We start from the raw sequence: 72,089 nt of genomic DNA on the forward strand, positions 1-72,089 counted from the left end.
ATCATGCAAAATCAAGGAAACACAAAAGACATTGACTGGTTTGAGGTGTTCTACCTGACCATGCTACACTTCTAGAGCTGCCAAAGCAGCTTGGTTGAAGAATAAAACCCAAGGAAGCTGGTTTCCAGGACTCTCATAAAGCTCTATTACCTGTTATCTCAGGAAAAGGAAACCCATCTTAAGAAAGAGCTTTATTTCCTGAGGGCAGACAGGACCTCACGTGTCTACACCCGGTCTTCCTTACCGTTCAAGAAATGGCCCATCCTGTGTCAGTCAAGTGACAATCTTTGCAACCTTAGACACGTCTTTTCCCCTGTGTGTCTCAGCCTCCTCCTCTGTAGAGTAGGAAAATAACCCTTGTTTGCATCTCTCTCAAATAACCATTTAAGTTAACAACTATGAAAGCTCCTGGTGCGGCAGCAGGAAGGACCCAGGAGATGTCAGGCCCACAGGGGCATCCTGGGCAGTCCACAGCCCAGAGCCAGCTGGGGGAGGAGAGAGCAACAATGCTGCTGTCGGGTCCTCTCACACACAGATCACGCTGCAACCTCCGCCACCCCCATAAAAATCAGGGAACCGTGCAGGTTCGTTTCAGGTGTTTTATTAAGTGGGCCATACTGTAGCTGGTTTCTAAGTTGCAAAACAACATAAATTTAACAATAATAACATAGCCAGTTAGACTGTGACAAGCTTTTCCTTTTCTTAAAAAAAGAAAAAATAAAAAGAAAGACTTAAAACACGCAATGAGAGTTAAATAAATAATATGGAGAGAAAAAAAAAGGAAAATCTGTTAAAACATGCTTATGTTTACTTCTGTGCAACTGCGTGCCAAGAGGAAACGTGATTTTCTGCACGATGATACATCTCAGCATGTCTTCTTCCCAAATAATACTGACACAAAAAGAAAAGATGTGGGACTGACTCATCGGTGCTTGTAGAGGCACTACTAAAAATCCCTTTGATTGGAGCTTGGGGCTTCCCGCCCAGCACACCTATGTGTGGCCCAGGAAAGCCAAATATCCGTAATAATGTTAATATAGAAAACATCAGTTTAAAAACAATGTGGAATGGCCTTATTAACGCAGTGGGGCAAGAAAGTAGAACTGCCCTGCATGCGGTGCCAGGCTCAGTCCAGGGAGGCCGCAGGCTCCCAGCACGCGGCCATGGCGAGGGAGGGCACCAGCTTCAAAATAAGCGGCACCAACCTCGTCTCCCTCTCCCTATCACTCTTTCACATGAAAGTGTGTAAAAAGCAAATCGGCAAATAAACTCTAAAATAGATTATTTATTCCAAAAATCCTCTAGTTTTCTTTTTACAGTGAGTGTACATTTCCTCTCCATCTCCTGCACAACCTGCTTAAGTCCCTTGGGGAAGAGGGTCAGAGCTGCAGGGTGAGTCTTTCTCGGTCCTATTGCTAGCTGGTGCTGGGAGGTCAGATGTCGATGCCCTTGACAAGGGATGTCTCCAGCGTGATGTTGAACTCCTGCAATGTCTGCAGCACGCGGATCAAGGAATTGACAAGTGTGTGGTCTTTGATCAGTGCCACATCCTCATACATGTGTGCGGTGATGGGGCAGTCGGCCAGCAAGGCAATCCAGTGGTGCAGCAGGTGATCTCTGGTGGGCAAGATCAGTCCAAATGGGTCAGAAGGGAAAGGAAGGGAGATGGTTAGTTCAAGACCAAAGGGAAACCTGCTCCACCACTCCTTAAACGAAGTCTGAAGCTGGAAAAGCAAATAGCTCCCCATAATACGCTTTTCATCCTGTAACAGGGCTTGGCAAAGAAGCCCTACACAGCTTTAAAAGGCTCCCACTGAGGGCTGCCCAGCCCTAAGTGACCCAAATCAGCCCTGTCATCTGACGTCAGGCCTGCTCCTCCTTTCCTACTGCCCCCTCCCTCCCTACATAACCCTACCACCAACCAGATACCAGGACCAGGCAGCACCACTTCCTCCATCTCGACAGCCAATCTCTAGCCAATAGCCAATCACTCCTCCCCATAGCTACCACCATCAGGAACAATACTAAGAGCTAACATCCACATAGTGCTTAGCATGTAGCAGGCACTGTTACAAGAGATTTAACCGTCATGGCAACTCTATGATACGAGGTAGGTGCTATTAGTGCTAGTATTATCTCCACTTTATAGATGAAGAAATTGAGTAGCTTGTCCAAGATCACACAGCTAGTAAGTGGGTGATCTGAAAATGTGAACTTAATGAATCTGGTTCCAGAGACTATTTATAACTACTACAACCAATTCCCTCTCTTCTGTGGCCTGAACAAATTCAGCCTTAAGTTTATTTGGGCCTCCTGCTCTCATCTGACCTACTCGAATAACCCCTAACAATCTTGCCCACTCTGATGCACATCATCCAGGATATCAAATTAATATAATTTCAGTCCCCTGATTAAACAAATCTATATTAGTAAGAAAGGATTCTGTCCCAGCTCAAGGCTCACCCTTATAGCCTACTCCCTGAAGCCTTCTCTGATCTTTCTCCTCTACATTTTTAGCATACCTTATGAATGTGTACTTCTTTTTTGGACTTTCACAACCTTCTGCCTTGTACTGTTTTTAATTGGGACAAGTGAACTTCTACATGGTAGGGGCCATATTTGATTTAGCTCTATTCTCACCACTTTCCACAAGGCCTGGCACAATCAAATGTTTGTTGAAGGAATGACTAGATATATTCTCTTTCGAATTTCACCAGTGGGGTGGTTTTATTCCTTCCTATCAAAATGTGGCCCCTTCTCCCCAGTTACACACACACTCTTATCTCCACCCCTACGGATTCCCACCCATATATATGGTACATGAAGGAAATTAAGGGCCTCTAGAAAGCCCTCCAAGGCCTCACCTGCCCAAGGACGCCTGGTATTAGCCAGTACCCCACCCCCTGCACCACATGAGGATTCCAGCACCGCCTCCAAAGCTGGCTACTATGTACTGTGGGCTGTAAGGCTGAAGTACCTTGCTCCCAAGCACACCAGCATCTGAAACTTGCCATCCTTGCCAATGTTCCGGGGAGTATTGTTGATTGCAGTGACAAATCGGCAGAAATTCCGAGCCCTTGTATGCCAGTTTTCTTCAGGAACAACTTCATTCTGCTCCAAAGTTTCATAATACGTTTGTGCTTTTTCTGTGAAGAGATAAGCTTGCCAGTGACAAAGGCTTTCAAAACCGACCTATCCCTGACTGTCCTGCAGGCCACTTGCCATGGACCTCCCCACTGCTGATGCAGGTAACTTAATGAGAATAACCTGAGTGTTCTAACATCACTGGTGACATTTCAAAATGATCCTTATGTTCCTTATCCTTATTTTTAAAAGTTATTTATGTGGCCCTGATATAAAGCTGATCCTTTCCCTAAAGACAAAAAACTCTTGAGGAATAAGTTCCTTACATGAAAATTCTCCAAGTGGATACAACACAGGGCTTGGGCTCCAATGCTATCAACTAGCCCTCTGGATCTACAAGGACAAAGTGTGAGGACTCACAACTAAGCCTATACTATAAAACAGATGCCTAAAAAGAATCTTTTCTGTCCAGTTCTCAGGAGGTGAGGGGTGAAGGGTGAGAAAAGGCAGGACAAACAAACAATTGCTCTAATCTGAGTCACTTGATTTGGCTTCTTTACTGCAGACCCCAATGGTTGCACCCACGTATATGGTGAGTCCCAATGTCTCTGCATGCTTTTCCCACCCTCATACCCTAGTCCAACTCACCCAGGAAATCCCAAATGAAGACATTTTTGAAGAGACGGGGTGATTTAAATCCATGCTGGAAAGCCTGTTCCAGGGCCGAGACAAGGCCGCACTCTCCACAAAGCAACAGTGTCAGACTGCCTCGCTAGTGAAGAAATAGGGGAGAGTGACAGGCTTGCCTCAGCCAAGCTGCCCTCCCACCACGGCATCCCCAAATCCAAAGCCCACAGCTGGGAAGGAAGCAAAGGACAGGCAGAGATCCAGTCTATTTCCCTAGCACCTGGCACAGTGCCTACCTCAGAACAGCTCTCAGAGTGAACACCTGCTAAATGAATGGATGAATGAAAAGATGATGGATCTGGGTACCCACCAGGGGGACAAATCCAGTGTGGCCATTATTCAGGGAGACCTAGAAAAATCCTGAAGAGGACAGGAACATACAATATTCACAAGGGGCCTAGGAATTCTGTTGGGTCATTGGTGTGTAAGAAAAATAGGGTAACCCAAGGCAGAGGCCCCCAAAGGAAAGAATCTGCTCGATCTCAAACTAACTGAGGCACATACTGTACACTCCGGGCTGTCCAAGCAAATGGGCCTGGAATATTATTTTCTCTTATTCAATATAAGGCCCTGGGTTGAAGGGCAGAAAGGCTCACCTCTTTCTCAGGCTTATGGAAGTGCTTCACGATGCCATTGACTGCCTCTCCAATGGACTCCTGGATCTGCCCAGTGTTCAGCTCTGATAAAAATCAAGAAGACATCCCTAACCAATCTCAGAAGCTAACAGTGCTCAGCTGACTGAGCAGGAGACTGAGGACATTGGGTGGGCTCATGAGAGAGGCAGGACAGCCTGGACCCTTCCTGAGAAGAATGGCTCTCACCTACCCAACTTCACTGAGCTAGCTCTTCCTAAAATCCTGGGAAAAAAAGCAAAAGCCAATACCTTAGTTCCATAAAGTTTATTTTTCATTTTACCCTAGAATTGTTGGCAACCAAAAAAGGGACAAGATTTGGCTGTGAAGCTCAGGAACCACAAAAGAGAAGACCAGAAGGTAGAACCCTCTCCTCTCTAGGATCATATACAAATAGTATAGAGAACCCAGTCCGGGCTCCATGAGCTCTCTCCTCTCCTTCCAAGCCTCTGGGGAGAGTGCCAAATCTCCCGAGGATTCATGAGAAGAAGGTGACAAAGGCCTGAGACTGCTTTGTCGGTAGAGGTGGCTCCTGAGGCAGCTGCACAGGCTGAGGTTTGGGCTAAAATATCAAGGCTCCCAGGGATCTGCCCACATTTCCCAGGATGGGTAGTATGAGGACCCAGCCCCTCCTCTCACTTACTGGGCTTGTTGTTGGGTGAGATGGTAACAAGCCTCCGGATGACGCTGGGGGACTGCTGCAAGGGTGGGGTCCGGCATGGCCTCTCATCCACCTCAGGCTGGGATGTGAGCAGCTCCCCAACTAGGACCCGCTCCAGGCTCCCATCGTCCATGCCCTTCCCCAACCACCGGCCACATGGGAACCTAAAAGTCAGGCAATGGCCTGTCAGAGCTGCCAGCTTCTCCAGTGTCTTTCCCATTGCTGCTCAGCAAGAGCCATCAACAAAGCCAATGCCTGGGAATCCATCAAGGCCCTGCTCATCCATCCTACTGTGTATTTCATCAGGGAAGACACCTGAGTGATGGATGGCCTGGAACCTATGCACAGCAATGTTACACATCTTCACTTGGAAAATCCTCCTATTTTTTTTCAGGTACACAAGGCAGAGCCAAACAGGAAGTTGCCTTGGCCTATCACAACCTAAAGAGTCTCCTTGAGAACTCCATATACCCAAGCATCAAACAAAGACCCCAGTGGTAATCTTGCCCCACTATCTTAGAGCAAACCTGAAGGAACACTTACTTGTAGGTATGTCCTGTGATCTCATTCCTGACCATCACATACTCCACCAGCCATTTGGCATACAGCCCAGAATTATCATGGCCTATCTGCACAGTAGTGAGCTTCCCCAAGTTCTGGCACTGTGAGAGAATAGCCAAATAGAGAAGATGGAGTAGGTCAGAAAAACAGAAGAGAGTAGCATTCCTCAGAGGCACAGATCTGACTGGCTGCCTACAACCTGGCCTCTGAGCATCCACAGGGACAGAGCTCATGGCTCTACCCACCACCAAAGCTAGCAGTACAGCACTATCTCATGAGGGGCCCATGGCTGAGAAAGAAGATGCTGCTATCTAGAGGGAGAATAGGGCCTGGGAGCAGGCAGCTCTGGAAGTGGGGCAGCAGTCTGAGGTTCAGAGGTATCTGTGAACACCTGGGATGAGCAGCTGAAAGAACTCTTGGGTATTTCTCAACACACCATGAACAGGGAGGTATGCAAGTTCAGATGGGTAAGCACCTTCCAGCCAGAGACCATTTAGACAGGAAAGGCTTCTCCCTCCTCGAGTCAACCCTTCGCTCCAGGCCTCCAACCATCTCAGCACAGGTGAGCTATGCTGATGCATAACACTGTACAGAGCAAGGCCTCCATAAAACCCTGCAGAAAGCTCCAGAAAAGCAGCTGTTGCAAACTCAGATCCCCACAAAGCCTGGGGTTGTGGTCCCCGGATAACACATACCTCAAAGGTCATCTCTAACACGTTCCTGGGAATCTGCAGGATCTGTGTCTCACCCAACTCTCCCGAGATGCAGATCCACGGGTTGGCAGTGAACATGGAGCCCCCCAGCTTCTTGCTCGGTACAATCAGGATGTGGTAGGGGATCACTGTTTAGGGGAAGCCACAAAGGCATTGAGGGGGATCAGAAATCCCTCCCATACCTGAAAGGGCCCTGATCTGCCCCCAGGCATGCTGGCATGATTGTGGCCGCTGCTGTACTGGCCCTGGCAGAGCCCAGAGCAGCAGGTCCCCAGGACCTAGGCTCTTGTTGGCTCAGAATGTCAGCCAATCCTCCCCTCACTCTCACTCCTCCCACGGTTACCACCCAAACATCAAAGATCCAAGTCCATATACACACTCGGAAATAAGTGAACCTCAAATAGTACTGCCAATTCAACATTGTACTAAATTGCTTTTCAGAGCGCTTTTCATTCCATCACCTCATGAATGCTCATAACAATCTCAGGAGAGGCCACGCAGGTATTGCAATGCCTTTTCTGAGGCACAGAGAGAGAAATAATTTCCCTCAGGTCCTCTAAACTGTAGTTCAATGTTACTCCTACTGAAGCCTACAGGCCTTGTCTCTGAGGGGGAGGATGGGTATCCTAGAAAAAGAAGAGTCCAAGCCCCCTGAGACTATTGAGCCACTGGCCAAACAACTAGCTATGGGGCACATTCAAAGGTGGCCCCCACTCAACAGAGTGTCCTGGCACCAAAGAAAGATGAGGTTCCAGGGGCCTTCCTTAGACCATACTGAATCTTCTTCCTCATTCTGCAAATAGGAAGGCTGAGGCCCACAGCAAGAGTAGACTTCTCACAAATCATAATGAGTTAGGACACTGCAGGACCTGGACCCAAACCTCCCATTGTCTTCTGGAGTTCTTTCTGCTACTTCAGGAAGAGCTGTTTTTCCCTAAGGGCTGATCTAAAACCTTCTGTGAAGATTTCTTTACTGGTGTGCAGAGAGGGCAGTGAACTTCACTGCCCCACCCCACTCCACCTCATTGCCTTAGGCTCCCAGAGCAGTGCCTAGGACAACAGTGACAACATGATGGCCGAAATGACTAAGCTCCCAGTTCAGAATGAGAATAAGAAGTTTCAGAGAAAAAAAACAACCTCCAAGGAGGGCAAGTGCACCTCTCTCCCCACAGAAATAAAAGGAAAATAGAAAGTGCAAGTGATAATCTATTTTCTTTAAAATGGAGACAGGGAGTTAGCCTCAGGCAGGCCTGTGAAGACTGAAACCAAGAAGGCTAGTGGGGAGCACAAGCCTACTCACGGATAGTTGTGAAGACATTGGTGAAGCAAAAGTAATCGACGGCATTGAAAGAAAGGAGGTGATAGAGGAACTGCTCCTTCTCGTCGTCACAGCACAGGAAGGCATAGCGCTTGTACAGCTTTCTGTCAAAGAAGAGGCAATACATCAGTCTCCTGGACAAAAGGAGGGGAAAGAGGCTAGAATTATTCAGTTCTGAATGGAGACAGTGGAAAGAAGAATAAGATGTCAAGCCTCAAATTCTTTAGGGCCACCTGAAAAAGAAACAAAGCCAGCTACTCTGAGGGCTAGAGGGAAAGTGGCTTAAGCTATAGCAGGAATAACAGTACGTGTGTCCAAGGGTTGATGTTACTATAATGTAAAGTATCAGAAGTCATGGACTCTCTATTCTTAAACTGAGGGCTGGAATGAAATTCCCTCAAGGAAGACACAGGCCCTCTCAGGCTTCTAGTTAGGGCAACACCCCAGTGTGTGGTGTGGGAGGAGCAATGGCAGGAGGTCTGTGATCACCATTCATACCCAGGGCTAGTATCAGACCCTCAGCAGACCTGAGACCCATAAGTCAGAACACTGCTCTAAATGTGAAGGTAAGCCCAGGACTACCTCAAAGGCAATAAAGAGCAATAAAGGAAATGATCCAGGTCATAGGAAAGGAAGAGCTACAGAGATCATGTCCTTCCTCTCTTTTCAAATTTTCTCCTGTCCCCACCTCTCGTCCCCACTGCTTACTCATCAAAGACCAACTTCTTTGCCTGACATTGCAGGCCATCTGCAACTGCACAGCAATGATACCTTCCCCAAGTACAGGGGACACAGAGAGCCAAATGCACAGGTCTTCAACACAGAGAACAAAAAAGGTAACTATCCTGGTCACCAAGAAAGACTCATCACCACAGCCAGCACATGTGACTCAGCACGTCCGTGAGGTTCTATCTAGTCAGGTTTATAAGGTACTTCCAACAGATGATTCACCAATCAAGGCCTACTATGTGCAGGTGCTGCAAAGGGAAGCACCTATCCTCAAATACAGTCTAAATGAATAAATCAGGTAAACTCCACATAATGAGTTGCTAAATGAAAGGCTCTCTGGGAATTTAAAGAGCCATAAGCATCGATGGTCCTAAACAATAGAGCCCTGAAGGACAGCACAAATTTAGACCGGTGTGTGGAAGAAGGAACAGGACAGGGTATGAAAACCAATTTGAAAACCAATTTGACTGGCGTTGACAGCTCAGGGAAGTAATCAGTAATGAGGCTAAAAAGTTAGGCTAGAGTCAAATGCAGGAAGGCCTGCAATATTCAGGCTAAAGAGTTTGCAGTTTGCCCTACAAGTAATAGGTTTCTGCAATCTGCCCTAGATAAAGGGAAAGCCACAACCAACTTCGGGAATTTTAAATCTGGTGCTGCTGAGGGGTGAAAGGGGGAATGAGGGTGAAACTCAGCAACAATAAAGGAGACAGGTGGGGGCAGAGGCTAAGGACCTGAAATGTGTACGTGGGAGATAAAGCAGAGTCAAACTCAGTCCAAATTTTGAACCTAGCTAGGGAGTAGAGGGGATGTTCAGAGAGAATAATGGTGACATGAACAAAAAATTTGAGACAAAGGTAGTTATGATGAAGACTGTGAAGCTTGCTTTTGTTCTTTCTGATTTAAAAGTAGGATAGTTGAATGGAAATAAATGCAGAACTGGAGCTCAGAAGAAACGTCAGAGCTAAAGCTTCAGATGTGGGAGTCACCTGCTTAGAGGTGACAGAAGTCATGAGAATGAGTGAGATCACTAATTGAGACAGCAAGTGAGCAGGTGAGAGTGTGAAAAGAATGTGTGTGCATGCAGAGAACTGAGGACTGTGGAAGCCAATATCATGGGAAGAGTAAGGGGAAAAAGAGAAAAGGATGGTATAGGGCCATGGCAGCCATGCAAAGTGAGCTTCAAAGTAGAGGGAGCATTACACAGTGTTAGTCACTGTAGAGAGATTAGGGAAAAAGTTTGAGGTCACTATATAGGAGCCAACTAACTTCTTCCCTTAGAACATAGGGCCACTTTACCCTTCCCACCACCTTACCCTATCTCCAAGCTGCCAACAGTCTTGGAGGCGAACTGGAAATCCCAGACTCAGGCATATTCTATCAAGATATACTCTCCAAGGCTGTGTACCTCCTCCTGCCTGTGTAATCATGCACACATTTTATGTGCACAATTAAATATCTACTAAGTGCTAGGCAACATGAGCTGTACTGAGAAAGGTACCCAGTTCATGCCGTCGACGAAAGCAAATTTTAATAAGCAGTATGAAACTAGATAATGATAATACAGCCAAATTAGTGGTAAAATAGTGATGAACAAATATGTAACAAAGGCTATGGGTACCTGGCAAAGGAATGGAGCAAGTCTCTAGGGAGTCTAAGCAAACTTTGGCAAAGAAAACTTCTGACTAAGCCCTGAAAGCGCTGAAGACATCCTAAGAAGGGTGAGGGGTATGATGCAGCTGGAACTTGAAACAAATTGAAGAAAAAGATGAGAGAGAGAAGGATGGAGGAATGGGCAGGTTTTGATAAAGGGCCCCTTTATTTCTATGCCCCATCCAAAATGCAATCTGTGGTAGCAAAACTCACCTCATTTTCCACTCAGAGAAGTACAGAAGTCAGATTATCAGGTGAGAAGTTACTATATACTGAGTAAATTCTGAGCTTATCTCCTCTAACAGGACTATAGTTTAAAGAAAGCAAGATTAGCCTCCTCATTGAGATCTGCACCCTGTTTGTTGTCGCCCAGGACTTGAAGCTCATATACCCTAGACCTATCCACTGTCCTGGACTTCACAAAGTTCTTGTGCTTGAGTATCCATTAGGTGCCTCTCTGGCCTCCTGCTGACTTGCAGTCTTACCTGACAGGTGAGGCCCACACTGGCCAGCAGGAAACACTCCTGCCCTGTCAGGCCCTGGTGCCCACACAGCTACAGTAAAAAAAATTTTTCAACAAAAAAAAACGGCCCCCAAAAACCGGGGGGCAAAAAGCCCCCCTCCAAAACCCAAGCCTAAAAGGTTCACTTGTTCTCTTTCAGTTGTCCTCCCAATCTTCAAATTTTACTCCTCAACCTTTTTGTCCCTATAGAGAATCAAATTTAAGCACTTATTGTTATTTCATAACCTCTCAAGGTAAGCTCTCTAACCTACCAGGATTTTAAACCTGCTTTCTTGCTGTGGTCTATAAACAGTACACAATAAACAGTCTAAAAATCATATTTCCATTGTGAATAAAAACAGATTCTGCAAGTTTAATCAACTGGCTCACACAAAATTTCCTCAAGGTCCATACGGAAGTCCCATAATAAAGGAAACCAAGAAAAGATGCCTAAGGAAATGCTAAATAAAAATGCCCAACAATTGTTTGCTAATGTAGAAAGAGCCAAATATACAGAAAAGACAGAGACATGGTAGTCTGAGGCAGAGATGGGGTACAGCCCTCCCTACTCCTCCTCCTCTAGTAGCTAGGGTACAGAAAAAATGCAAGGGATATAACATCAAGAGAAGGTAACTGTAGATTTAGTGGTTTCTGGGAGTGCGAGGCTTTGGAATCTCTCCCCTTCCCCTTTCTGGGTGAAAACGGTGGATGTAGAGGACCTAGAAGGGTCATTGAAAAGCCTTTTTAGGCTCTAGGGAGACTCAGGCAGAGTCCAGAGAGAAAGAGCAAGGGCTTAGTTACTTTGGGCTTGCCCTGGGCTCAGGAGAAAACAAAAGATATAAGGGAATATCTTACAAGTTTTCTTTTAATTCTCCAATCCTTTCCTCCCCAGGATAGGAAAGAGACTGAGAAAATGCCATATGCCCAAGAGATATACAAGTTACCTGAGTGCAGGAAGGAGAGGAGAAGCCCCAAAACTGAGGTAACCAATGAGGACCCCATCTTTCTAACTATCTCTTTAAGAAAGCCGTTTGGGAGCATGCAGATTGCGAAGGTAGGGAGAACAAATATAGCAGAATTATTCTTCTGCATATAAAGAGGGAAAATAGGGAATGCTTAAAAATCCTCACACACAACTTGAGTTTAGCTGAATACAGCAGTAATGACGTACTAAATACTATTCCTTCACACACAAGGCTTTCCAATCCCCCCACCATTCCTGAGAGCCTGGTTCTACTCCAGGTGGACTGGCCTTACTTGGTGAGCTCATGATCTGAGAGAAGCTGCTTCAGGTGTCTGGAAAGTAACTTTTTTTCCATGGACAGTCGTACCCATGCTCTGGCCTTTCCCACGTCAGTCTTGATTTCCCCAATGTTCTGGATGTGCCTGAAGGGGGAAGAAGAAAAAAGAAGTGGAGAGCGGGGTGGGAAATGAACTCACAACACGCCCCCTGTAAAACTAAAGGAGGCCCAGTGAGGCAGCCCTATCTCACCCTGGGAAAGTCCACCTCTTATTCTCTAAATCTTGGGTTTCCATGTAGCTTTGCCAGGCAGCAGTCTCACCACAATTTTGGGAAGTGGCAGGATAGAGGGGGAACCAAGCTAACCTAAGAGCCTTTAGGCCTTGAGATACTCTGGTTTAATTCTCCAAAAATGTCAGAAAACCCAACTGCTTGTACAGCTCTACAAATGCACCGTGAAGCACAAGACCAATGAGGAGGGCTTTCTAGTTAACTAAAATGCGGCAGAAGCCCAAGTCACTGAGATCCTGCTATTTAAAGCAGATACCTAAGCAGCACCTAAAAACAGGATTTTAATGGCTTATAACGTATGAGCCCACACTGACCTCATATCCTGAATGAGGGAGATTCTCAAGGGAGACATGACTGCGCTGGCATCAGATTTCCTCCGTTCTGAATCAAGAAGTATTCCTAGAACAAACAAGTTTGTCATGTCCAAAGAGATCTGACTATCCAAACAGTTGATCAGCCTTTTTATCTCAAATCACAAATTTCTACAGGGAACAATTACTTTGATAATACCAGGTTTCAGATTTAATACTTACTAGGTTTTAGATTTAATACCTTTACTCATATTATCTCATTTAATTCTCTAACAACTTATAAGATAGTCAAGGAAGATATCACAGAGGGAACTGAAATTCAAAGAGGTTAGCTGCTTTGGCCTAGTCACCAAGTGGCAAAGTCAGGTCCCCTGGCTCCTAATCCAGCATGTTCTCATCATAATCCATGGAAGTAGTGCTTCTACTTGGAGCTACTACTCTTGTCCTGCTCTTGCTTCAAAATGAGACACAAAAGAGCCAAGGAGATGTTTAAAGAGCATGTTCTAGAATGCTTAGGACCTCTAGATATGATACCTTTATATACCTTTATATGCTCATATCTGGCCCAATGTTTAAAACTTAGTATCTTGATCACTTAGCAATAAGTTCTATAGCCTTCCTGAAAAGACTTTTTGCTCTCATACCCAGAAAGTGGGCCAAAAAACTCCTTATTAGGCTACTTAGGGAGCTCTTGTACCTGGTTTTCAGCCACATTCAGTGGTAGTTGAAGTCAACTAGTTCAAAGGCAAAGACAACAGAGTTCATAGGTATCTTTTTCACTCCCATCTAAACTGATCTTTACCATCAGGATATGAACATCCAAGAAAGGTAAACGAACTCCCTGGCAGAGAGAGGAGAATGAAGGATGGTGTAAAGGGGGAGATGCTGCCAAGAAACAAAGGAAGGAGGGGAACTGTCCTGGCAGGAACACTTTAGAATGGCATAAAGAACACCAGAGCAGGAGACAAAAGGTCAGGTTCCTAATCTCTTCTACCGATTCACTATGTGATCTTGAGTGAATTCTCTTCTTCCCTGGATCCCAGTTTTCTCTTCTTCTAAAATAAGAAGGCTGAACTAGATGATCTCTGGGGTTCCTGCCAATTCTGATATTTTTATCAAATTAGAAACAGGAAAAAATGTGTAAGGGATTATTCACACCAGACCTTAATGTAGGACATTGACAAACAGGCTCTCTTAACTGATAGATCATTTTAATGCCCATCTCAGAGAAATAAAACAAAGACTCTGAAAACAGCTTGCTCCAAACACATCGGTACCACCCAAATTCATTTAAAACCTAAACTCAGAAGTCTAAGACTGGCCTCTTGCTGATATGTCTTCCATCTCACTGATCAAAAGGGTATATAATGAAAGCAAACCCCATGGCTATGGCATGCATGCTTTGTGGTTCAAAGAGCCCAGTGGCTTAATATTTTAAAGAGAAAACATTATGGAGCAAAGGATTCATTGACCTGGAATAGTCTGCTGCAGATGATCACTCCAGTGGGGAATGGGAAAGTGGGTAGAGGGAGTTCTCTCTAATGGTGCAGAGATCATCTTACCTGAGGTACTGAAACTTCCTGATGTGAGTTTTCTCTGTCGGTTTTCCTGATAATGTAACAGGTGGGACCACAAGGCTGATTTCCCCTGGAACCAACACAAGGGAAAAATACCTATCAGTTTAGATTTCAGAGGCCAAGGCGTCTAATGAACCAAGTCAGAGATGACTTAAACATATAGATATGGGCTTTTATTAAAAAGCACCTACACAGCACGTCCTCAAACAACATTGTTTTGTTCAACATTGTTTCCTTATAATGTTGATGAGATGCCACGGAAACTTAACTTTCGTTTATAACAATTAGCCTATGGTAAAACTGGTATCATTATATATCTTTTCTCTTAAAGTTACAGAATCTATCAATGATGTTAAGTGAGGACTTACTGTACTATTTCTTACCTCAATGTACACTTAAGTGCAAAGTATACAAATATATCTCCCTACTAAAATCCAGGAGAAATATAAAGAACAGAAAAGAGAAAGAGACCCCCACTGGCAATAAGAAAAAATGGCCAAAAAGAGATGTGAACAGATCAATAGATAAGAAAGAAAAAAGTGACTTCTCAAACAAGACTGAAATAAATTACTTCAATCTTAAAAAATAAATAAATAATAAAAAAGCGAATAACCTATCAACCTCTAAATGGTTTATTGGTTGAAAATCAGTTTGGGTACAGCATGATGACTCTTGCACAGAGGAGCTGATATCCAGTCTACAAGATTCTATGAGAGCTCCTGAAATTACTAAAATTTTTGAAGGCATTCCATTCTTGCCCTTAGTGCAGGCTTGGGAGAAATCCACTATGATGAGGATTTATTGAAGTTACAGTTGAAGAAACCAGCAGGAGAGTAGGCTGGTACTTAACTGTAAGGCTGAGATATTATAGTCAATATAACAGACGCTTAGCATTTGGATCTATAAGAGTTACAGTTTAAACTATTTGATACATGTAGTAATTTGTCATTTTACCAAGGTGCAAATCTGAATAGCATTTGCAAGCCTGATGTAAGGGAGCAATTTACCTAGATAGTGGGTGAGCCCAGCTGGCCACCCAGAAACCGCTTTGTCTCTTTCTAGTCATCCTTCAGTATAGCAACCCTTGTTATGTGATAAAAATTTTATTTCAGATTCGTGGTAAATGTTCCCAGATAGTTGATACAAGTATAATATAATGTTTGTTTTAGTAGTGGGATTTACTATAATAATTTTATAAATGACTTTAGTTTTGTATTTTATTAAAGTAATAGTAATGATGACAGAACCTATCACATCTTGCTTGAGGTTTGCTATCAACAAAGTTAAATGTTTAAAACACAATATTTTATTTAGTGCTTCCAACAATCCTATAAGGTAGGATCCTCATTTTCTTTAGAAAAGAGCAAAGTGAAGATCAGAAAGATTAAGTAACTTGTAGAAGATCACAAAGCTTGTAAGTAGAGTGTTGAGATTCAAGTTTACATCTGTCTAATGCCAAAAACACTGCTCTTAAAGATGATACTATACAGACTGCTTCTGAAAGAGATCATTTAACTTTGAAAGCTACACTTTCTAAAGATTTTATGCTCTGCAGTGAATGTGAAGATTTAAGGGCTCAAGATTTTTCCCTTGAGAATGTCAAGGATCTATTTTGTTTCTATCCACCAACTTGATCCATTTTGGAGGGGAAAAAAATCCATTTTGGAGAATTTGAATGGGAAAAAACCCTCGTCTACACATTAACAAGCTGTTGACATAAACTTGCTGTATGTTTGGATTTCCCACAGTATTCAACCAGCTTAAAAAAAACACAACAACTTCAATGGCAATTTTTTTAAATACAAATTAAAACTAAAGAAAACTACTTTTTATTCACTGAAATACCAAATATTTGAAAAAATAGATGTTTGACAAAATCAATGAGACATCTATACATTGTTACTAACTGGTATACTAATACAATATATGCAGAAGATGATATGAAAGCTTAAAATATTCATGCTCTTAGAGATAGTAGTTCAATTTCTAGAAATCTATTCAGTCATCCATTTATCAAAACCATGAGAGTAGGCTCCTAAAAGGGCAAGGATTTTGATTTATTCATTACTGTATCCTAGCATGTAGGCAGACTAGGAAGGCAGCCTCCCTTAATATAATTGTGTGGATGTGACACACACTAAATATAGCTGGTCACCAGAGAGCCCTCACATGCCATGACGCTGAAGAGCCAAAGGCAACAGCAAAGCCAGGCCACTGAGCCAGGACACCCTGGCTCACAGTGATTGTGCCAGTCAAGGAGGGAGGGCAAGGGCAAAAATGAGAGAGCAGCAGCTGGGCTGAAGCTCGATGAAAGAGCACTGGGGTCTTTCTAGTTCAGGAGACATAGATTATTCTCTTTCCTCTTTTGCAAAGGGACTGATAGAGACTGCAAAGTTTAATATAGCCTGACTACCCATCTGGGGATGTGGCCACACAATATACAGATAAAAAATACTATCAAATTCTTCATGAATCTCAGGATGTGCATGAAAGGTGAGAAACAACTCCTTTTCACTTACCAGTCCCCAAAAGGCAACAATTACAAAACTATTATGAAAAACCAAACTTCACCTCTTATTGTCAGAAAAATATACTAGAGTAGGACACCCATCTCCTTGGACTACGTCATCGAAAACCAGAGAGAGTAGTGAGGATAACAGAGGTTCTTATGAGGACTTGCTACAGGCAGCCCAGCACACAGACAGCCATGGTTAATAATTTTTAGGAGGCTAGCAGCAAAAACTGCTGTTTGGGTTCTCCTTACTTTTTAAGTAATAAAAATGGGTATTTGATCATTAAGGTGCCCCCAGAAGAGGGCTTTAAGATCACTCTCTGAGAGTGAATTAGGTCACAATCTGTGCATGATCATGCACCAAATGCATGAAGGAGACCAGGTAATCAGGCTATAACCTTTGAACTGGAACATAACTGAAGAATGTCTCAGCAGGAGAAAGGTGCTCTACACACAGGCTAGTAAAATGGAGCCCTAAGGAACATGCTTGTAGGAGCTCAACATAGGGTCAATCCCCAGCTGAATATGTGTCTCTGAGAGCATAAATGCCCTGCCAACAAGCACAGGCCCTCACCTCCCCCTGGTGACACAGTCAGTACTTCACTTTTAGCACTCCAGAAGCAGGATGCAGAACAAAATGGAACCTCAACTGAAAAGCCCCCATTATTTTGTACTGGTTTCTCACCAAACAAGTAGCCTCTGTCTATCCAAACTCAGAAGAGAATCAAACGGACTCCAAAAGAAATTCCCCATGCTGTGGTAATTCTTGCAGAATATGGCTGCAAGGCCTTAGAAGACAGGTTTAGAATACATGATGATATATGCATTTTTAAATGCCGACAGATTTTTACGGCAAATATTAAAAACTTTTGGGTGCATGTATTTTACCAAAAAGCTGAAAGAGCTCAACTATAGTGCTGGGCTTGCTAAAGTTTAAGGAAAATTATAAAATGATTATATATATTCTATTTATCTGTTATAGATAACAGGAAATAGAAATCCTTCATGTAGACCCTGGCATAATACAGCTATCATATGTTATATACCCACCACTTGCCAGGTACCTATTTTTATTTCATATAATTATCATAACAACCCTAAACAGTAAGTTTTATTAACTCTGTATTACAAATAAGGAAGATAAGACTCAAAAATCACAAATCACTTGAAGTCACCCAATGGAGCTAGGATTCAAATCTAAGTCTTTCTAATTCCGAAGCCCACAGTGTTACTACTGCACCACGGGGCTCTGAAAATTTTAGGAATGTGATATACAATTTTTAACATTTTTAAAAAAATCTATAATCACAGTGTTGTTTATAATACTGAAAAATCAGAAATAACCTAAATGACCAACAATAAGGGATTGATTCAAGTATGGCACATCTATACAATGATACAGTAATTAAAACTGAGATTTTAGAATAATAATAATCACAAACATTTATAGAGAACTTCCCAGATACCAGGCTCTGAGCTTAGTGCTTTACATGAATTATCTTTTCAAATCCTCACAAGAATCCTATGAAGGTGGGTACTTCTAAAATTCCATCACACATATGAGAAAACAGAACCTTAGAGAAGCTAAGTACCTGGCTCATTTTCATAAAATTAAGTGGGAATCAAACCCAAGTCTATCTGATTTATAATCTGAGCTCTTAAACACTTCTTATACTATCACCTAAAATTAGTTGAGGACATGGAAAAAATATTTATGAGACAGAAAAAGCAAATTACAAAACATTATGTACAGTATGATCTCATCTAGATTTTTAAAAAAGTTTTACTGAAATATAATTCACATTACCATAAAATTCACACTTATAAAGTATATAATTTTCTGCACTAAAAAAATCTGGTTTTGATTATATTCACAGAATAGTGAATATAATATTATATTCACAGAGTAGTACAACCATTACCACTACCTACATTTAGAACATTTTCATCACCGCGGAAAGAAACTCCATATCCATCAGCAGTTACTCCCTATTTCTCCCTCCTGCCTCTAGCAACTTTTAATCTACTTTCTGTCTATGGATTTGTCTATTCTGGACATTTTATTTAAATTGAATCATACAATAGGTGGGTTTTGTGACTGGTTTCTTTTACTTAGTATGTTTCAAAAGTTTATCCATGTTGTACCATGTATCCATACTTTATTCCTCTATTGCTAAATAATTTTCCATTGTATGGATATACCACATTTACTTTATATATCCATCAGCTGATGGACATTTGGATTATTCCGCTTTTGGTCTACTAAGAATAATGCTGCTATGAACATTTATGTACATGCTTTGTTTTTGTTTTTACATATGTTTCCATTTCTCTTGAGTACATAGCTAGAAGTAAACTTGCTTGGTCATATTATAACACTTCATTTAACATTTCAAGGAACTGCCAGACTGTTTTCCAAAGTGGCTGCACCATTTTACATTGCCACTAACAATGTATGAAGGTTCCAATTTCTCCAGATCCTCACTAATACTTGTCATTGTCTGTCTTTTTTTAGTTATCCTAGTGGATGTGAAAAGTTATCTCATCGTGGTTCTGTTTGATTTTTAAATGTACAATTAATTGTACATGAGTATAAGTACAAAGAAAAATGCCTTAAAGGACAGACATGGTAAACTGTCTCCACCCTCACAGAGAATGGAAACTTCAAAAGGGCAGAGATCTTGATCTGTTTTCTTCACTAAGGTATCTCAAAAGTACCTATAATAGTATCTGGCACACTGTAGGCCCTCAATAACTATTTTTTGGATACTGCTAAGTGTTTTCTAAATTGTTTATAATAAAATTGCTTTGAAAACATTTCAAGTTCTTTTCAAATTTAAAAATGCATAAAAATAAAAAGTTGATCACCGTGACTAACTATTCATAGTAGAGTATTCTGAAATAAGGAAAATTCTGTGTATTAAAGCAGTTAAAATCAAACTTACTCAACTTCCTGCAGTCTTCTCTCAAATCTTTAGATGGTTAAGCTATCTGCATGTAAAGGAGATGTTAATGATAGACCTTTATCCACTGGGATAGTGAAGGACCCTTAGAGTATATTTGGTATTTCTGAGCTCCAAGTTTTCTCTTTCTTTGTGTTCCATCTCCAGACTAGGGCCAGCTGTCAAACAGGATCTATCAGTCTGGCCTTCAGCAATATTTGCAAGATGGAAGATGCCACTTTTAAAATGTCTGACAAACACACACATTTATGAAACCTATTTTTAAAGAAAATAGTTTGAATCATATTTATTTAATTATTTGCTTAGCTATTTCAAGTCTCACTCCATGCACGCCATGCACTTTCTTCCAAGCCAGCCAGCTGGAAGAGTATGGGAAAGCTAGTAAGTGAAAACAGAAAGACAGTTTGCTCAGCAAGGAGAGGCTAGACATTCTTTACCTGTTTTACTTGTAGCCCATGACTCCAGATCCTTTCCAGGAGGTCACAAAGGCTGGCAATCAAGGTGTTCTCTTCCACTCCTGTGATGTTGACCTCCCCGTGCCCTAGCTCCACAGCCTCTCTGCCCATCTTCTCTACCAGCATCCTCTTGGTCTACAAGGAATCATTTGGTAGGATTAGATAATCACAGTGAGCAGGATCACGTGCAACTGGAGAGGGTTGTGGCCACCTGCACAGCACATCTGCTAGGCTGGGAACGTAAGATGAGTACAACCCAGAGACATAGAGCGTATTTATTCTCCACCAGGCAGGCCAGGTTATGATGGAATGCATTCTTTAAAAGTTTAGTAAAGAAGATAAGAACACAGTAATCACTGTATAACCCTGGGCAAGTGATTTCATCACTCTGGATTCAGTTTTTGCATTTATGAGATGAAAAGAGTTGAATTGAACCCTCTGGTCATGCTAACTTCTGACATTCTCTGATTCTACTTAACTGACCCTATTCAACAAATCTTCAAGCATTTAATCCTAGAAATGTATCTGAAGTACCTGTCAAGGGAATAAAAAACTGAGGAGAAATAATTTACTTTTAGGTAAAAATTTTCAAATGCTTATTGTAACAGAAAAACAAAAACACGCACTGTATAATGATAAACACAGCTCTTACTACTATGTGTCAGGCACTGTATTAAGCATTGCGTTATCTCATTTAAGCCTCCTAATGACTCTGAGATAAGTATTATTACTGTTCCCAATTTATTGATAAGAAAATTAAGGTCTCAATTTACTGATTAAAAAAAAAAAAGTAACTTGCCAAAATCACATAACAAAGAAGTAGCACATCTGGCCTTTGAACCTAAATCTGCCCAAGTTCAAGTTCTTAAGTAAGATTTATTCATGTTATATATTTGTGACATAAAAATCTAAAGAGCAAAGGTAAAAATCACCACTGATATTAACTTTCAGAAGCAACAACTCTTAACACTTTGGCTTATTTCTTTCCAGTGTTACTACTTAAAATGTTTTTATTGTGAAATATCTCGTGTGTGTGTGTGTGTGTGTGTGTGTGTGTGTGTGTGTGTATATATGTATATATATATAGATATATACACCCACATTATTATACTATTGTAACCATCACTCAGGTTAAGAAATAAAATGTTGCCCATGTATACCTTTGAAGCACCTCACATGCCCTCCAATCATCTTGCCACTCTAAAAGTGACCAGTATCCTGATTTATACAATAAAAGTACAGAAAAGCAAAGAAATAATTATCAACTATATTTGCATTCCTAAACAGCATAGTTTACTTTTGCCAGTATGTTTTCTTTTGTGATTTGCTTTTTCATTCAACTTCTTTTTGTTTGTGAAATTCATCCACATTAATGGGTATTGCTGTTGTCTATTTCCACCACTGTATAGAGCACTGCACCATAAAAATATACTACAATTTACTTATTGATTCTCCTACTGATTGGCATTTGGGTTGTTTCCAGTTTATGGCTATTATAAAGAATGCTACTGTAAACTTGCTATATACATCTCCTGGGTCATGCAGCAAAGGTTTCTCTAGGGAATATACCAAGGAGAAGAATGACAGATAACAACATGCTGTTTTCCAAAGTGGTCACAACAATTTATATCTCCAGCAGTGTGAGAGTTCCTGTTGCTTGCTCTATGTGCTAGCCAACACTTAGTGGTGTTAGACTGATTACTGTATTTCTTTAATTCTAAGATGTACATTTTTCCATATAGTAACATCTCTGAAACTGGGATGTATTTTGCAGTTATTGTTGACCAGGCAATGCACATAAGGAAGTTGTAACTGACTGGGCTTGCACCTCAAAACCTGAGAATGAATGCCAGCGTCTTGGAAAACAAATCTCAGAGATAATAGAAAAGCCCTCTTTCATGAAAGGCAGCATCACCAATGTTCTTGACAGAGGAAAAACAACACTGTGTGGAAATCACAGATATCAATGGCTCAGAGTGAACTGACAGCAGCTGTTTTAAAAAATATCTGAATACAAAATATCAGTATTACTATATCAATTTAACTTGCAACAGTAATCATTTCTTCAACAAGAGAAAGTATATTTTATTTCATCCTATATATGACTACCACTTGTAAATTGAAAATGCAGGAAAATTTTTTCTTATTGACAAATAAACAGAAGATTACAGTAGAGACTGAGTTGAATTGTCCTAAGAAGTATGGTTTACTGACTTGGTTGAAAGGATACATTTTTATGAAACATTATACATCTCATTATATTAATGAAAATTTTAAAACCAAGAAATTACATTCATAACTAAAACATTAAAAATTAAGAATGACTGTCTTTTGATTCAGCAATCATTTTTCTGAGTATATATCTGAAAAAATTGAAATGAGAATCTCAAAGAGATACCTATACCCCATGTTCACTGCAGCATTATTCACAATAACCAAGATATGGAAACAACCCAAGTGTCTATCAATAGATGAATGGGTAAATAAGAGGGTATATCAACATATACAATGGAATATTATTCAACCTTAAAAAAGGAAATTCTGACATTTGCTGCAACATGGATGAACCTAGAGGACATTATGCTAAGTGAAATAAGCCAGTCACAGAAGTACAAATAATGCATGATCCCGTGTATATGAGGCATCTAAAATAGACTCACAAAAGCAGAGAATAGAATGTTGTTTACCAGGAAGAGAGGAAAATAGGGAATTGTTGCTCAGTAGATATGAAGTTTCAGTATGCAAGATAAGCAAGTTCTAGAGATCTGCTATACAACATAATATCTATAATTAACAATACAATATTGTGCACTTTAAAATATGTTAAGAGGATAGAGCTCATGTTAAGTGTTCTCACCACAAAAACAAACAGAACCCACAAAAGAACATAAAGTTTTTGGAAGTGACTGATATGTTTAGCATCTTGATTATGGTAATAGTATAATGGGTAAATGTATATGTCCATACTCATCAAGATGTATATGTTAAATGTGTGCAATTTTTATATCAAGTATATCTCGCTAAAGCTTTGTAAAAAATGACTGTCTTTGTAGAACTGAGAAAAACATCCCAACAACAAGCTTAAACTGAATAACACACTTTGGCCTGACACATAGTAGGCACTCAATAAATTCTTGTTTCTAGGCATATATAATCACTGCTATCAAATTAAAATAGAGGCAAAAATATTTTTATATGTGTAAGACTAATCTGGTGAAGACAATTCAACTACAATGATTTCAAGTAATGTAAGATGTCTAAAAACAAAAACAACATCCATTTCTTAGTTTCAACGAATACATATTAAGTTTATATCAAGCAAAGTGTGCTTGCTCTTGATTAATGGTTTCTTTTATTTGAAATAAATACACTTAATTCCAAATTAACAGGATTTTATAATTAGTACTATCTCATTATGTTAACAATATTTTTAAAACCAAGAAAGAATGGTCAGAGCCAAGGCTTGGTCTCACCTTGGCTGCCAAGGAACTCGCACACATACAGAGGCGTCCATAGCTCACCTTGTTGCGGCATTCCTTAAGCAGGCCCTCTACAAACTTCCAGTTGGTTTGGGCAATCACTGATGGGGAGAGGTTGGACAGTTTGGGCTGGCGGATGGTGCTGCCCATATTCCTGGCTTCCTGGATGTACTTCTATAACAACAGAAAAATCAAACTCTTTGTACCCATGCACACAAACTTCAGGCGGTGTACTGATGGGTGCCTGAAGAGGGCACTATCACCTGGTACTTTCTTACTGCTTTCCTAGGTTCAAATAAAGTTGAGGGCAGAAAGTTTAAAATGTAGCTCTGTAACAAAGGGAAAAACTGAGATAATATGATGAATTGTTTTCTCAGATGTAAGCACTCAATCAGTACTGTAATTACCTTTGCTTTAATGATACAAGCGGTAACACACATGCATGCGTGCGCGCGCGTGCGCGCACGCACACACACACACACACACACACACACACACACGGCCAAACCATGTATATAACTCAGTGTGCAAATCCAACCAAATCTCAGCGTACTATTAAGAAAATCATTTTCCCACTAAGCTAGGAGGAATTTAACTCCTCTGTCCATATCAAAGATATCTACCCTTGTCATTATAAAGTATAACCTTGCTAAAATTAGAGCCTGAAAAATAAGATTGCACACTCAAAACAACTGTATTTTCTACCTTTCTACAATGTGCTAGTGATTCTCCATATGCTGTTTGTTTTCATATAGAACCCGCATAAATGCAGTAAACTGCATACTAACATCCTCTCAGTATCCTAGCTTCACAGCCAACACTTTTACCTCAAACTGCCTCTTCCCCCATATTTACCATATTTATTCCAGTAGTTTCTGTCTCTTCTATCTTCTGGCCCCTTAATCTGCCCCTACCACCAACCCTCAAGGTTAGGTTTCAACTGCTATCTCCTGGACTACTGCTATCTGCCTAACTTGCTAGCTACCTCTAGTACATCCTTCCTCCAAAATATTCTGCCCACAGCCTCTATTACACAATAATCACCAAATTTTTTATCCTGCATTTCCTCTACTTAAAATGCTCTTCTTTATCTCTAACAATCCTATCATCATCCTCCAAGGCTTAAACAGATTCTGACTCCACTAAACAGTCTTATTTGATGATTACCCCAGGTGTAACTGACCTCTGCTTTCTCTAATCAGTGATCAAACATCGCCTTGCCTCTCACATGGTCCTTTAAAAAGACTCTTCTACTAAAGTTTTTTTGTGTACCTGACTTTGCTCCCTTAAAAAAATGGTATTCTCTGAGGACAAAGCTACTTTCTTGTCATTGTTATATTTCAAAGTGCTTAATATAGTGATTTTGACCAAGAAAGTATGCTCAATAAACACTACTGAAAGAAGTAATATGGAGGTGACACGGAAGACCAAGGGGAAACTTTTAAGTAACATCAATACCTAACACCCCTTAAGCCACCCTCACAAAAACTCTAAGCACAACTGTATCCTACAAATCAGCAGTTAAAAATTCATAACATATCTTATAATTTTAATTTATTCCTTTCAAAATAGCAGAGGCAAATATATGTTATTTATTTTCCCATTCACTGAGGTGCTGGACACATATGAAAACAACATGCTTTATTAAGTTTTATATGTATAAAATTCAAATTTCAGGGTCTTTTCTAAAAAATAAGTTCCCGAATAGGTTGCTGAAGGTTAAACACCATTTTCATAACTTTTCTGCAACTAAGTGAGGCAGGGTCTCCAACTTTAGGTTTATAACTAGAAACTTTACTGGGAACAAGTTATACTAGAGCTGAGAAACTCAGCTTACAAGCAATGAGGTCTCAAAAGGTCAATTCAAGAATCTTCGATCCCTAGGTACCTGATAACAACATTCCTCTCCTTTGTTCCTCTAAGAAAAAAAAAAAAAGTCAAGATGATCTGTTTTAAATTAAGATACACAAAAAATAGGAAAAAGTAACCCCCTCCCCAGGTTCAGAGATTGACAGCATTAACCCAAGTTCAGCATCTCTTCTCACTCTAAAAGAATTACTTCTTTGCTAGCATACCACACACAAAGAAAAGTCTCACAAATTTTAAAAGAATTTATTCCAAAGTTTCAGACTCTTATCTTCTGTGGTTCCTGTCACACTCTCCAGGGAGTGAGTATGATGCATGAGGGAGTACTGAAAGGACAGCGAAAGGCTCTCTTGTAAACTCTCACATCATTCCTGAATGGAGTTGCAAAGAGAGCCTGGCTCATAGAGGAACTACATGGCTGGTGGCTAGCTGTCACCTGAAGAACATCATACATCCTAGATTTGTCATAACTTAGGACTGGTAACAGGCATCAGGAACTAATCCTATTATTAACGCTTCTTTACTGGGAAAAGTGTCTGAAGGTGGAGTGAAGGCCACCTCAACAGTCTGCGCAGATGATCTTCGACCTCTGCTCTGACTTCACCCTATAAGTAACCACCCAACAATAAATCCTGCTATAATCCATGGAGTTGTCTGCTTCATTCTTCTATCTCAAATTACCTTCTTATTTCAGTAGTCACTGTACCTCTGCTCCACATTCAGACATGAATGAGGTCATTGCTAGGACATCTGAATAAGACCAGAAGCCAAGGGAATAGGAAAGAAAAGGAGAATGTAGCATTGTCATTCTTAAGGTGTCTTACCTCTCTCTGGTCATTGTCTAAACGCAGATGTTCAGTGTGCTGCTTCTGCCGATCTTTCCGCCTCCACTGGGCAGGGGCATTCCTTTTTGTCCACCTGACACAATAAAAACAAGCAATTAAGAACATCCCACTAGGACAGTAAGGTCAAATGACAAAAGAAAACTTGAATGTCTAGGGACCAATGCTGTGAAACCACCAAAATCACCAGAGATAGCTCAGAGAACTTGAGGAAAATTAGCTTAAAGGTCAGTAACTGATCTAGAAAAATAACTCCCAAGAGAATAAAGTCATATCTCTCTTGAAACATCTACAAAAACTACACATGCAGATCCAAAACTATACTCAATCAACTCTGTCTGGGCTTTGATACACTCATCTCCAAAAATAACTAAAGAACAGCAATCCTGCTGAGTTATCTACTTTCGGCTCAGACACCAATTATTTCAACCACTACTTACTGAAGACATAATGCTAGGTGTCTGTATGAAAGTCAGTCATGAGATAATTTCAACCCATCTGCAGCTTGGCTTTTTGAAGCTCACAGGCATGTGGAGCTACATCAACTTGCACAGTGGAGACAGGAGCTGATGATATTTTGTCACCTGTTTTCTTGTTCAAACAAGTGAATGACCTAGATAGTTGGGTCTTCTCCATATTCGCTTTAAAAATTCAGAGGTCTTCTATCAGCTCAGGTATAGATACTGGATGATTAGAGATCTATGATTAAAGAGCTAGATCAGAGAATCTCTGGGGTTGACTCACTTGTTGCTGGCTGGCCCAATGGAAAGCACATCAGACTGCAGCTTTGGGAAGAAGCCTGGCTCATACTTCCCCTGTCCAATCTTCATGTCAAGTAAATGGGGATGAACCGCAGTATGGTCAATTTTTGCCAGACGTAGCTCAATTGCTTTCTCTAGATGAGAACAACAACAAATATTTGTTAAAATATACCATATTCTCCACCATAAAGTAAGTCTCAAAAAATTTAAAATAATTTAAAGTATACAAAGTATATCCTCTGACCACAATAATCAATAATAACATCTTAAAACTAAATAACACACTTCTAAATAACTCATGCATCAAAAAAGAAATCAGGAGGGAAATAAGAACTGAATAAAAATGAGAAGAACTAAATAAAATTATCTAAATATGTGGTATATAATTAAAATATTACTTAAAAGGAGATTTATGGCACTAAACGCCTCTCTTGGAAAAGAAGAAAGGTCTCAAACTAATGACCTCAGCTTCCACTTTAAGAAACTAGAAAAAGAAGTGCAAATTAAGTTCAAAGTACAAGAAAGGAAATAATAAAGGCCAAAGTGAAACCAATGAAATAAACAAGAAATTAATAAATCTAAAAACTGGTTCTTTCAGGGCACTTAGTGACAGCCACTGAGCAGACAGGACTCACTGGTTCATGCACCTACTCTGCTTCCTCTGCAACCATGTCTGACAAACCCGATATGGCTAAGATTGAGAAATTCAATAAGTCAAAACTGAAGAAGACAGAAATGCAAGAGAAAAATCCACTGCCTTCAAAAGGAACAACTGAACAGAAGCAAGGAGGTGAATCGTAATAAGGCAGGCATCACCAATATGCACCACACATTCCACAAGCACTGCCTTATTTTACTTTTTAGCTGTTTACTTTGGTAAAATGCAAAGAGGGTGGATCAAGTTCAAATGACTGTGCTGCCCCTTTTCACATCAAAGAACTACTGACAATGAAGGCCACACCTGCCTTTCCCATCTATCTGCCTGACTGGCTGGCAGGGAAGGAAAAGAACTTGCATGTTGGTGAAGGCAGAAGCTGAATGGGATGACAGTGAAATCTAAAGTAAAAATCAAGTTGGTGTCCTGCAGGCTGTAAAATACAGTTTAATCAGGGTCCCATTTTTTTATTGTTCAAATGATTTTAATTATTAAAATGCACAATTTTATAAATATGCAAATAAAATTTTAAAACCTGAAAAAAATGGTTCTTTTAGAAGATTAGTAAAATAAATTTCTAGCCAGACTGATCAGGATAAAAGGAAGACACAAATTAGCAATATCAGGAATGAAAGAAACGACATTGCTACAGATTCTACAGATATTGTCTTGTCGATAGCCATTCTTACAGGTGTGAGGTGGTACCTCACTGTGGTTTTGATTTGTATTTCCCTAATAGCTAGTGAAGCTGAGCATCTTTTCACATGTTTGTTGGCCATTTGTATGTCTTCTTGGGAGAAGTGACCATTCAGGTCTTCTGCCCATTTTTTAACTGGATTGGTTTTTTTGTTGTTATTGTTGTTAAGCTGTATGAGTTCTTTATATATTTTGGATATTAGCTCATTATCGGAGGCATTGTTTGCAAATATCTTCTCCCAATCAGATGGCTGCCTCTTTGTTTTGTTGACAGTTTCTTTTGCTGCGCAGAAGCTTTTAGTTTGATATACTCCTATTCATTTATTTTTGCTTTTACTTCCCTTGCCTTTGAGGTCAAATTCATAAAATCTTCTCTAAAAACAAGGTCCATGCATTTAGTACCTGTTTTCTTCTATGCAATTTTTCTTTCAGGTCTTATATTTAGGTCTTTGATCCATGTTGACTTAATTTTGATGTAGGTGACAGACAGCAGTCTAGTTTCATTCCTCTGCATGTGGCTTTCTAATTTTCCCAGAACCATTTATTGAAGAGGCTTTCTTTCCTCTATTGCATATTTTTGTCTCCTTTGTTGAAAATTATTTGCCTATATATATGTGGGTTTATTTCTAGGCTCTCAATTCTATTCCATTGGTCTGTGTGTCTGTTTTTCTGCCAATACCATGCTGTTTTGATTACTGCCGCTTTGTAGTATAATTTGAAGTCAGGTAGTGTGCTACCTCTGGCCTTGTTCTTATTTCCTAGGATTGCTTTGGTCCTTAGGGATCTTTTATACTACCATATAAATCTGATTTTTTTTTTTGTTCTATTGGAATTTTTATTGAGATTGCATTAAATCTATATATTGGGTAATATGGCCATTTTAACTGTTGATTCTTCCAATCCATGAACATAGAATATCCTTCCATTTCTTTGTGTCTTCTTCAATTTCTTTTAATAATGTCTTGTGGTTTTCAGTGTATATAGGTCCTTCGCATCTTTTGTTAAGTTTATTCCTAGGTATTTTATTCTTTTTGTTGCAATTGCAAAAGAAACTGTTTTTTTCATTTCTTTTTCTGAAATTTCATTGTTAGTATTATAGGAACACAATGGATTTTTGTACATTGATTTTGTATCCTGCAACTGCAGCATTATTCACAGTGGGCAAGACATGGAAACAACCGAAGAGTCCTTTAATAGATGATTGGATAAAGAAGATGTGGTACATATACACAATGAAATATTATTCAGCCTTAAGATAAAATACTGCCATTTGCGATAACATGGATGGATCTTGAGATAATCATGCTAAGCGAAATAAGTCAGAAAAAGTAGAAAACCATATCACTTCACTCATATGTGAGATACAAAACTGAAAGCAAGAAATGAACAAGATAAACGAACAAAACCTCAGAGACACAAACAAGGGCTTAGTGATTACCAGATGGAAAGAAAGGAGGGGTGGAGGAAAATAAGGATAAAGGGTGTCAAATACATGGTGACAAAAGAAGATTTGACTTTAGGTGGTGAACACACAATGCCATATACAGATGATGTATTATCGAACTGTACACTTGAAACCTATATTGTTTTATTAACTAATGTCACCCCAATACATTCAATGTTTTAAAAACCACTATTAAGAAGACAAAAAGACAAGCCACAGAGGGGTGGAAATATTTGCAAATTATGTATTTTATAAAGGGCTTGTATCGAGAATATAAACTTTTAAAACTTAATAATAAGAAAACAACTCAGTAAAAACTGGGCATAAGATTTAAACAGGCACTTTGCCAGAGAAGATAAATGGATGGCAAACAAGCAGATGAAAAAATATGCAACTTGTTAGTCATCAGGAACACTCAAATCAAAACTACAATGAGAATCCACTACAAATCTACTAGAATAGCTACAAATGAAAAGACTGACCATATTAAATATTAGTAACAGTGTGGCAGAACTATTAACTCTCATATACTGCTAGTGGGAATGCAAAAAGTTCAACCACTTTGAAAGACAATTTAGCAGTTTCTTTAAAAACTCAACATACAAGTATCATATGATCCAGTCATTCTGCTCCTAAGTATTTACCCAAAGAGAAAAAAAAAAACAAACATGTGCACAAATGTACATATCCCAAATGACAACCAAAAGGTAAATAAACGAATTGTAGTAATACCAATACAATGAAATACTATAGCAATAAAAAGAACATGAATGAATCTCAAAATAATTATGCTGAGTAAAACAAGCCATACTTAAAAAAAAAGAGTACATAGTGTATGATTTCATTTATATAAAATTCTAGAAAATGAAAACTCTATAGTAACAGAAATCATAGCAGTGGTTGCCCTCAGGATTTGGAGAGAGAGTGGGGAGGAGATGGGATGAATGTATTACAAAAGGGAAACTTTCGAGGGTGACGGGTATGTTTGTCAGTTCTTGATATAAATGTGTGTGTGTACACACACACAAACACACAAACACACACACACACACACACACCCCAAAACTTTAAATATGTGCAGTTTATTGTATGTCAATTATACCTCAAAAATTTTACGGAGTAAGAACAAAAAGGCTGGTAACTTTCCTGGTATTTTCTAGAGTCATGAAAAAACATCTCAACTGTTGGGCCCTGCTGTTATCCTAGGTCAAGTCACCTTCTCTCTTTGGGCTTCCCTCACTTCCTCCCACCCTTACTTATTCAACAGAACTTATTCAATGTCTAAAATGTACCAGGTACTATCCTAGGCCCTGAGGATATGTGGTGAACCAAAGGAATATCTTTATAATTAGTGAGTGAGTAGAACTGACTGCCACCAGGATCCCTTTCAAATGTAACTTTTTAAAGGGTCTCAAAAAATTCCTCATTAGTTATTTTTTTTCACCATTTTCCAACCAGACTGGTTGAAGAAGCTGAGGTGTCCATGTGGGAAGGGATAAGGTGGCTGAACTACTCCTCCAGGCTAAAGATCTGAGGCCAGTGGCAAGAACTCTGCTATAGCATTACTGGAGTGTATCTCTCTGGGGCATACCTAAGGGATATACCAATGGTTAAGATATTCCCGTTATTACTGGGAGCAGAGAATAGAGTTGCCTGTAAGGTCTCTCTGAGACCTATTTTCCTGAAATGAGTTATACAAATGAGGGTTAGTTAACCCTCCTTCCATATCCTGAATCCACATTCTAACAGGCCCATGAGAACACATATCCTGGCCACAACTGAGACTAGAGTAATTCAGATCAGTATGCTATGGTGTTTGGTGTTCAACAAATGGATTACAGATGGGCTGAGAACTGATTTCCTCAACCCTTGTGGCAAATGGGAAAGGCCTCAAGTGACGAGAGCTTCTTGCTTTATAGCCTCTAACTATAAGCAGACTCCTCCTTTTATTCCATATATAAATATTGAGCCATATATAAATATTGAGCCATATATAAATATTGTTGTCCTTTTCAAGTATAGCACAAAATGAAAAGATTGGGAAGTCTTGGTTTAAACTGATGGCTTGGGACATGTTTCTTTAAACCTACATATAGTCTTGTAAAAATTTCCATCAAGCTTCCCAAGACCAAAACTTTAGGCAGGGTTCAGGAATTTGAAGACTGATGTGTTCTAAGAAGCAAGGATGACTATGTCAGAGCAGTCCACTTGCATGAGCAACATGTCCTCATTAGCCAAGAGGACTGTCCTCTTAATGAAAGGCCTAGAACAAGAGCTGAAAGGTAAAGACAGAAGGCTAGAGAATGTTGTTGACGAAGGCGGACTTTGTTCAAATTGTCACCAGTTGTATCTTCAAAACCTAGAAAGACATTTGGCATGTTCATTCATTCAGTAAATATTTGTTGAGCACTTACCATATGTTAAGCATATAGTAGATATTTATAATATGTGGTAAATGAATGAGTAATATATACAAAAAGGCTACAAAGACACTGAGTATTGCACGAGGAAGTGAACACACTACTTAATTCTGACATCTCAAACTGAGACTATTCTCTAGCTAAACTGACCTAGATGAGGCCTCTGAACAAAAAGGCTTATTCATGCATGTAGTACAATTTTAATTATCTATATGTGCTAAGCACAATGCTAGAAGATTGGGGGTAAGAAAATGGGTAAACTGTTTTCTGTTAATGACAGCACAAAAGAATAGAGATTACAGAGAGGAGGTAAGAACAAAGCACCACAGGAACACAAAAAAGGAATCTACCCATTCAGCCTGAGAGCACCAGAAAGTCTCTTCAGAGGAGACATATCAGCTAAGTTTTTGTGGCAAAACTGTCAATTGCTTACTTGTAACTCATTTGCCCCTTTTTTCTTGCTAACAGAACCCCGATACTGTTCAGGGTAACATTACTCCCAGTTCAATACTCACTTTCACAGCCTCCCTTGCACTTACGGATGGTCACAAAACATGGTTCTGGCCTATGAGACAACAGAAGTTGTTGGTAATTTTGGGGAAAGCTTTTGCTTTCTGATACAAGAGGGAAAATATAGCTGGTAACAACCTCCCCTCTTCTTGCCCTGAATGTGAACATAAAAAGCTTCCCATAATAGTGAGGCAAAAAGCATGAATGTAAAAGTCAATATGCTAAGGATAGCTGACTAAAAAGAGAGAACCTCGGTTCCTGATTACACTGTTGAGCAGCTGAGCCAACGCCAGCCAACTACCAATTCTGCACTTCTTGCTAATCTGAGAAAAAGAACACCCACATCTGTCTAACCCACTACTGACTAGATTCTCTATTAACTACAGCAGGACCCATTCCTAATGGACATAGTATTAAAGGATGAGAAGAAGTTAAGTAAACCAGGCAAAAAAGGCAGGAAAGATCATTTCAGGCTATGGGAATGACTTATGCAAAAGCAAAAACAGGGAAAGAAGCTGGCATATTTAGGAACAGGGACACATTAATGACATAATCCAAGAAGCTAGCAAGTATAGCAACAAAGAGGCCTCACCTGCTTCATCCACAGTGGTACACTTCTGGTACATGGATGTGCGAAGAGTAGGCGTCCGAACATTCAACAGCCTGATCTTGTCTACTCGGGCATCAAATACTCGAAGCACAGGGTCTTTATCATCATCATCATGACACATGATTTTATTGTCAATGAAAGATGCAAACATCTGTGTCTCCAGGAATCTTGAGAGGAAGGGCAGGTAGGGTTCAGGCTGATCTGATAGAAAAGATGCCTGGTGGGATCAAAAGGAAACAGACAGTCATCCACAGGGAAGAGGGAAAAGGAAAAAGGGTATCTCAGTGAAGGCAATGCACCCAAAGGGTCCAACAGGTTAACTCTTCTCTGAAGCTTCCTAAGTCTTTATGAAAAGCAAACAGCAAAATTTTGCAACAGTCATAATTTCAGATATCCTGAAACTCTGACACACTAGTCCAAACTTACTCAGGTAAACTACTGTGGCAACCAATCTTCCCAGAATCCTGATGTTCAACCTGCATGGGTGTGCATCTTTGCATAAAAGAGCTCCTTAACTGAAAGTAAATCACCTGATAGTAAGAATCAGCACTCTGTGCTAAAGCAACAAGACCTTATATTTTATCAACATCAGAAGGACCATGAACTTGTTTCCAACATATAATACAACTGACTCTTGAACAACATGGCTTTGAACTACACAGGTCCACTTATATGCATATTTTTTTCAATAAATATATAATTGGCTCTCTGTATCCCTAGTTCTGCATCTTGTAGGTTCAACCAACCACAGATTGAAAATAGTACTTTTGATGTGCGGTTGGGTCTGTGGATGCAGAGGACCAACAGTATGCATTGTTCTACGCCATTTTATACGTGAGACTTGAGCATCTGAAGATTTTTGTATCTGTGGGGGTCCCAAAACCAATCCCTCATGGATACCAAGGGACAACTGAAGTTTGGGGGAGTCAGAAGTTATACACAAATTTTTAACTGGGGGAAGGGGTCAGCCCCTAACCCCCGTGTTGTTCAAGGGTCAACTGTACTGTGAAAGAAAAACTCATCTTCAGCTAAATCTTCAAGCTTCACCAACTTCTCAGCAGATTATACTCACTTTGTCAAAGTTTTGCATTTGTTCCCTGTTGGTAAACCAGGACTCCTTATCCTGGCTGGGTTGAATGACAAACACCTCATAATCTGCAAACATCTGAGTGAAACGATTTGCAAAAACTTCCCGGATTTGAATGTTTAGCTGGTAAATCCTGAGTTCTTCTTCATCACACTGAACTTTCAAATCCTTATTGCTGCTGGGGTCTTCCCGCACTTCCAGCTACAAAAAAGAAACAACAGTTGAGAACACACAAGCTTTTCCTATTATCCCAAAAAATGCAACTCATCTGTTTTTTCTCCAGTGGTCATTTACTTCACAGAAAATGGAGAAAATCAACAAAAGAGAAAATAATGGGAAGGAAAAAAGAAAGGGATTCTGACATGAAGAAGTAGTAAATGAGATGTTCCATTTGCAGGTACATGGCAACCCAATGAAAGTGATGTTCTATCTGCCAGTATCCAACAACTCAATGAAAGTGATCATTATAAGCAGAGAGAGAGAGTCAGCAATAGAGGAAAAGGTGCTACTTATCTCAAGGGTCAGGGTAAGGTGGGAATCTGGAAGTCAATGAGAAAATGATAATGCAAAGCAACAAGGTCAGACTCTGGCTCTCCCTTCATCTCTTTGATTTTCTCCCCCATATCACTTTTCCTATCTTTCTCCCTAAGAATATCCCCTTACTGTGTCTTGTTTAACCTTTTTAATCTCTCTAAATATGACTTTGTTCCTCTATCACTAGCCATATATTTTTTTTAAATCTGCTCTACTAACTAAAGCAAGAAAATGAAATGTTTCACACTTCACTAAAAAACAGCCCAACAAAATTATTAATTGGCCCATTTTGCTTATATGTAATTTGCAAAAGTAAACTAACAGTGAGAATGGGAGAGGGTGAAGAGATGTGTAAAAAACTGCCAAAAACTGACAGTCCGTCAGTCAGGAAATAGAAAGCTAAGTATATTCCTGGAAAGAACACAGGACTAGAATTCAAGAGGACCAGGTTCTGGCCTCTTACAGGACATTTAATGTTAGTCAAAACACTCAGGCTCTCTAAACCTCAGTTCTTTGAACTATAAAAACAGAGCTAATAATACCTGCTCTGTATGCTTTTAGGTTGCTAAGAAACTCACAGGGCAATGGATCTGAGAGAGGTCTGAACACAGATTACCAACATCATCCCTTCAAGTTACTCTGCTATAGTGTTCACAAAGAATGAGAACAGGCTCTCCATGATGCCCAAGTGAGAAACTACCCAGATTTAATCCCAGATTTAGATTCAGGTATCATTTACTAGGATAATGTTTGCCAGAGCTGAATCCAGTCTCCCATAAAAGTGTATTCTTTCCCTGCTCACAAATATGCCTTGTCCTGAACTGAGTGCCTTCTCATCCCACACTTCATTTCACCAGGACAGCACCCTAGCACAGACCAAAACTCAGAGACTCATATACAACATCTTACCTTTTCCAGGCTCACGCCAGTCCGCTTGACCAAGGCTTGCAGCCGGGCGATCGTTTCATTCTCCTTGAGGAGCTCATAGGAATGCAAAGGGGAGCCTGCAATGTTACCATTCCTCTTGTCAGAGACAAGCTCAGAGGCCCGGAGCCTCTTCAGTTTGGAAGCACTCTCGCTGCAATGAAGGTTCCCTTCAGGCGGAATGCCAAAGGCCATGAGAATCTCAGAGACTTCCTGGACAAACTCCAATTTGTTGGGAAACTGAGGCAAGTCCTCTGGAAGCTCAATGAAGTGGTTGTCAATGTCCACAAAACAGAGGTTTGCCTGGCAGTCAAAACAGGATAAGTGTGAACAACTCTAGAGAATTAAGGAAGACGCTTTAGAAAGGATAATGAACAACACAAGAAAGGAAAAACATCTGAAATGGGCACATATAAGATAAAAAAGATGGGGCTCAGGAAGGAGGTAGACCTGTGTTCCATTCTTCCCCTGCCACTTTCTAGTTGTATGATCTTGGGTAAGTTACTTAAACTTAACCTCTCTGATTCTGTTTTCTAGGCTATAAAATAGATATTAAAAAATAAAAACACTTATCTTAGAGAGAGGTAAGGATTATGTGATGACATAGATGTTTAGCATCTAGCATGAACATCTCACATATAATAAATGTTCATAAAATGTTTGTCAAATTCATGAATTCTTACGGCAGTAAAAAGAACACAAGAAGTCAGTCAGAAAGTCTAGATTCCAGACCTGACTCTGTCACTATCTCCCTGTATGACTCTAAGTGTACCAATATCCCTTTCTGAGTCTTGATTTGCAAGATTTGATGGCTAGACTTAATGATTTCTGTGCCTCAATCTGGCTTTAAGATTGCTTCCAGATAGAGAGACGACACTCTCATAGACTGCAGGTAAGTAGGTAATCTGAATTAACAAAGAATAATTTGGCAATATCTTTCTATCCTTATTTTACACACAAAACTGACACAGAGGAATTAAGTAACTTGTCCAAAGTCACAAAGCTAGTTAATAGACCTGACATTTGAACTCAGCCAGTCTAACTTCAGTCATACCCTCAAGCTCTTAACCTTCTACTCCTCTCCTTAGTAGTCTTATACATTTCTTGTTCAATTTATCTTAAATATTTTATAGTTTCTGTCCCTGTTGGAATTTCCTTGCAGCTATAAATTAAAAATAAATATCTTTTTAAAATATATACTTATCTTATAAACATAAACCTCTTCTAGCCAAGACAACTGTCATTTCCTTCAGAACAGTACATTATTCGGAGTTTGTCAGTTTTGTTCACATAACATAGGGATAATAATATTACCTATGTCATAGGTGTGTTTTGAGGATTATGAGACAATAACTGTCAAAGATTTAGCACAGTGCCAGGCCTATAGTACATAATAAATGTTAATTAACATTGTTATTATCACTGTGGAATATTAAATGTCAATAAATGGATGTATACATACAGTATTACTGGATAGGAAAATTCCACAATAAAAAGATGCTATTATTGGTATCCTCATCTCTTAATTTTGCCAGTAAAATGGGTGCATTTAATTTATACTTCTCTGATTGCTAGTGAAGTAAAGAAATGTGTACATTTTGTGCGATACCTTTCATGTCTTTAGCCCATTTTTCTATTAAGTTGTTTAATCATCTTACTGATTTGCAAGAGTTCTTTATCAACTCCTGATGCTCTTGCAGGTTATGTGTGTTACATATATCACTCCTAATTTTTATCTTATCTTTGCATTTTAAGATGTCCTTTTCTTAATTTAAAAAAATCTAATTTACTAATCTTTTATTTTATGGTAAGTGTTTTCTATATCTTGTTTACAAAGTTCCTACCCAGAGGTCAAAAGATAGTTTTAATATTTTCTAGAAAATTTATCCTTTACTTTTGACATTTAATTTCTTATCCACCTCAAGTTTATTTTTTTATGGCATGAGGTAGGGATCTTTTTTACTATTTTCCCCTATGGACATTTTTCCAGCTCTATTATTAAGTAGTCCCTTTTTTGGCATGGTGCCTCTATTGTATAACAAAATGCTGATCCATTTTTGCTCAGTGCATAAATTACTCCACCTACCAACTCAGAAGTAAAAAAGAGAACTTTCTCATATCCACAATGCAAAGATTAGAATAAGAATCCCTTTATAAATTTCTCTTTCTAGAATTCCTCACTAGATAACAACTTTGTCTTGCCTACGTAAGTCAAAAGGACCAATAAATGTTTAACACCTAAAAATAGGTTACTTTTTGTATATTCCTTTAAAATTTTTAAATTATATTTTCAGATCAAGTCATTAAAATAAAGACAGAATTAAATCATCTAGTCATGAATATCACCTGCCTGCCTCATAACAAAGCGCACTGTGACCCACCAGAGGCACACATTTACCCCATTGGTTCTCCTGTCTTTAGAGGAAAAAAGCAATTTGTGCAAAAGGAAACACAGAAACAGCTAAAAATAACTATATCTACTTAACAATGCTTGATTGGCTTTTCTCCCACTGCTGTGAGCCAAATATTAAACGTCTGTAAAGAATTTTATGAACTCCAAATGCTATCCACGTATTATAGACATACTCCTAGTCAGAGGTTGCTAGAAGAGAGAAAGCAGCTCAGGTACACTTCGGAGATGGGCTAGATGAAGATAGGAGCCTCTGAGTGGACATCACCTGCCATTCTAGTGGTGAGTTGGGCTAAAGAAGGTAGGGCTAAGAAGGCAAAGTGAAAAGGGAGGCCATTCAATTACTAGGCTCATACAATAGTCTCATTCTGTTTTCTGCCAAGACTCTAGCAAACAGAAGCAACTTGAAAGCCCACTCCAAACTCTTCGTGTACCCCTTTCCTCAGCTGAGAAGAGGCCAACTCCTGCAAAACAGCTTGAGACAAGTAGAAGCCTGGAAGAGACACTAAATCCAAGTGATTCGTTTTCCTCAGTTAACCTCCTGCCTTGCTGGGAAAGGTCATGGGAACACTTAGCTGCTCTGAGGTAGGGACCATATGGATTCCCACAATCCCAAAGTCTCCCAAGTCTCTTCCTGCGGGAGGTCACAATGCCCTTTCCAAGCCCTAAATTCTTAACATCAAAACACAGCTAGCCTCACCCCCTAGTCTATCTCCAAATTATTCACTGAAGGGGAGCCCAACACACAGATTACTGGGGAAAAGATATTGAAGAAGATCCTGAGAAAGGAGGGAAAAAGGTAGAAAAGAAAGAAGGACCCAAGAGAGAACGACGTAACACCCCCTTCTTTATTTTACTCTTCTATCTTCTACTTGCTTCTCCTAACACAGCTATGGACGACCTGCCTCCTTCCTGGATCCAGACAATGAAACCCAAAAGAGAAGCACAGGACAAAGGATGCTTCACAAAGGCAGCTCAGCACTCTCACTTGCTGGGGGCCAGCTGAGCTCATGTGTTGGTGTAAAAAACAAAGAGCTTTTCACAGACTTCTGATGCCAAAGATAAGGCAGCAACTGATGGATTCTGATATAGAGGGGGTCAGGGAATGTACTTCTGGATAAAGTCCCTTTTATAAATCAAGCTTGCCCTACCCCACTACCCTGATAATGCCCCCTTGTAGAGGCCCAGGTGAATTCCCCCAGTCCTGACTCAAAGCTTCCTTCTAGCAGCATAAAGATGCCACCGGATGTCCACCAAAATGTTGAAAGTAGCTATCTCTGTATGGTAAAATTTGAAGTAATTTTTACTTTATTCTTTATGCTTTTGTGCACTGTAGGATTTTTTAAAATATAAACAAACATGTATCATTTCTGAGACATCCCAATGTTGTCTTTCAGAGATATTATCACCCTCCATTCATTACGTGTACCTTTCATGGTGCTTTACTCCTTGAGAAAGTCAATTCTTTTCTCCTTAGTCTAATGTTTCTCAAGGAGATGACACAGACTCAGATATCTCAGAGATTATCTGCTAAAATATCAATGTGAAAAATATCCAGCTATGTAAATGCCCCCACAGACATGTGACCTTGAGAGGGACAGTCTGGATGAAGTGAGACTCTGAAATCCTACAACTGCTTATTTAATATAGAAAGGTATTCTATAGTCCCATTGTCATCGCTCCTTCCCAAACAAACCACAGAAAGAGGCAAAGGATGTGGCAATGATGGGGAGTACTGCAAGAGTGGAAGCCCCAATATTTAAGAACAGAGTAAACTTTGAACTTTCTCAAACAACCCACAGTTTCTCAAATAATCCCACTAAAAAAATTGTTCATCTCCTAGCAGCCTCTCCATATACCCACATGAAGCACACAAAGAACAATGCTGAGAGATCCTACAGTGAACAAAACTTGCCCCAAGTATACAGGAAGCTAATATCAAAGATGAAAATAAAACTGAGAAACCTGGCTTCTTGCCTAATGACCTCTTTATAAGATTATATGTAGCATGCCTTTTTGGCTTTGCACCTTCAAGCATTTTTTGTTGTAATTCTCATTTTGACTTTACAAAATTATAATTAGGTTTACTAGGAAGATGTATCAATATGAAGTATGCATTTGTTTAGAGCAAAAAAAAAAAAAGTTCCCCATTCTCCAACCTTGGTACCTACTCTTCATGTATATTTTATTAGTAGACAAATACAGATAAAAACTCAATACTCCAACTCACGGTTTTCTCCATCATTTAGATCTTTTCTTCCTGAATTAATCTTGTTCTACCCAAAATAGCACAAAGCTCTACATAATCAAAAGAGCAAAAGGGGTGGATATGAAAGAAGCTACAAAGAAGACATTTTAATTCTAAAACCAAAGGAAGAAAAAAGAGCAAAGAGATGCATTTGACTACAATTTAAATATTACAGGTGTGATCTAATTATCATTAGTTTTATCAGTCACGTTGCCCAGACATGCCCAACAACATGAATGCTCAGATCCAATTCCACGAGAATGCTCTCTTCTTTGGAGGTCCCCTTACTCATATGCTTTGGTTACACTCAAAAAACCTCCCTTCTCAAAAAAAAAAAAAAAAAAAAAAAATTCCAACAGAGGGAAGAAACAGTCATGTTGACATCGTGAGTGTATATTCCAAAGTCGTCTTCCTAGGCCTTTCTAATGACTAAGAAATTCAGAGTAGGAAAGCCCTCCTCCTAGCTAGTTTCTTACCAGTCACAAAATGACCTAAAAAAGTAGACCAGTTCTATTGGCAATTCTAGGAAAATAAAAAAGTCTTATTTCTAACTATGCTTTAAATCTATTTAGAATGAAGTAGGAAATAAACATATAAATATATATCTTTAAACAATTCTTTTGTATTTTAAACAACAGGAAATAAGAGCAGGCTACCTTCACAGCAAGAGAGGAAAAGCATTCTCTCAAGGCCTTCCTATCTTAAACAAGGAAAGCTTTCAAGGCAGACTCAGTATCACAAGAATCACCATGATCAGGTCAACTTTTACAGATCAAGTGTGACCTATAAAAGGAAACCTTCGATTTATTAATACACGTCTGATGACCGGAGTAGTTATAAAATTATATCTTGTGGGATTTCCTTAAAATAAAGGGGGCAGAAGATATAGATATAAAATATAATTTAACATGTATAATAACTATTGAAGCTGGGTGATGAGAACACAGGGATTCATTATGCTACTCTTTTGTGTATGTTTAAAGTTTTATATAATAAAAAGATTTTCTAATAAATATTTTTAAAAGTATGTAAAATACTGTATTTGAAAAACTGTATGTGAAAAACTGTGAAAAAGGTAATTCATAACTATATAAACAGATACTACAATGTATGTATGTCAGGTGATAAAGATGACAAGTGGTGCTGGAATGATACAAGCTAAGCAAAATGTTGTTTTTACTTTTTTCCTGGAAAGTTATTAATGGTCCTCAAATAAAAGAAAATAAAGTTGGCGATACCACCCTGCGCATATCCCAAAGCCCTTCTCTCCCAAATCCTAGATTGGGGCCAGAGGCCGCAGCACATTTCTCTCACCTCTTGAGGCAGCTCCAGCTTTGACCGGTCATCCAAGCCATTGGAATGTAAGCCCATCAGGTATGGAACAGGAGCATCTAAGAAATGTAGGAGAGAAGCCGGGAGAATAGGGACATAGACATGCTGCCACTGGAAAGGAAACATGAGAGCCGTAATTGTCTCTGCCACAGTCATCAGTCTCTGGTAATCTAGGTCAAAACAAAAACACACACAAACCAAACAGTCAAAAACGAGGCACTTGCTTCCCAAATAATAAGTTAAAACCTTCAATACAATTGCACATTTAGAAAGGATCAAAAGAAACTTTAGCAAGGGCATGCACAGAATGTGATTCCTTTGTGGGTGTCAGAGAGACAACCCAGAGAACTCAATAAATCACAAGTTGAAATATGCCCTTCGCTCACACACACAGGTCTCTGCTTGTAATAAAATTTAATATGAAAATATAATAAGTCATAAATGGCACCTTGCTCCAAATACTAAACCAGAATGTCAATGTAGATTCTCTTAAGTAGAAAGAGAGTGAAGAACTAGAATGAAATGAAAAGGAATAGTAGTCTGAACCTTTATTGAGTGCAGAAGCCAAAACAGGCTCTTTTACCACTCAGATGTCTGTATTCTATAAAGAGCTGACGTGACCTTTGCCTTTAAGATCAAGCACAAAAAACCACCAAGCCTACAGAAGCTGCTTTTCCACACTAGCTAAGTCTGCCCTCCACCTAACAATCTTTCCTGAATAAGAACAGTACAAATAGGTTATTTTAATATCTCCCTAGATCTTGAAAGACCCAGAATATTGAGTTTCATGACTTAAAACTGGTCAGAGACCAGTAGAGGGGAAGACTTGTGCTCAAAGTTTAGCTTTTTTGCAAAATGCAATTTCTAGACCTGTTTTATTTTTTAAAGTGAGTAATAAATATATTGGCAAAGTCAATAAAATGGAAAAGGCAATTCATAATTGCCTTAAAATTGAAACTAAAAAAATTACTATTCAAAAATGGTATGATGGCTTCAGGCATTTAAGGGACAAAGTAGAAACATAAATTTTAAAATCATATGAGTAATACTGTTCTGGAATGACTGATTCAAATGAGCTTTCGTAAGGGTTAAAGTGGTTTCATGCATTAAAACCAATCCCACCATTTAAACAAATCACAGCTTGGTTCATAAGTAACAAAAAGCTTTCCAGAAAATGAGGAAGACTGAGTAGAAACTGAACAGAAGCTGGTATGTTCCCACTAGGTAGAAGTTTAACAAAGCATCCTACCTTTGCTCACTAATAATGCTTTGAAAACTGACTATCAAGATGAGGCCTCAATTCTTATATTTTCAGCTCATTTTTATAAATATGAATGTCTATAAATAAACCCATTCAAGAGCAATAATCTTAAGAATCTCAAACATCATAAGAATTTATTCTAAAATTCAAAATTAAGATGAATCGAAAGAATGTAAGAGTGTAGGAGAAAACCTTCAAGTGATATTTAAAGCTGAATGTCTACTCTTACTATGTTCTACCACTAGTTCGTAAACACATATTTTGAATAAATATTACATTGAATAATCCCTCCTTTTTCAGTGTACACACACACACACACACACACACACACACACACATACACGGCATTTCTGGATTAAAAAATAAATAAAAAAGGCAGGAAGTACCAGAGGCCTTTTCAATCGTGAAAAAGACAAAAAGCTTCCTCTTTCCCTTACCCAAAGTCAATAAAGCAGGTGCTTTATGTGGTTGGCTGGCACATCCGCTCAAGAATAGTAACATCTCACAGAAAATCAACAGACACTCTTGATGAAAGGAGTCCCTCAAATGCCTTTGTCATGAGGCTTCCTGGGCACTGGACTACTCCTTCCAGTATCTGGCTACAGTGTCTATGAACATTTTTATCATAAAAAAGAGCATGCTAGAGTCTGAAGGAAGGGGCTTTCTCTGCTCCGTAAGAGCAGGTTTTTCAAAAGCACAGAAGTCTAGTTCTGGTTTTCCCTTACTTTTCAGGATGAATCTAATTTAGTATCTGAAACTCAGCCCTCTATTTCTGCTACAGCAGATAACTTTATTTGCCTCAGACTGAAATCTCTGAAGAATTCCTTGCGATGCACTTAAAACTATAGGACTGTTAGAAACAGAACACTTTTGGAGGTGAGAGAGAATCTCTTTCAAGGCTAAACTGCTTTCCATTTATGTGGTTTGGTTTTATAAATATCTGAAATTTGAGATTTTATAGCCTTTCTGATCTGTGAGTTGTAGGTTTCTTTTTTCTCCACATTTTTATATTTTACAAAAGCAACAACCCACCTTGAAGGATGGCCTAATAATGCCTCAGCAATATAGCAATCTGTGGTACGGACACTAGGATGCTAACCTCCAAGAGGTGTAAGCAACAACGCATCTCTACACACCAGTATAAACAATTAGTACCTCCTTTGTCATTGCCAGTCTCTGTGTTCAAAGTTCCAAGAAGGTGAAACCAATAAATAAGAAGCAGCTGAGGGTCATCTATACCCAAAGCATTTCAGCCAATCAAAATCAACTGAAGACACTTCAGCTCCAGGCAACTGTCTGGGTCCTCTCACCACTCCCCCGATGTTTAATGAGCAATTACTTTCAACAAAAGGAGATAATGCAAAACACAGTAGGATTACAACCACCACTAAATTGTGAGGGGATAGGAATCAACTCATTTTTGTGACTTGTCTCTGTGCAGAGAAAGATAAGACTTGAGATCACTCTACAGATAGTCCACTCCTAAACAAACTTCAGGGCAGTTCCTGCACATCAGAAACTGCGTTATAAACTACTCTTGCATACTTGCACTTCTGTGAAAACCATATGAATAAATTTCTCATGTACTCTTTGTTCTTAGGAAATAATCTAATCTCTAGTTCTAATATCTCCAAGACATATTATTAAATGAAAGAAGATATAAAACAATAAGTATGTTCCCGTTTGTGTTGTTTTTTAAAAGTATACATGTTGTATATGCATAACTATGTCTGGAAGGAAACAGTGGTAATCTCTCTGAAGAAGAACCAGGGGCAGAGATGGGAGTCTTACACTTCACTACACACCCTTTTGTAATGTTTTAAACTTCTACCATGTGACCGCAATGCTTTCTTCCAAGTTTTAATAATATATTTAAAACATATATGTATGGTATATTAAAATTAATTTTAATATATCATAATGTGTATGCATAATTAAAAGATTATTAAAATTAATGCATGTGTGTACTCACTTAAAAAATAGTGCATTGTTTAAAAATATTTGGGAGGCGGGCATTAAAAAATATGAGATCGCAGAGGTAGGATTCTAGATCAAAAAGAAAAGGAAACTTAACTTTCTCTTCATTATTTATCCACATATTATTTATTTGTTTTTAAAAAATATTATTTTCATTAGGAATACACAAGAAATTTGATCTATGGCTACCAGAGAAGGGAGACAGGGAAGATTTCATTTTACTTCCTTTGGAATTGATTTAAAAAAAAAAAAAAAAAACTATCTCTCTATGGACCAAAGAACAAATATTATCCAGTAGTAAATAAATTGATCTACACGAATTAAACACACACACATACACATTGCTTAAAACTGCAAGTTCAGTCACTTAAAGGCTTATTTTAGAGTTGTACAATTTCACCTGCATTCCTTTTCCCTAATACCTCTTTCCTATTCAGAAGGCAGGACATACACTGGGCAATAACAAGTGTGACTGGTGACAGCATGTTTTTGGAGAGCCAGAGAGATTTTCATCCACATAAGGTCTTTGAATCATAAATAAAAACTTTTTCAAGAAAACCAACCTGAATTGTTCAAAGTGCTCTATTAATAACAGAGAGCATAGCCTACATCTAATAAAAGGTCACTCCATTTTAGCCTCAGCTATGCTCGACAATGCCCAAGAATATTTTGGAAAAAGCCTTTTCTTGAATGTGTGAGCGTGACTTTTTGGGTCCTGAGTTCAATTTGATTCTACACACAAAAATCTTCTCAATTACCTTCAAATCTCCTTACATTCTTATTATGGATACAATAACCCATATTCTGGGAAATATAAGAAGGAGCTCTTGTGGAAAAATGTCACCTATCATATTTCTGGTTTTAAACCTCCTTTTCCCAACTCTAAACATCCACACTCCATCATAGGTGCCTAAGTGCCACTGCACCTTCTAACACCCTATCTGGTTTGGAGTCCTCCTCTCTACTCTGTTCTAGTCTTCACTATTCAATTATGGCTCTGTTTTAAAATACTTTTGCCAAGCTCCAGTCAAGAAACAGTAACTAAGAGAGCAATATGATCTGTCCAAGTCTATCCTTCACCCAGAGATAGAAGTCTGAAACTTCATATTTTAAACCAGAAGCTGAATAGTGAAGGCTAAGGAACCACATTCAATCTACAGATGCTTTTCATTTGGCCTGTAGTGTTTAACAAAAATGCTATTGCCAACGTTTAAAAATCAGAAATTTAACATAAAAAATCTGGGTCCTTGTGAAAAAATTGGAAGATCTAGCAATATTAGGTCAGCTTTCCCACAAGGAATTAACTGGAGCTAATTAGTGGCTGTCCACTTTAGATGGGGTATGTGTTCTTCAATTCAATGTACTCTCCATTACTTCACCTTCAAACTAAATCCAGAACCCAACCATTTCATACCACTTCACTATAACCTGTTACCTTCACTGTCACAGCCAATATCATCTCTCACCTGGATTATTGCAACTGCATCCTAACTATACTCTTTGCTTTCCTTCATATCCCCTTTCAAGACAGCCTCTTAATACAGTAACTATAGTGTTCTTGTTAATAAGCATAAATTATTAATTCATTAAACAAACATTTATTGAGCACCCATATATACCATTATTCTAGTGCTTAGAATACATCAGTAAACAAAAGGCAAAACTCCTGCTTTCATGGAGGTTAAACATTATTCTCTTGCCCATGGACCAAATCTGGGACAATATGAGCATCAAAATAAATATAGTAATGTATAACCTACTGAATAATTAAAATCTGTGCATACAATAATAAACTAACAAACAAAAAAGATAGAATGTTCTTCCTCATAGTAAAATGTCGATTAATAAATACAGATGGAGTTAGTTAGAAAAATCACCATTTTGTAACCTACATGGTAATAACTGATTCAGACTAGAATCATTAATGGATGTTAAAGCCATTAGGCAAAACTCTGAAGAGGAATAGTATATTTACTGAGTTTCACAGTATCTCCTCACAAATTATTTAATTACAAAGGGGAAAAGGATAAATTTCCAGTTAACAAATCTGGCAGACATCATCTTAACCAAGTGACCAAATTAACATTACCAAAAAATGGGACAAACTGACATGATGTCCCTCCTGTGTTAAAAATAGACATTATGTACCTACTCCTATAATGCACTGAATCACATCACTTCTGTGACATTCCAGCCAAAATTTATAGCTTGACTCTAATCATGAGAAAACATCAGACAGATCTAAACATAGGAACGTTCTACAAAATACCTTGCCTATACTCTTCAAAAAAAAGTCAATTTCATGAAAGACATAAGGAACTGACAACTAAAAGCAACGCACGTTATGGACTAGATCCTAGATAAGGAATAAAAAAAATTTATCATAACAGACACTATTGGACAATGGTGAAACTTTGAATACAGTATTGTAACAATGTCGAATTTCCTAAATTTGATAATCATAGTATGGTTACATAAGAAAATGTTCTTATTCTTATAAAAGAAAAGCTGACGCATTTTGGAGTTAAGGGACATGGTGTCTATAATGACTCTCAGTAGTTCAGTTACATTCACACACATACAGAGACAGAGAAAGAGAATGATAAAACAAATGTGGCCAGTGTTAACAACTGGTGAATTGTTCTTCCAAGAGTTCTCTGAATACTTCTTGCAACTCTTTCATAAGCTGGATAGTATTTCAAAATAGTCAAAAAACTTAAAACCTCCAATGACTATGCATCTCAGAGTAATAAAGTCTTTACAATGGCCTAGAAGACTTTGTATGATCTGGCATCCTGTTAAGTCTCTAACACCATCTGCTACTATACTCCTGCTCTTTTGTTCCATTCCATTCACTCAGCTTCTTGAACAAAGCAAACAAGTTCTTGTCTTAAAACCTTTATACTTCATGTGTTCTTTGCCTGGAATGCTTTTCCCACAGATATTAATATGGGTCACTCAGAGAGGACTAATCACTCTATTAAAAATTGGAACTTTCCTTCCCTAAATACCATTCTCTTCTCTGTTTTATTTTTCTCCATAGACATTACGATCACTTTACATATTATAAATTTTATTTATTTAATCACTTCTTCTTCCTCACTAAAGTTCCATTATAGGAAGAATTTTTACCTGTTTTGTCCACCATTGTATCTCTAGCCCCTGGAATAATGCCTGGTATACAGAAGGCTCTCAATAAATATATAGCGAATGAATGAATTTTATGTTGCTTATCTGGCTCACTTTATAAACATTTGTTTCCTTCTAATCTACTTTTTTCTTCAAATCTGCTGCTCTCATTCACTTAACCTCTCATTTATAAAAACAATTTAGTTATAACAAGCAACAGAAAGAAGCAATACATCCTGATTTTTCTCAAATATATTTTATCAAAAATATGAAGGTTCACTGTTTGTGAATCCTCAATTTTACTGTCAGACTGAGGAAGGGGAAGAAACCTGCAAAATGATAGAACAAGAATTGATAGAAAGTCAGCTTCCTATGACTATCACCTCCTGTCCCTCTTTTCAACATCAATCAGAAGGGATATCAGGGTTCTCCTCCCAGACTGGAGAGCCCAGCAGAAGGCTATGATGATAGGCAATTAGAAATGATATCCCTCTCATGTCCGATTGGTTCGCAAAAGATCTAGGTTTTCCCCAAATTACAACAGCTTATGACCTTTACAGTCAGCCCCACTGTATCTGATTTAGGAAATAAGGGAGGCCCTATGCAAGGAAAGAGCTCTAGTAAGCACTAACTTACGCTGTGAGTAGAGCAGGATTTGAAACTCCAGAAGAGCACAAGTAAAGAGTTGAAACACATTCTCCACCCCGAGCAGTTCAAAGACCTCTTTGACAGGAAAGTCAAATAGGGGAAGCTCATTGGTACTTGGTCTCTGGCAGATTATTGGCCCATAGACTCCAGAAAACTTCAAGGACCGGCCAGGAGGTGGGAGTGGCACCTCATAGAGTACATTGTATATGTAGCTCTCAAGGGGCAGTGGAGGGGGCTGAGGTGAAGTGACTGCCTGGTGAAGTTGTTCCAGCACACTACGACACGCTTTCATGAAGGACATGGGCGTGATGAGGCAGATGCACTTAGAGACATAGAGCGTGTCCCGGCTAATGTCGTAGGAGTTGAAGCGCTGCAACTTGGTTCCAGGAGTGCCTTCACCATCCTCCATGCCACTGTGGTCTCGGCCATCAGCAGGGTGAGCATGTAGGACATCATATTCAGCATTATGCATGTGGTAGAGTGTCTGCATTGCACTGCAGATCTGTTTGCTAGTCACCTCCTCATAAAATGTGAGGGCAAACCCAAATGTCCGAGAGCCATCCTCCCTGGTGATAATAAAGGCATGGAACTGAGGCTCCCTGGGATCAGCCTGGGTCTTGAATGCCAGCCCCTTGGGCATGCATAGCTGCAAAAGACAACAAGGAAACAAGTGGTGAGAACAGTCACTGCTGACCCTCTTTTCAGAACACCATCACTATTTATTTACTTTACAGAGCACCTACTGCAGTGAGTGTTTGGGATATCAAAATCAACACAACAAAATAACTGCCTTAAAGATATTCCATTGTAAGACACACACATAAATAAAATGATAATGCAGTTATCGGGGCTATAAAGAAGTATATGCAAAGTGCTAGGGGAACAAAGAGCAGACGACTCAGCCTAGGAACATCAGAAAAGGCTTCATAGACAAGATTATGTTCATGAGGTAGACAAAGGAAAGAAGAGTATTTGAGGGGTAAGAATAAAATGCACAAAGATAAGGAGATAAAAGAAAGCTTGGAGAATTTAGGGAGGTGGATAAGCATGACAGCATGTATTGAGAGATGATGCTAGAAATATATCTAAAATCCAGACAGATACAACTTTCTACCTAAAAATAAAGTTTTAGACTATCAGCTTACAAAATTTGTCATCAATAAAACCTTTGTTCATAGAAAAAAAAAAAAAGAAATGCTCATTTCACATAAAGCAAGGAGATGACATAATCAGGATAAAGATGTACTTTTTCCACTTTAACTCAGATGAGTTATATAAAGAAATCTGGAAAGCTGATCGAACTGACCTGAATCAATCAGTCTCCATTTTTCTTTTACATAAACCTGACTATACAAATGAACTACCAGCAGCCCGAGTTAAAAAATACAAGGACCCACATTATGTTAATCTATTAGCCTTGAACTTGACTTCCCAAAGCCTAGGTGTTTCTAGAATACAGCATGTTAAAATGAAAAAAGCACTGGACTTGACATCAAAAAACTTGAGGCTAAGATTCAGTTATCTCATCTGTGAAATAAAGATTCCGCCTACCTTATAAGATTATTGTACACATCAAACAAGATCATCTTCTAAAAACTATAAAAAGCTATTAAAAATTAATAGAGGCAGTACAAAGATATGTTTGAGAACAGAGCTCTGGAACCAAAGTAGGGTTTTCAATCCCCAGCTCAATGGCTTCTTAGCCATGTGACCTTGAACACATTACTTAACCTCTTTAGATCTTAGTTCCTCATTTATAAATTATGTATATGTCTGTGTATATTTATTTAATACTATCTACATAAGGAGTATTATGAGGATTAAATAAATTAATTCATGTAAAATGCTTATCACAGTGCCTAGCACAAGGTGAACCTTCAATAAAGGTTAGCTTATTCATTTTTCTATGTCTTATCTAAAATTATGATGAAATAAAAATATCCATTTCTACAATATCACTCAGATATATACAACACATTGAAAGAAAAATGATTTAACCTCACTATTCATGTAATCTCAATGCTATAAGCAACCAATAGCTCCGTACCACAAAAAAAGTTCACTGACCCATTGCTATGTATTTATTTGACATAATAAAAACAGACTGTGACTTTTACTATTAATATATGTATTCTGAATATTTGGTATGTTGATCAAAAATGCAGAATCATGAACATTCTGCATATAACCCCTTTTGCAAAATTTACTTTGTAAATTCTCCTATGTGTAGTTAACAAATACTAACCATTCCCACTGCATCTTGGTCAAAGGGATTCCATTCTACATTCTCAGGATATCGTGCAAGGACCTTAGACTTAAATGTTCGTCTCAATGGAGTCTGTTCAAAATTTTCTCCTGCAAAAAAAAGAATGAAGTAAATCATCTCCACAAAGTCCCTTGAAATCACAGGGTTATGAATGTCTGAGCTTGATAGTCCAGCAAGGTAGAGAAATGAAGGCAAAGCAAGGTACAGAAATGCCAACCATCTAAGAACAGGAAAAGTATTAACGCTATTAGGTAAGTAAAAAAGCTGAAAAGTTTAGCATGGTTAATACTGGACACAACAACCTATCATTTTTTTCATTAAAATGAAAATGATTACTACAAACTCAATGGTTAACCTTAATGAGAGAAAGAGGAGAAAGCACAAGGAATGATAAAGGATTATATCCAACTCTTTTTTTCTTCTGAAAGCCACATTGAGTTTGCTTAAAGTCAACTGATAACAGTAGAGAAGCCTAAATATTTTTAAGTTCTGAATAAAGTATGCATTTCTATGATCTCTGAAAAAATACAAAGGGACGAAAATATTCAAGAACAGTAAGAAAGCAAATTTCAAGGTAAATCTAAAAAAGCTATTTTGTCAATTCAGAATCATTTGAAATTTCTGAAATTCTCCTTTGTTTTCCCCTTTCTCCTCCTAAAAACATTACAGCATATTAAAGTAAGAGCATTATAGTGAAAAGAGGAAGAACCAAAGAACCCACCACCTAGAGGAATACAAATGCGAAAAATCTACTAGTCAAAAAAGGCACAAGAAAGTTAGAAGGTCAAAGGGTACAAAATGTCACTGGAGAGACATATGTAAGAGCCACCAGAAAGCTTTGGATATTCTCAATTTTGTTTTGTTTTTACCTTCAGTTGTACTGGCAATGAAAGGGCTGGCACCATCCCTGGCTTTAGAAGCCTGTATATACTGGCATAATGCTATACAACAAATGAAATAACAGAGTGTTATGATAAAGCAGTGAGATTCAAATTTTTTGACCATGACTCCAGTATGAAACAAATTTTTCATCATGAAGCAACACACACGATAAGTATATATAAATTTACCTAAAACAAAATTTCACAATACTCACCTTTACTATGTGATGCCCTCTCATAATTTCTCTTACCATTAAAACCAAATATGTTAACTGCAGACCTACTAATAGTCACAATTCAATCTGAAAAACATTACAACAGTATAATCAGATGACGAGCTCAACAGATATCAATAAAGTGCTTTATCCAAAAGTATGCTGCCTCAAATATTGCTTTTCCTAAGGGGTTACTGAGTGGGGGACATATTAAATGTGCCTAAATATTTCAAATAAATTTAGTAGGAGTCATAGATACATATGTAGGAAACACAATCAAGGACAATTCAACTGAATTCTATACCTATTTGTTGAATAATCATGTTACACAAGAGCCTTAAGTATTGTGGGGGATAGAGATGAACCAGACGAAGCACCTATCCTCAAGGACCTTACTGTCAAATGAATAGGAAAAAGAACATATACAAATAACCACTTCACAGGGGGGTTATTATCAGGAAAGCTCAAGATCTTCAGTCTATTTGGTCTGTGCACACTTGCACAGGACTCTGTTCACATGCTCTAGTTGATAGAATAAATTCTGTTCCAACTATAGTTTTTCTAAGTTGGTTTGAACCCCAAAGGGACTGTTGATTACTAAGGAAGATGTATTTTTCAACAACACAGAATTGGGATGAACCTAAAGTCAGACCATCCTTCACTCTAAATCATCCCAGAGACATCACAAAAGTTTCTAAAAAAGATTTTGTAATAATTCTAAGGCAACTGTTCCAGAAACTAATGATTTCAGTCAGAAAGTTAATGCTTTTACAACTAAACTTTCACTTCCATTTTCTCTCAGATTATGTCTGTCATCATCAGAAGCTCACTTATTCATAATTTCCAACTTCTGACAAGACTCGATCTTCTTTCTGTTAGTAAAGCAAGTATAATTTCAATTCTCATTTCTTGATCCCTTCCAAACTGATTCTTCTGAAACTCTTCCAGTAAATTTCATTTCTCAAAATATATTTGGTAACCTTCACTAAGGAAGACTGGCAAAATCAGGAGGCAGCTGGTACCAACAGTAGCAACAAAGCCCTTCAGTTATGCAGAGCTAGTCTCAGAGCTTCCAGTAACACCTGCAAAGAACCCACCACCCATGGCAAGCCTGCATTTATGTACAAAGTAATTAAATAGCAAGCAGACAGCATAATGATTTTGTCTAAAGTCTGAGATTCTCAGAATGTATTTTTAAACTGCATTCAGCTCTGAGAGAAAATAAGGATGTCTTCTGCTAAGTTTCTTCACTTTTGTCAGTTTGCTCATTTCTTCCTTACCAGACTAGAAAATCCTCTTAGTAAAAACCACAAAATATAGACACATACAGTAAGTCCTCACTTAATGCCATCAATAGATTCTTGGAAACTGCAACTTTAAACAAAAAGACATATAATGAAACGAATTTTACCATAGGCTAATTGATATAAACTAGAGTTAAATTCCTATGGCATATTTCTGGTCACAAAAACATCCCCAAACTTCTAAATAAAGCCTCAAAACACTTCTAATATTAAACACTGAAACAAATGTGAGCTATACATACATTTAAGAAAGATTAACAAAAACAAGTAAGATAATTCTTTCCCAACCTGCTTATTCCAGTTCAGGGTCATGGGTGGCTGAAGCCTATACCCACAGTTCAGGGTACAAGGCAAGACTCACCCTTTCATCACAGGGTACTCAGACTGGGACAATGAAGACATGCTAATTCACCTAACGTGAACATCTTTGGGATGTGGGACGTACTCCGGGAAACCAGAACACCCAGAGAAAACCCACGCAGACATAGGAAGAACATACTAAATTCACACAGACAGTAACGCCAACCCAAAATCAAATTTCTTTCCCTCATCAATGTTATATTGAAACAACATTAAACATTATTTGAGGACATGCTGTATACAAGAATATAGGCAGTTACCTCTGTCCTACATGAAAGCCTTTAGAGAAGAATATTTTCCTAAGATGGCTATGAGGTACCCCCTAAATGAGCATTAAAAGGATGAGACAGGGGAGATGAAGCCAGAGGTGAATATGATAAGCTGACCTGAAGTGTAGATAAAGAAAAGTGGGAGGCTATGAATCACAGGGAGTAGTCTTTTAGATCTTCTACCCCCACCACCACCTCTCCACCTCCTGCCCCTTTTTCAAACAAGCTGACTAAAGAAGTCTTGTTAAACATGGAGTCAGATTCTGAGTAAAGGCACCACATAAAGTGCCAATCTTAGACAAAAGCCCTCTATGTTTCAGACTGGACCAGGAGCAGGAGCATAGTATTTTCACTGCGAGGGGAAAGAAGGTATATAAAGAAAAGTTATAAGGGTCCTGTTCATTACAGCCACCCTGTAAAGAGTAACAGTAACAGAGAAAAGACATTTACAAATCTAAGATCTTTTTATTTAAAAATAATTCATTTTTTCATCATTTACTGAGGGCTGAGTTTTGAGAATAAGCAGCACAGACTTAATGCCTCAGGAACAGCTACATAGCCCCACCTCCTGAAATCTGTACATGTGTCACAGGCTAATCTTCAATTATTTAGACATTTGAAAATTCAAACAATATTAGGAATATGACATTACAATCACACTGTCCTATTGTCTAGAAACAACCATGAATTATTTGCCCAACACACACAGAGTACACAAATACCAGCAGGTCTGGATATCAGAACTAAGGCCCATTTCTAACAGCTGCTTAAAAATTAGTCAACTAAGGTGTCGATCTAGCTTTATGAATCTGCCATCAGGAAAGTATAGTTCAGATCAATCAGCAGATTTTTTTAAAACCTGCATGCCTTACAGGACTTCTAACAGATTCTTTGTTTATTTGTTCTGCTTTGCCCAAGCCAGAAACAAACAGACATTTGTGTTGCGATTAGCCTGTTGGTACTAGCTTGATTAGAATAACCCTAAATGAGGGATTCTTATGCTGAGAAGCTTCAAAGGAATCCCTAAACTCTCTGAAATTATTTACAAAATTTTGTATGAAGATATGTGCATTTTTCTGGGAAAGGAACACAATTTTCATCAGTCTCAAAAGGTCCCATGACCTAAAAAGGTTAGAAAGCGCAGCTCCAAATGTTCTAATTTGGGCAGGAAATGTTTTGACCACTTACAGATTAACCTAAATGGGCAGGTTTTCATACAGTCTAAAATAAAATATATTCGCTACTAAATAACTGTTTTCTAGGTTGATGCTGACTCAAATTAGAATATTTTCTCCTTCCCTATCATGAGAATCTTACGTGAGTTGGATACAAAATACTGTCCCTTTAAACATATATACAAATGAACAAGATAAAAGAAAAAGGGGGGGGAAATCAAACTCAAAATTTGTCTTAAGTAATCTGAAAGGTTATCAGAAAATGTTAACCAAAATCTCAAAGTTGCACATTTATAGTAAATGTATTACATCTGTGAGAAACAATGATAGTTTTGAAATGGTAGAACAGATATGAAAAGGCACGTCCCAAACAGCTACCCGAAAAAAACTCAATACAGTCAAATCTCAACCTGGTTTATATTGAACTATACAAAGCTTCTCCAGAGCATATAGTGTTACCTTAGATTCAAGCAAAATAAAAGTAACCATCATTTCCTTTGTCAACAGAATAATTTTTATCTAGTATGACAGAGGCTTTGCTTCCAGTCATGTCAAAGTAGTTTCTATGAGACCAACTCTCTTGCACAAAACTGTGAACTCTGGGTAAAATATAAAAAACTACCTGAAGGTACTGGAGAATGAAAAGCAGGCAGATTCTGAAGAGGGAAGGAGAGTCAACACTTGGAAGAAGGTAACTACACTGGTTTCCCCTCTTTTGGCTTTTGGTCAGGCAGGTCTTAATCTGTGCCATGGGAGGCAGCTAAAATTCAAATAAAAACCCATATAGTCTTACTAGCTTGAAGAACCAGAAGACAGACAATAAGGCAACCACTGCAGCTGGCAAGTGAGGGAGGGAAATTCCAGAGAAAGCCAGAAAGGAGGTACTCTCAAACTTATATAAACTCTGCCCAAATCTGTGGATGATCCCTAAACCATGCATGTATGGAACAGAACCCAAGCAACCAAGTTAGGACTAAAAGAACTGAATTTAATTATATTTAAGCTGCTGCTCACTACAGGGGAATAGAGTTTAGCAAAACAAAAGTCAATGCTCTTTGTTAGAAAGTAACAGAATCCAGTCTCTATAACATAGCATATTCAATGTCAAAGACACAATCTAAAACTGCTCAGCATGTAAGAAACAGGAAAATCTAACTATGGGAGGTGAACACACAATGCAATATATGTATGTATGTATGTCTTACGGTTAAATTGTATACCTGAAACTTAGCGGATTTCATTAACCAATGTCATCATTTAAAAAAAAATTTTTTTTTTTTTAAGAAATAGGAAAACATAACTCATTCTCAAGGCAAAAGTCAATCAACAGAAACCAAGCCTGAGTTGACCCCCAACATTGGAATTAGCAGACAAGGATTTTACTTTTTTAATTTTAGTTTTATTAAGTTTATTGGGGTAATATTGGTTAATACCATTATATAATTTTCAAGTGTACATTATAATTTGACATCTATATATTCTATTGTGTGATTACCACCCAAAGTCATTTCCTTCAGCTGCCATATATTTGATCCCCTTTACCCACTTTACCCTCCCTCTACCCTCCTATTTTGAATTCCTTTACCCGATCTACTTCTCCCCTCCTCCCCCACTCCCACCCTCTGGTAACCACTAGTCCATTGTCCATGTCCCTGAGTCTCTGTTTGTCCTGTTCATTTGTTGCTTTTAGGTTTATATCCCATATATTGCTTTTAGGTTTATATCTCATATATAAGTGATATCATGTGATTTTCAACTTTTTCTGTCTGGCTTATTTCACTTAACATGATTATCCCGAGGTCCATCCATGTTTTTGCAAATGAGAATATTTCATCTCTTATGGTTGAGTAATATTCCATGTATATATGTACCACAGCTTCTTTAGCCAGTCATCTATCGTAGGACACTTCAGTTGCTTCCATGTCCTGGCCACTGTGAATAATGTTGCTATGAACATCATTGTGCAAATATCTTTTCAGATATGGGTTTTCACGTCTTTGGGGTAGGATTGCTGGATCACATGGTAGATCAATTCTTAGTTTTTTGAGGAACCTCCAACTGTTTTCCCACCAGCAGTGTATGAAGGTTTCTTTTTCTCTACATCCTCTCCAATACTTGTTATTACTTGTCCTGTTGATTATAGCTATTCTAACAGGTATGAGATGGTATTCATAGTGGTTTTGATTTGCATTTCCCTAACAGCTAGCGATGTTGAGCATCTTTTCATATATTTTTTTGGCCATTTGTATGTCCTCTAGGGAGAAGTGTCTGTTCAGGTCCTCTGCCCATTTTTTGATTGGATTGTTTGTTTTGTTGTTGTTATTGAGTCATATAGTTCTTTGTATATTTGGGATATGAGGCCCTTATCGGAGGTGTTGCTTGCAAATATATTTAGCAGTCAAGGATTTTAAAACAGCTAGATCATGATGAATGAAAAAATTGTAGATCTCAACAGAGAAAAAGACACTGTAATTCAGTAGATAGGCTTAACAGCAGATTGGAGATGCAGAAGTTAGTGAACTTAAAAATAAATCAACAAAAATTATCCAATCTGAAAAACAGAGAGAAAAAAAAGTTTAGAGAGAAAAATTAGGTAGAGGGGGGGAGCTGCAGAAGAGTGGCCCTGAGAGATCTGTGGGATAACAAGTCTAAAATACATAAAATTGGAGCCCCAGAAAGAAAGAAGACCAAATGAGATAGAAAACAGTATTTGAAGAATGATCAAAATTTTCCCAAATTTGGTAAAAGATATTGTGAAATAATATAATATGTATTTTATGTCTCTGCCCCCAGTTCCTGGCACAGAGCTCCTAAAACTCTTGCCATTTCCTAAGTGATAAAAACACCAAGAGCATCTTTTGTTCTATTGAGGTGACTCTGAATGGGCTCTCAGATGGCTCCCAGATGGGGACTGGTCACCAGAAAGAGCAAACCATTAAAAGCTTGGAATATTCAGCCCCATCCCTCATTCTACAGAGAGGGAAAAGGGACTAGAAACAGCTAATAATTGATCATACCTAATGAAGCCTCCATAAAATCCCAATAGTTCAGAGAGCTTCCAGGTAGGCAAACACAACTGCCCTGGGAAGGTGATGCACCCCAACTATGCAAGGACAGAGCTCTTGCACTTGGGACCCTATCAGACCCTGCCCTATGTATCTCTTCACCTAGCTGTTCATCTGTATCCTTTATCATACCCTTTAATAAACTGGTAAATATAAATAAATATTTCATTGAGTTCTGTGAGCCACTCTAGCAAATTAATCAAACCCAAGGAGGAGGTCTTTGGAATCTCTGATCTGTAACCAGTTGGTGAGAAGCACAGGTGATAACCTGGACTTGCAACTGGTATCTGAAGTGGGGTGTGGGGGGCAGTCTCATAAAACTGAGTCCTTAACCTGTGGGATCTGATGCTATCTCCTGATACATAGTATTGATACATAGTATTGGAATTGAGTAAAATTGTAAGACACCCAGCTGGTGTCCAGAGAATTGCTTGTTGTGGGGAAAACCTACATACATTAGGTGACCAAAAGTGTCAGAAGTGAAGTGTTCTATACAGTAGCAAAGAAGATATACAGTAGAGAAAAACCGAAGGGAAAAACTGGGTTTTCCCTACATAGAAAGGAAAAAGCTGTGTTTTTCCTTTTCAGATATAAATTTACATATTCAAGAAGCTCAGTGGATCCCAAACAGAATACCAAAACAAAAACAAAAACAAAAACAACAAAAACAAAAACAAAAAAAATTAACATATCATAGTCAAACTTTTAAGGGAAAAAGGAGAAAAAATTTTAAAGAGCCAGAGAGAAAGGATGCATTAAGGGAAGAAAAAAATGATTAAAATTACCACTGCCTTCTCACCAGAAACAATGGAGGTTAGAAGACATGGAACAGTACCTTACAAGTACTGAAAGAAAAACAAAAAACAAAAAACAAAACCCTGTCAATCCAGAATTCTATAAACAAAAAAAAATCCTTCAAAAATGAAGGCAAAATAAAAACATTTTCAAGTAAAACAAAACTAAGAATTCTTCGCCTTCAGACCTGCTCTAGAAGAGTAAGAAAAGCAATCCCTAAAAGCTACACACTACCTGATTCCATTTATATAACATTCTAAATGCAAAATTATAGAAATGAAGAACAGACTGGTAGTTGCTAGAGGTCAAGGATGGTGGTGGATGTGCCTACAAAAGGGCAATCACAGGAATTCTTGTGGTGATCGAACTAACTGTTCTGTATCTCGTCCGTATCAATGTCAATATCCCCAAAGTAATAATATACTACAGTATTGTAAGATGTTACCATTGGAGGAAACTAGGTAAATCTCTGTATTGTTTTACAACTGTATACAAATCTACAATTATCTGAAATCAAAAGTTTAATCTTTTAAAATGCACATTTTTAAATTAAAATTTTAAAAATGTTTTAACAACTGTCAAAGTTTTAAAGCAGAGGCTGCAGGCAATACATTTCAAGCATTCAAAGCTATACTATGGACAGAACTCTCTGAAGGCAAGCTGAGCTATATCTCCCTCCAGGCCCAAGACAAAAGTGTAACAGGGACTGCCTCACCTGACCACACTGACACACCAATCCTACAGTCTAATGCACATCATCTACCCCAAGTGATGAAATTCTTTTCCTCTGGGAATGAATATAACCAGGTTATCATGCTATAATCAGTTTACTTCATGCACTAAAAGATCTCACTGCATCTTTGTTACAAATACTCCTGGAACAGACTGCCCATAAGAATAGTATTACTACCAACACACACTTCCATTTTTGGTGCCTGCTGAAAAACTAACTTGTGTTTTTGTCTTCAACTCACTTGCTGCCCCAGTATTTCAATTCTCTTTGTCTTCCAGATAATTTCTGAGCCCCTGTACAAATCAGAGATCATCTCCTGTTACTTTTGGGTGACTACTTCATTATTATCAGCACTTTTAAAAAACAATAAGGTTAGCAGAATTTTGGTAGCTACAAAAACTATCTAACACTACACTCTACCCATCATTCTCCCTCACTTCTACATAAGAAATTGAATTAAATTTATAGCTCCTACAGCATAAAGTGAAGATGGAAACTGCTTCTTGAAGAAACAGTGGTACTTTGGCCTCACATCACCAGCCGACTATGGCTCAGGAGTCAGACACTCACAAATACCCAGAATGCAGGCAGCAAGCTGTTCTCATCTTGGACAGGCCACAGGTTTCTTTAAGGCACTAACTAACCCAGGAAAGCTGCTCACCAGGCTTTTCAATAGAAGAGCAATAGAAATGATGTTAACACTATGTTTTCCCCCTTGAGGCAGATTTGTTCACTTTCTTTCTTAATATATTGTCTGTCAGATAACTGTAGATACGTATATATAGCCATTACTTTTATCGATAATCTGCTCCTGCTTGACATCTTTTAGACACCATGCCTAGTCCAACTGAGGCACCTAGTAATTCTAAAATGTATCCAGTTTTAAGAGGAGACTGGAGTTTTTGAAAAGCTATCCAGACAGGACTGCTCCAAACCACAGTTAGAAACAGAATTTTGGTAGCAAAGTTTCAAGTGTAGATATTGACTCCCTTTCAACCTATTTGAATACCCTGCAGGGCACACATCTGTCAAGCTAACATGTAAGTGCCGGCGAGGATGTAGTGAAAAGGGAATACTCATACACTGTTGGTGGTAATGTAAATTAGTCCAACTACTAAGGAGAACAATATGGAGGTTCCTCAAAACTTTAAAATATCTACCATATGATGTACCAAATTCCACTTCTGGGTATATGCCCAAAGGAAACCCAAATGGCCATCAACAGATGAATGGATAAAAAAGATGTGGTATATACACAAAATGCATATTACTCAGCTATGAAAAAGGAGGGTATCCTGCCATTTACAACAACATGGATGGACTATAAGCATATTATGCTAAGCAAAATAAGTCAAACACAGAAAGGCAAGTACTATATGCTATCACTTACATGTAGAACCTAAAAGTCAAACCTGTAAAAAAAAACAGGTGGTTACCAGAGGATGGGGGTGCGGAGATATGATTAACAGTGTTTAGGGGTACAAACTTGTACCAAGTAGTAAATAAGCCATAGAGATCTAATGTACAGTATAATGAATACAGCCAATAATATTGTACTATAAAGATAAAAGGTGATAATATTGTTTCAATGGCAATCATATTACAATATGTAAATGTATCAAAGTAACAGGCTGTACACTTTAAACTTACAAAATTTAACATGTCAAATTTATCAAATAAAAACATGCAGATGGAAAAAAACACATACATAAAGGAAATGAAAGAGAGAGCTTATTTCCATAAGGGAAATTACGGAGAAAGCCTGGAATTCTAGGCCTAGTAACAATAAAGACATACAAATCATTTTTATCGTCATGGGCTCCAGTTTCTCCACCTTCATATAAGGCACCTGCAACTTCCCCTGACTCACTCCCCATCACCTCCTCTCTCCCTCTTTACACATTATCGTATTAACTCACCTTGTAGTTCCTCAAATATGACATGCTTTTTCATGCCTTCTTTCTTTTGTAGATGCAATTCTCTGCCTAGAACGAACTACATACCCTTCTTTGCCTGTTAGCCAAACTACAATTTTTCAAGTGAATGCTATCAAAATCTATGGTATTCCAACAATGTTGCCATTTCTCCTCCAAGTTCTTCTGGGACTCTTCTGTGGGAAGTATTGTCGGAGCCATTTACTGATCATAATATAAACCTGCTCCTTTGACTGCAGTTCATATGATAAGAGTTTTCAGTTCCTTTACCACCATAGTACCTAGGATTGCAATCAGTACTCTATCTAGGTGTGGTCTAATTAACATTGTTTAAAACAGGACTATCCACTCTCTCTTTTTTGACTGTTTATTAATGCAAGATAAAATCTCAACCTTTTGTCAACTAAATCACACTTTTGCTGTAAATCAAACGCACGGCCAACTAAAAGCCTTACATTTTAGTGCTGCTATTAAATTATATCTCCTTTCTACTTTTGCAGCACCTGTTTCATCATATAATTCAAATCTCTTATCCCCAAGTATATCCTAATTATTCCCATCAAAAACATTCCTGAGTCCAGAAATGATAGCTAACAGTATTTCTCTCTTCTACTAGTCTACTCTCCTAATAAAGAAAATGTAGATAGTCTGATCTAACATATTCTTAGTGGGCCCATGTTGGCTCTTTATAATCACATTCCTGGTCTAAATCCTCATACCATATCCTTAAACCATTCAAGATTTTGACAAGGAATATGTCAATCTCTTCTCTTCTTCTCAGTTTTGAAAATATGTCTCTCTATGGTAATTCCATGATTCCTTAAAGGTTACTGACAGTGAGCAAATGATCTCACCCCAAAATTCTTTCAGAACTGTGGGCTGTAATTTGTCTGGGTCAGGAAACTTGAATTCATTCTAAGATTAAATGCTCCGACATAAATGCTTAATGATCTCAGGTTTCGGTCTCCTCTTACCATTTCAGTTCTATCCTTTCCAATTTCTAGATAATATTTGTAAAATGGTGGAGGGGTGGGGAGGGCAGGGACTTCTGGGGCCATGTTAGTCTTGAAGATATTTGAAAAATGTGATTATTCGGAATTCCACATTTAGAGTATCTTAAGATACCCTTCTTGAAGAAATATTTAGCAGAATAAAAGTTTCTTCTGTTGTGTATGTGTGTGTGTGTGTGTGTGTGTTTTAGGTTTTTCAAAACAAACCCATAAAACTGTTAGGGGAAGCAAAGATGCTAATTATAACAGTTCTTACAACAGTAGCAAAAACCTAACTAGCCAATCTACTACAAAATGAGTCTAAAGAATTCTGAAAATAAACACACCTCTGTTACCATAGAGAAAGAAAAGAAAATGTGCCAAACCAAAAATTTAAATTCTTCCTAATGGTAAAAATATTCCCACAATTCATCACCATTATCAACCTACAAATATTTATTGAACTAACAAGACACTTAATCAAAAACAATTCATCCCAAACCTCACATTGTACACCCTCCCTCTCAACAAATCCAAGCTATACATATAAGCAATCAGTGATGTTTTGCTCCACTCAGCCACCATAAGATTGAGACCCTGTCTACCCCACAATCAGCCATTCTGCTATATTACTACACTATTCCATACTCAATTGAGTTCTTACTATGTACACAGCTCTATGCTAAATGCTATAGAGACATAAAAATTTATCATTCAAAACTAACTTCTCCTGGAATTCATGAATACATTTGAGTAAACTTCTATCTCTCAGGTTAGACAAGTCTCACAAATGTGAAGAGGCCACTCATCCAGAAGGAACTAAAAAGGTACTATAGTATATCCTGTAGTTTATATACTACAGTGGAAGAAACAGGACTTTAATCACTGGCAAATCTAGATTCAAATACTACTTCCATGTCTTGTTGAATTTTAAGTAACCTACTCAAGGTCTCTCCTCCATAAACCTCGGTTTCCTTATCCTAACATGGGGATAATACCTATTTCATAGGCCTATTGAGAGGACTGAGTGAGTTAACATATGTAAAGCATATGGGGCATACTTACATGGAGCACAAGAGGTACTCAACAAATATTAGCCCTTTTCCTCCCAAAAGGACAGCCATATATGCAAGACATAAAAATGCCCTGGAAATTCCCAAATGCTTCCCAAGAAGGAAGTCTCTACTTCATGAAAATGACAACATGTCCTTCACAGAACACAAACCAAAGAAGAGCCTAGAGTAGCAAACATGGCTATATCCAGAACACTGACATGTCTCTAAGTCCAAATTTCACAGCTTAAAATAAGGGACCACCCAATAGCCTCTTCTTCTCCAGAACACACAAGAGATTTAAGAATCTGGGAGCCTCCTGTCAGGTTACCCTCAATAACAGAAAAAATTTTCTTTACCCTTAAGACTTTTTATAGTAATAAAATTTTTTTTACAGTTTCCTAACCACTAAAATTTTACCAATTAGTACTAGATCAAAGCACAAAGATTAGCATTTGTTTTACTAAGTGTGTATTAAAAGCCCTGTCTGTACTGGTCATTTCAAAAGCCTTGTTGTACTTCAGGCCCAGCTGTGAGAGCAATGGAAATGTTTCTCTTTCACTTTGTAGGATGCTGAAAAATGGCACACACACAAAAGAAGGAGGAGGAGCTTTTTTCAGCCAGTATAAAGTAGTGTTACAGCATACTGGTTTAAGGGAGTTAACTCTGGGATTGCAGATCTAAAAGTGAAAGATGAAACAATAAAGCTTTTAGGAAGAAACACAGAACACCTTTGTGACCCTGCAATAACAAAGATATCTCAAACAGAACATAAAATGCACTAAACATAAAGAAAACTGGTAAGTTGAACTATAACTAAAAACATGTTGCTCAAAAGTAAGTCACCATTAAGAAAATGAAACGAAAACACAGAGATTAAAAGACATTTTCAATATTATAACTGACAAGACTCACATCCAGAAGATATAAAGAATTCCATTAAACCAATAATTGAAAAAAGACCACCTGAAAGAAAAATGGCAAAAGAGGATATACAAGTGTCTAATAAACTTTTGAGAGGTGCTCAACTTCATTAGTCATCCAGAAAATTTAAGTAATACAATACTACTCTGTATCAACCAGAATGACTAAAATAAAAAGGAAAGATATGCCAAGTGTTGGTGAAGATAAGGTGCAACCTACAACCTCATGTACTACAGATGAGAATGTAAACTGACACAACCCAATGTGGAAAACAATATGGCAGTATCTGCTAAAGCCAAACACACTTCTATGACCCAGCAATTCCATTCCTAGTTACTCAATAGACCAAAAGGCATGTTCACACACACACTCACTCACTCACACACACACACGCACACGCACACACACAAAGGCACATAAGATAATGTTTGTAACATTAACTACTGTAACACTAAAAATCTAGAAAACTACTCACATGTCATCAAGAGAATTGAAAAATAAATTGTGGTATGGAAAACTATACAGCAATGAGAACGAACAATCTAAAACTACCAATAACAGTATGAATGAATCTCTCAAACATAATGTTGTGTGAAAGAAACCAGATAGAAAAAGAGCACAGTGTATGAATACATTTCTATAAAGTACAAAAACAGGCAAACTACTCTATGCTGTTTGAAGTCAGAACAGTGGTAACTCTTGTGAGATAGCAAACAGAAACTGGAAGGGACACAAGGAAGGATAATGGGGTGCTGGCAACATGGGTGTGCTCAGTTTATAAAAATACATCACAGTATAGTATACTTTGATATGTGTACTTTATTGTATATATATTTAATAAAATATAACTTTAAAAAAGAGTAAACTCAAGATTCTGACAGATCTGAGTTTGAACCCCAATCTTTCCACATAATAGCTATATAATTTTAGGCAAGTTATTTAACTATGTTGTACCTCAGTTTCCTCATCTATAAAATGAGAATAACAGAACTTCTCTCATTTGGTTGCTAACAGGCCCAAACGCCATCATGTATATAGTACTATTACCCTATCTCCACTTCTTATCCATGTGAAAATTATATAGAAAGTTAAGTGATGCAAAGAATAAAACTGTTAGAAATAGTGAACATTTAATGGATACTCATTATATGCCAGGCACTGCTCCAAGCCATTTAATTTAGTAATTTATTTAATCTTACCAAAACCCTGTGAGATAGGTTCATTTCCACTTCAAAGATGAAGAAACTAAAACAGAAGTAAACTGCCCAAGGTCACACAAATATTAAATGGAGGGTCTGGATTTCAAATCCAGGGGATAAATATAACCTTTAGTCTATACTATATCCTTTGCTATCCCAATAAAGAACCTCAGCTTTAAGGGGGGAAGAACTAATTAATTAATTAATTAATTAATTAATTAGGATTTACTTATTTATTTATTTATTTTTCAAAAACAATCGCCTAAGAATTAAGGGACCCCAAATTCAAGCCTAAGCTCTGACACTAACCAGCTATGAGAACTCAGACAAGTTACTCAGAACCCTCCAGCCACACTTTCTTCCTCTGTAAATAAGGTTTGGAAATTCTAACCACCTCTTGATTCTCTTCTATGTTGACTATGTTGATCTATGTTGACTATTTTAAAAGAATATAGTGTAAATACAAGGCCTAGATAGTAATGATTACTGATGACAATGACAATGTATCTAACTGGTTCCAAAATCACTATGCTGCTAAAGAAATGCTTTTATTATAAAGAATGTTCTACAATAACAGAAGTTTGATTTTTGTCTGAGTTACACGGATTCTGTTAAATAAAATTAGACCTAAGCCATTTTTATCCTAAAATCCTACGGCATCTCTGAATATCAAGTGTAACAGTATAGAGCACTGGTGAATTAGTCTCTTTTCTCCTTAAACATTTTTCTTAGGCTCTCCCTTTTACTCCTCTCTGCTTCTTGCTAACACCTGAAGAAATCCAAGACCTACCCTTTAGACTCTCTGTAGTGAGTTGAATGGTGGTCCCAAAAAAGGTATGTCCACATCCTAATCCCCAGACCGTAAATGTTATCTTATTTGAAAATTATATTTACAGATGTAATCAAAGATCTTGAAATCATCCTGGATTAGCTGGGTGGGCCCTAAATCCAATGACAAGTATCCTTATAAGACAGACACATGGAGATGACACAGCACAAAGGAGAAGGTGATGTAAAGATGTGAGTGATGTGGCCAGAAGCAAAAGAATGCTGACAGCCACCAAAAGCTGGAAGAGGAGAAGAATTATTCTTCTCTACAGCCTGCCAACACCTTGATTTTGGATTCTGGCCTCCAGAAGAGAGAAAATAAATTTTTATTGTTTTAGGCCATCCAGTTTGTGATAATCTGTTGCGGCCGCCATAGGAAACTAATATACCTCCAAATCAAATTTCTTTACCCACCCTACTTCTCTGGCAAACTCACCAGCTTTCCTAAGCAAAAGAGATCCATAACTACTCTTCAAAAACACCCCAATCTCAAGCGTCCCTATTCTCCGCCCTCCCCCCCCAAAAAAACATAAGCAAGAGAAATTATAACGAGCATAAAAGACAGTTCACAATACAAATACAAAAGATTAATATATTGCTTTAAAAATATAAATATAGATTAAAAAATAAGACATCAAAAAATGTGAAAAGAAGTATTAGCTAGGATATGGAGAAAGTGGAACTTCCATGTGTTGAAGTGGGAATGTAAAATGGTGTAGCTGCTGTGGAAAATTTGTAGTTCTTAAAAAGGTTTAAACAGATAGTTATCATATGACCTAGCAATTCTACTCTTGGGTATATACCCAAACAGATGTTCAAACAAAACCTTGCAAATGAATGTTTTGGCAGCACTATTCACAAAATAGCCAAAAAGTGAAAACAGCCCAAATGTCTATCAACAGATGAATATGGATAAACAAAATGCAGTATAGCCATACAATGAAATATTATTCATCCATAAAAAGGAATGAAGTACTGATTTATGGTACAAGATGGATGAACCTAGAAAATATTATTCTAAGTAAAAGAAGCCAGATATAAAAGGTCACATATTATATAATTAAATTTATATGAAATATCCAGAATAGGCAAATCTGAATAAAAAGAAAGTAGTTACCAGCAGCTTGGAAAAGAGGGAATTAGAGAGTGACTGTTTCATGGGTGCAGGGTTTCCTTCTGGGGTGATGAAATGTTATTTGGGGTGAGGAAAATGTTATAAAAACTACATAATAGTGATGGCTGCACAACATTGTGAAATGTACTAAATGCCACTGAATTAGACATTTTTAAATGGTTAAAATGGAAAATTTTATGTTATGTGTAATTTACCACTCCCCCCAAATACACACACACACACACACACACACACACACACGATTAAAAGATGGCAAGCTAGGAGTGAGCATAAATTGGCATGGCACTTCTAAGAAGAAAATTATAATTACATATGCAATGTGTTTAAAGGGTCATCTAATTTAACTTAATAATTGTCTTAGCGATATTTACATTAAACAGACACTAAAAGATTTGTATAATGTATGTATATTGTAAAATTATTTATAATAAAAAAGTATAAACCACCCAACTGCCAAATAATTATTAAAAATTTTACAGTTCATCCATACTTTGAAATTAAATAACAATTAAAATCATGTTTATGAAGAATATTTAATGGCTTGAGAAAATACTCCAGGCACATTTAATAACATGGGAAAATGATCAACATGTAATAGTAAATTAAAAAGACAGGATACAGGGAGCATTTGAGATCTTGCTCCCTAGCATATGTGGTCAGTTTGGCTCAAATAAATTCTTATAAAAACCCTTAAAAAAAAAAGGCAGGATACAAAATTATATTTCTCTTATGATCCCAATTTCATAAATATGTATTCGTGTATGCATATTTTTTCACTGCAAGTTTTTTGAAGTATTTCCTGACAATCTAAATATTCCTAATAGTTTCTACAAATTAATGAGAAAAAGATAAAAAACACAATAGATACATGAATAAACGAAGGACCTAAACAGGTAATTCACAGAAGAAATGTACAAATATATATGAAATATATTAAAAAAATGCTCAGCTTCACAAACAATTAAATTCAGATTAAAACAGATAGTTTAGAAAAGTAGTAACATTTTATTACAGATGTAGAGAAAAAATTGGTAGAATTTTAAATACTGTTGGTGAGTCTAACCTTTTGAGGTAGGTGATTTGGAAAGAGCTAATAAAATTTAAAATATGCCTTTTTTAAAAAATTTAAAATATTCCTTGGATTTGACAAAGTCTAGTTTTAGCAATTAATCCTCTAGAATAACTCCCACAAGTGTAAAAATATATGTACAAGGATATTTGAAAAAAGAAAAATTTGAAGTACTCCATATATTCACCAGAAAGATTTTTGTATTGATATCAGATATTCTCTTAAGATGTTATTTATAAACGTACAATGTTATGATTAAAATAAATCCTCTTTTTATTTCAACTTGTTTGAATGAGTTTCTGCTCCTTGTAATTAATTCTTAACTAGGATCAATAAAATTTCAGGAGAATACTTCATGATATTGAGAAATACTCATGATAGAACAAAAAAAATCAAAATTTTTGCATTTCACTTATCACAATATGTAAGAGTATACATACATACACCCGCATCTAGTAAAAACTGAGAAGAATTCATCTGGATGATGGTTACACACATATCAAGCTATATACTTAGGATTTGTATTTAAGGTATACTACAACAAAAAAGTTTTAAACTGGAAGGCACTACAGAAAAACATCAAAATGCTAACAGCTTAATTCTGGACTAGAGAATTATGAGGGATTTGTTTCTGTATCTTTCTATACTTTCTAAATTCTCTATAAGAAATATGTACTTTATAACTCAAAGTTTATTTTTAGAGAGAGAAAAATACCATTCCTTACATAGTTGACTTTCAACCATGTTTTTTCCAACCTTCAGATTCTATAGTTTATGTAGAGACCCATAGGTGTTTTTACACATATTAAACAAGCATTGAATTAATCAATAAATAAATCAGACTATTGTTTTCATTCAAGGTCACAGAGCTAAACACTTCATAGTAAATTTTGCAAGACATAAACTACCAAGCTAAAGAACAGAACTCTTTCTCTCTCCTGAACCATTATTTGCTCTTCTCTTAATGAACTGATCCTTTTCTGCAGTTTCTAGTTTATATGCATGACTCCCCAGAAGACTATGAGCTCAAAGACAGCAACTGTATCTCACACATCTATGGAAACAAGTGTTCAATCACCAAGCTTGTCTTTCAATAATCAAAAGGTATGTGATAGAGCAGGGGTCCTCAAACCCCAGGCCACGGACCAGTACCAGTCCATGGCCTGTTAGGAACTGGGCTGCACAACAGGAGGTAAGTGGCAGTTCAACAAGCAAAGCTTAACTTGTATTTGCAGCTGCTCCCCAGTGCTAGGATCACTGCCTCAGCTCCACCTCAGATCATCAGGCATTAGATTCTCATAGGAGCACCAGTCCCTGATGCCAAAAAGGTTGGGATGGGATCACTGTTAGAGGACTACACAGACAGGGAAAACAGGCTTCCAATTCTTGCTATATGATAAGTGGGTCATGTTATTTAAATTCTCTGCACTTTAGTTTCCTAATCTGTAAAATGGGGATAATACCATCTGGTACCTGGCCCTGAAGGGTATTTAATAAACAATAAATACCTATTAGTTTAATTATATGTCAAGAACAGGATGAAGTGCTACTCTGGCCTCACTTTCTTGCCTATGTTCCCTATGACCTCCAGTTTATTTGTGAGAGGAACAGTCAGCTGGGGCTAGCACAAAAGTGCGTAAAGCTAACTGGTCCTTATGGAAACCAATTCAATGACGTTGGCCTCATTAAATGCACCACACTCATAACCAAATGAGCTAAGCAGCCAACAGAGCTAGATCAGCCAACCAACAATCGTCTACAAAACTCTAAACAGTCTTCTAAAAGATAAAACTTTAAATGCTTAAATATCATTTTCCACATAATAGATATGCAGGAGAAATAATCTGTTTCATATAGATGTGAGAAAATGGGGGTGGGAGAAAAATATCAGGTAATTACTTAGCAAAGAAAGAGATGAAATATTATTGGGACAGACAGAACCTTAGAGTTCAGCAAAGCCGGATGGTTGTCAGTTTGGCAGGTAATACTTCTAAATGCTTGTTTTATTTTTTTCCCAACAAGAGATTGTGATCCTGAATCAATAGAAATGGCTAAATAAACTGAGATTCATTAACAACAAAAAAGTACAGGTTCATCTGAACTATCATAAAATTTAGTTTTACAAATTAAAAATTATAAAATAATCAGAATGCAGTACAAAAATACCTCTCCCATAATCACTGCTATTTCTCTCTTCTACAGACCCCACATTTTTTACTTACTCGGTACTTAGAGGAGTTGTGGAATTGGGCTTATTTAAGTTTTAAAAAGTTAAGTATTGTGTCTTATATCCGAAATACATAATATAGATTAATCTTTCTATATGTATAGTTACATACAATTCTTTGAAAATCTGAACAGGCAGCCTCTATCTTTTCATAATTAATATAACAAATCTTTATCAAGTAAATGCTATGTAAAATACTCTTTAATACCTATCTTCCTAACTAGGCTAACACACTGTTAAAGAGTCATTATTCTAAAACTACAAAAACAAAAGGAAAAGAACATCAGCGGTGACACAACTGAGAAAAGAATCAAGTCCTTTGACATTCCTGGAAAGTAATTCTAATGTTTTATTTTAAAAATGCATGTCATTTGTTATAAATTGTGTTTATCCACTTATAAGGCATACCTCATTTAACTGCACTTCATTTTATTGTGTTATACAGATGCTGTGTTTTTTAAAGGCAAAACCCTCCACCAGCAGAAAATGACTCACATTATTGTGGTAATCTGCAAATGAACCCGTAATATCTCTGAGGCAGGCCTGTAAATCGTGGTTTATGATAATTATTTCTAAATCATTTCCGCTTCTCTCTTCTTGCCTTTAAAAAATCCTGAAAGTTTCTCTGTTGCTTCCTATATTTTTTCATTATAAAGAATACAGTAAACCAGAAGTCACAACCAGCACCCGGACTTCAACCACAAAAGATGCAAACCGAGGAATTTCTGAGGTTAGCAGATGCAAATCTTTTTTTTTTTTTTCCAAAGAAAACAGACCTCAAAGAGCATAAACATCTTGAAACAGTCACACAAAAAAGGGAGCTTCATAGAAACAAAACCCTAGTAATTGTTTTAAGAAAAACATTTCCAGAACTGATAAGAGTGGGGAAACAGGAAAAAACATATATAAAATAACAACCAACCTTAACTACAATTCAAAAAGCAAGTGAC

The 72,089-nt window shown here is 37.9% G+C and overlaps 1 protein-coding gene and 1 pseudogene across 2 annotated transcripts; one reads left to right on the plus strand and one right to left on the minus strand.

The window, feature by feature from the left end:
- Positions 1 to 588: 588 nt before the first annotated feature.
- On the minus strand, positions 589 to 52,005 carry DENND5A (DENN domain containing 5A). 2 transcript variants are annotated; one of them, XM_023522929.1, is made up of 22 exons: positions 51,855 to 52,005; positions 50,965 to 51,074; positions 48,708 to 49,365; positions 41,687 to 41,874; positions 35,700 to 36,017; positions 34,242 to 34,457; positions 33,152 to 33,386; positions 26,818 to 26,968; positions 26,056 to 26,149; positions 23,408 to 23,539; positions 19,869 to 20,021; positions 13,942 to 14,026; positions 12,383 to 12,467; positions 11,795 to 11,923; positions 7,639 to 7,760; positions 6,321 to 6,466; positions 5,608 to 5,726; positions 5,047 to 5,228; positions 4,368 to 4,450; positions 3,733 to 3,856; positions 2,978 to 3,146; positions 589 to 1,617 (listed from the first exon to the last, which is right to left on the minus strand). In XM_023522929.1, the coding sequence occupies exons 1-22, from the start codon at positions 51,988 to 51,990 to the stop codon at positions 1,434 to 1,436; spliced, it is 3,819 nt and encodes a 1,272-aa protein (XP_023378697.1). In that variant the 5' UTR covers positions 51,991 to 52,005; the 3' UTR covers positions 589 to 1,433. The 2 variants fall into 2 exon arrangements, with proteins under 2 accessions (XP_023378697.1, XP_023378698.1); XM_023522930.1 differs by lacking the exon at positions 19,869 to 20,021 and having other exon boundaries at positions 51,855 to 51,926.
- On the plus strand, positions 27,221 to 28,210 carry LOC105305139 (annotated as a pseudogene).
- Positions 52,006 to 72,089: the final 20,084 nt, after the last annotated feature.

This window comes from Pteropus vampyrus, unplaced genomic scaffold (genome assembly GCF_000151845.1).
Source record: "Pteropus vampyrus isolate Shadow unplaced genomic scaffold, Pvam_2.0 Scaffold366, whole genome shotgun sequence".
Lineage (NCBI taxonomy): Eukaryota > Metazoa > Chordata > Mammalia > Chiroptera > Pteropodidae > Pteropus > Pteropus vampyrus.

Bases quoted from the DNA above. Each gene is read 5' to 3' on its own strand.
- DENND5A (XM_023522929.1), bottom strand. From the start codon at position 51,990: ATGGTCAAAAAATTTGAATCTCACTGCTTTATCATAACACTCTGTTAT. The intron at 41,875-48,707 runs GTAAGTTAGTGC...GTTTTGACCTAG, and splicing joins AATCCTGCTCTACTCACAGC to ATTACCAGAGACTGATGACT. The intron at 26,969-33,151 runs GTGAGGCCTCTT...GTTCTCATCTAG, and splicing joins TACCACTGTGGATGAAGCAG to AGAAAGCAATTGAGCTACGT.